The 68,795-nt window shown below is 48.1% G+C and overlaps 5 protein-coding genes and 1 long non-coding RNA gene across 9 annotated transcripts in view; 3 read left to right on the top strand and 3 right to left on the bottom strand.

The window, feature by feature from the left end:
* The window catches only part of LOC139333460 (retinol dehydrogenase 13), a 4,040-nt gene extending 1,562 nt beyond the window's left edge, over window positions 1-2,478 (top strand). Inside the window, exons 5-7 of one of the 2 annotated variants that reach the window (XM_070965886.1) lie at window positions 1-115; window positions 222-426; window positions 1,661-2,478. The exon at window positions 1-115 is cut by the window's left edge and continues 5 nt beyond it. In XM_070965886.1, coding sequence (XP_070821987.1) covers window positions 1-115; window positions 222-426; window positions 1,661-1,766 — 426 coding nt within the window. In that variant the 3' untranslated portion in view covers window positions 1,767-2,478. Of the gene's footprint in view, window positions 116-221; window positions 427-1,086; window positions 1,166-1,660 lie in introns of those variants that run through there. The other variant, XM_070965887.1, reaches the window with a different exon arrangement.
* A 2,409-nt stretch (window positions 2,479-4,887) lies between these two features.
* Window positions 4,888-22,684, top strand: plekho1b (pleckstrin homology domain containing, family O member 1b). The gene is made up of 6 exons (XM_070967386.1): window positions 4,888-5,191; window positions 7,949-8,095; window positions 13,709-13,849; window positions 15,126-15,230; window positions 17,525-17,623; window positions 18,227-22,684. The coding sequence occupies exons 1-6, from the start codon at window positions 5,165-5,167 to the stop codon at window positions 18,941-18,943; spliced, it is 1,236 nt and encodes a 411-aa protein (XP_070823487.1). The 5' UTR covers window positions 4,888-5,164; the 3' UTR covers window positions 18,944-22,684.
* A 1,309-nt stretch (window positions 22,685-23,993) lies between these two features.
* On the bottom strand, window positions 23,994-30,006 carry LOC139334477 (acidic leucine-rich nuclear phosphoprotein 32 family member E-like). 2 transcript variants are annotated; one of them, XM_070967383.1, is made up of 7 exons: window positions 29,788-30,006; window positions 27,487-27,636; window positions 27,251-27,373; window positions 26,360-26,519; window positions 25,775-25,908; window positions 25,632-25,701; window positions 23,994-25,358 (listed from the first exon to the last, which is right to left on the bottom strand). In XM_070967383.1, the coding sequence occupies exons 1-7, from the start codon at window positions 29,839-29,841 to the stop codon at window positions 25,276-25,278; spliced, it is 774 nt and encodes a 257-aa protein (XP_070823484.1). In that variant the 5' UTR covers window positions 29,842-30,006; the 3' UTR covers window positions 23,994-25,275. The 2 variants fall into 2 exon arrangements, with proteins under 2 accessions (XP_070823484.1, XP_070823486.1); XM_070967385.1 differs by having other exon boundaries at window positions 26,360-26,516; window positions 29,788-29,980.
* A 1,745-nt stretch (window positions 30,007-31,751) lies between these two features.
* Window positions 31,752-46,016, bottom strand: LOC139334475 (mothers against decapentaplegic homolog 4-like). Of its 2 annotated transcripts, XM_070967380.1 has the most exons (11): window positions 45,896-46,016; window positions 43,543-43,797; window positions 38,451-38,628; window positions 37,988-38,116; window positions 37,662-37,907; window positions 35,265-35,378; window positions 35,104-35,157; window positions 34,819-35,002; window positions 34,483-34,651; window positions 33,623-33,761; window positions 31,752-32,797 (listed from the first exon to the last, which is right to left on the bottom strand). In XM_070967380.1, the coding sequence occupies exons 2-11, from the start codon at window positions 43,789-43,791 to the stop codon at window positions 32,592-32,594; spliced, it is 1,668 nt and encodes a 555-aa protein (XP_070823481.1). In that variant the 5' UTR covers window positions 43,792-43,797; window positions 45,896-46,016; the 3' UTR covers window positions 31,752-32,591. The 2 variants fall into 2 exon arrangements, with proteins under 2 accessions (XP_070823481.1, XP_070823482.1); XM_070967381.1 differs by lacking the exons at window positions 43,543-43,797; window positions 45,896-46,016 and adding an exon at window positions 39,224-39,384.
* A 3,624-nt stretch (window positions 46,017-49,640) lies between these two features.
* LOC139333433 (uncharacterized) lies at window positions 49,641-52,368 on the bottom strand. The gene is made up of 3 exons (XR_011602333.1): window positions 52,305-52,368; window positions 49,762-49,866; window positions 49,641-49,655 (listed from the first exon to the last, which is right to left on the bottom strand). It is a non-coding gene; the product is annotated as an uncharacterized lncRNA (long non-coding RNA).
* Window positions 52,369-53,686: 1,318 nt separating this feature from the next.
* On the top strand, window positions 53,687-62,182 carry LOC139334129 (CD82 antigen). The gene is made up of 8 exons (XM_070966887.1): window positions 53,687-53,869; window positions 54,166-54,256; window positions 59,039-59,151; window positions 59,244-59,318; window positions 59,538-59,630; window positions 59,748-59,945; window positions 61,665-61,748; window positions 61,934-62,182. Exons 1-8 carry the CDS (start codon window positions 53,804-53,806, stop codon window positions 62,117-62,119), a joined length of 906 nt encoding a protein of 301 aa, XP_070822988.1. The 5' UTR covers window positions 53,687-53,803; the 3' UTR covers window positions 62,120-62,182.
* The last annotated feature ends 6,613 nt before the right edge of the window (window positions 62,183-68,795 follow it).

Here is a 68,795-nt window from a genome sequence, read left to right as displayed (position 1 = left end):
ATCGACTTTGACGACCTGTTCTTCAGCAGGAGGAGCTACAGCTCCCTGGAGAGCTACAGGCAGAGCAAACTGGCCAACGTCCTGTTCTCCAGAGAACTCGCCCGACGACTCAGAGGTCCTCGCAAACACTCACAACCACAACGTCTCGGAGCTGGGATGTGATTGGCTGCTCCCATGAACCTGTTTCTACCTCCTCGTACTGACCTCCGTGTCTCCCTCAGGCTCTGGCGTGTCGTCGTTCTGTCTCCACCCGGGTGTGATCCGGACCGAATTGGGCCGTCACGTTCAGGGCTGGTTCCCATTGCTGGGGGCGCTGCTGAGCCTCCCCTCCCTGCTGCTCATGAAGACTCCCAGTCAGGGCTGTCAGACCACGGTGTACTGTGCCGTGACGCCGGGCCTGGAGGGGCGATCCGGACGGTACTTCAGGTGAGAGGGGAGGATGCTTCAGGTGAGAGGGGAGGATGCTTCAGGTGAGAGGGGAGGATGCTTCAAGTGAGAGGGGAGGATGATGCTTCAGGTGAGAGGGGAGGGTACTTCAGGTGAGAGGGGAGGATGCTTCAGGTGAGAGGGGAGGGTACTACAGGTGAGAGGGGAGGATGCTTCAGGTGAGAGGGGAGGGTACTTCAGGTGAGAGGGGAGGATGCTTCAAGTGAGAGGGGAGGGTACTTCAGGTGAGAGGGGAGGATGCTTCAGGTGAGAGGGGAGGGTACTTCAGGTGAGAGGGGAGGATGCTTCAGGTGAGAGGGGAGGGTACTACAGGTGAGGGGGGGAGCTTCAGGTGAGAGGGGAGGGTGCTTCAGGTGAGAGGGGAGGATACTTTGGGTGAGAGGGGAGGGTGCTTCAGGTGAGAGGGGAGGGTGCTTCAGGTGAGAGGGGAGGGTACTACAGGTGAGAGGGGAGGGTGCTTCAGGTGAGAGGGGAGGGTGCTTCAGGTGAGAGGGGAGGGTACTACAGGTGAGAGGGGAGGGTGCTTCAGGTGAGAGGGGAGGGTGCTTCAGGTGAGAGGGGAGGGTACTACAGGTGAGAGGGGAGGGTGCTTCAGGTGAGAGGGGAGGGTGCTACAGGTGAGAGGGGAGGGTACTACAGGTGAGAGGGGAGGGGTCTGGATCTGGTGTCCCGTCACCTCCTTTTAACCCTCAGTCAGTTAGAAAGGTCCAGCCTGTCGCGTCGCGTCATGTCGCGTCGCGTCGGCAGAGTTTCTGATGACGGTTTATTCTGTAATGATGTCACCACACTGACTCTGCAACGTTCCTCAAACAGTCTGAATTTCACGCCCACGGCTTCACCTGCTCGGACACCTGCTCAAACTCTTTCACGCAATCACGTCACATTTTCACCGTCCACAGAGTCCACCATGTTGCACAGTCGTGTTTCTACAGGAGCCCAGAAAGGACAAAGCAAACACTGACTTAGTGGGGGGGCGAGGGGCGTTCAGCTGGCTGCAGTCTGCGACATCACCACTAGACGGCACTAAAACCTGCACTCCGTCAGTGGTCAACTCTCTTCATGTTAGCTGTGAGCTAACAGTTAACATGCTAGTCAGCTGCGATTGGACGCGGTTGTGACGGGTCTTGATTTGTTGGTTTTGTTTTGGGTCTCTAATGTCAACCAATGAGATGTCCTCAGAAGTCTCAAACAGTTTATTTGTGTCTGTTTTCAGCGACTGTGCAGAGAAGGAAGCAGCTCCAGAGGGGCAGGATGACGCCGTGGCGAGGAGGCTGTGGGAAGAGAGCGCCCGATTGGTCGGATTGAAAGACACGTGCTGACCTCTGACCTCGACCCTGATGTTCACGTGCATCAGGGACACAGGAAGTGAAGCGTCCACAGACTGTAGTCCCCCCATCAGGTCAGACGGAGAGAACAACGAGCATCAGTGACGTGTGTGATTGACAGCTGATAGGAGCCAATCAGAGGAGTACCTGAGTTCAAAGTAATCATCAATAATACCAACTGAGTATTTTAATAAATGAAGTTGGAGTTTCTTCTTCTCAGTTTTGAGTCATAATGAGGTGAGACGCCGGAATCTGTTTTCATTTTTATTCTTACTTAGTCTTAGTCTTTTTATTCTCCATGAAAACATGAAACGCTGTGAAGGTACATTTATTTCATGAAAACAGAAAGTTGACGTGACCTTTTGTCTCTTCTCAGAATGTGATAACAAAAAGTCTTTGCTGTTGACCTTTGACCTGTAGTGATGTCACAGGTGGAATAAATAAAGGTTTTAAATTTAAAGGTAGAGTTTCCTCCAGAGCGGCGTTCCTCTAAGTTCTCCTCAGGTTCCGTTCAGTGTCCTCCACGTTCCACCTTCTCCACCTTCTCCAGTGTCTCCAGTGTCTCCAGTGTCTCCTTGTTGTTTCCTTCATGCTGTCTTGCAGCTTCCTCTGTGTTTCCTTTCCTTGTTTCCTGTTGCTCCTTCGTGTTTCCTGTCAGGATGTGTGATGTGACGAACAGACGCTTCATTAAAGTCTCCTTCAGTACAAACTGTGTCTTCTTCTTCCTTCAGTCTGATGTTGAATGATGTTTGACAGCAGAAGCTTGTTTTCACCTTCCTCTGCCAGAAGCGCTGAAGCTTCTCTGAACTGATAGGAGGTCTGATTTAAAGAGGCGGGTCAACGAGCAGGATGAGTGACATCACAGCTGGTTTGGAGGTCGATCCTGTGATGGAGAAACTTGAAGCCTCACAAACACTCAGAGACGTCCTGAAACTCTGGAAATGAGACATGTTTGACTTCATGGTGATACGATTTTATCAAGAAGTTTCATTTGAAACTCAAAAGGTTTCATTTCACAGAGAGTCGAGTCTGTTGTGTCCATGCTGAAACGTGGAGGCCAAGTTCAGCACACAGGAGTGAACACACGACGGCGTACGTTCAGGAAATCCCATTCAGCAGCTGTGTGTGCGTGTGTGTGCGTGTGTGTGCGTGTGTGTGAGTGCGTGTGCGTGTGTGTGCGTGTGTGAGTGCGTGTGCGTGCGTGTGCGTGTGTGTGAGTGCGTGAGCCAGCAGGTGGCAGCAGAGTCACAGTAACATCATCTGAAGCCGGTGGAGACCTGAACAGACCAGACCACCTTCACACCCTCAGGTCAGGGATCAGGTCTCACAGATCAGGCTGGAACAGGGACCCTGTAACATAAAAAAACTTTTCCTCTTCACGAGAAGTCGTCTCCCGACTGTTTCCACACAGAGCAAGTCCAGACCAGCGTCTTCATCTGCAGTCCAGTGAGGCCGCGACGAGGAAAAAACCTCAAGCAGGACCAGGATCAGGGCGGACGGCCGCCTGCCTCCACCCGACTCCACCCATAACGACCATCATATTCAGCAGGGCACATGACCGAGCTGGACAGATTATTGATGATTTCAGGGTAAATGAGGTGTGATGATCCAACTCAGCAGGATGGAACTCAAAGCCAAAGCTCCTCTTCTTCATCTTCATCTTCATCTTCATCATCTTCATCATCATCATGACTATAAGCAAACTTTCACATCCTTCTGTCAGTCATGTGATCCTTGCTTCCTGAAGCTGCTGGAGATCAGAGGTCAGATGGAGAATGGAGAATAAAACCGAAACACACCTGTTCACACCTGGTTACTACCGTCACCATGACGACCCCCACCACTGAGCTCCAACACCTGGTGACTACCGTCACCATGACGACCGCTGCTCAGTGACCATAACCACCTGGTTGTCACCGTCACCATGACGACCACCGCTCAGTGACCATAACCACCTGGATGTCACCGTCACCATCACGACCACTGCAGTTGTCGTGTGTTTTGGGGCGTGCTGTGCCTTTAACCTTTAACCTTTAATCTGCGTGTCAGTGGATAATCTGCAGATCAGCCTCTGTCTCTCTGGCTGACCCAGTTTGCTGATCTGTGACCAGAGTGAAACTGACTCCAGATCAGATCAGCCTGTAAACATCTGTCGACATCCGGAGCGAACCGGATTACACCGATCCGGTCTGTGAGCCGAGAGTCGGCGTAAGACGGTTTGACTGATGTCTGCTCTGCTGCCGCTGCTCTGAGGGCTAAACATTAAATACATGAAAGTACAGCTCTGAGGTACTTGTACTTGATCAGTGTTTCCAGCTCACACTTCTTCATACTTGTAGTGCAGTACATGTCAGAGAGAAATACTGCACTTTCCTCTCAGTGACTCACTGCTGACTGACAGCTGAATGACACAGATCCTGATTCACGTACTCATGAGTACACGAAGAGCTTCAAGTACTCATGAGTACACGAAGAGCTTCAAGTACTCGAGTACACGAAGAGCTTCAAGTACTCATGAGTACACGAAGAGCTTCAAGTACTCATGAGTACACGTAGAGCTTCAAGTACTTACAAGTACACCTAGAGCTTCATGCATCAGTCGAGGTGTTCTGACTGAGCCATTCTGCATAATGAGTACTTTTACTTCTGATACTTTAAGTATATTTTCATAGATACTTTCATACTTTTACTTCAGTTAAAATTGGAGTGTGGGACTTTTACCTATATAAAAGTATTTGTACCCTGCGGTATTAGTACCTTTATTGAAGTAAACTGTGTGGTTTCTTCTTCCTATACTGCTTACAGGTAAAATACACCTATGATGTGATACAACATGATGTATAAATAATTAAATCACACTGGCACGAGTCATTGTACCATCGATACTTTCAGTACATTTTACTGATAATACTTATGTACTTTTACTGAAGTAGCTTCCTGGATGCAGTATTTTTACAGTGCGGTACTTCGAGGATGTAAATACTCAGTTTAATACACTGAGACGTGTCATGTATGTCCTCAGCCTCTGCCTGTGGGGGGCGCTGCGGGGCTGCCGAGGAGCCGCTGAGCCAGCAGGGGGTCCGGAGGAGGAGGAGGGGGAGGAGGGGGAGTAACCGGACACTCGCACAGCGACTCCTGGCCGGTCACAGCTCAGCGGAGACCGGCGGCAGCAGCGCAGAGCAGCGACCGACGAACGGAATCACACCGAGGATCAGCAGCTGAGGAGCGGCGGAGCTGAGGCGGAGGCTCCGGTCCTCCCTGCCGGACTTTGACTGTTAGAACCCGCTTTCATCCTCCTCTCCCGCCGCTCTTACGGACACATAACGGAGTTACAGTGAAAGTGGGAGAAGTACCGTCACCCGCCCGCCGCCGACAGCCTGACAGCCGCCAGCATGAAGAAGAACCACTCCGGGAAACGGGTGAGTGTTAACGGGACCGACACCCGCACCGGCGGCCCGTGACGGTCCGCTTTCTGACGAGAGACCGAAGCTCGAGGAACAAAAGCCCGGAGGATTAGTTTAAAGCCTTTATTTTGAAGGCAACAGCAGCCGCAAGCTGTCGGAAGACCCCACTTCCGGTTTTCAGAATAAGGGCGTGTTGATGTTGATTTAAAAAACAGTTTTAAAGATGAAAACAGATGAAATCATGAAGATGTTTGATGAAGTTTGAAGCCAAGAAACGTCCCGCAGAGGCTCCGCTTTCACTCCGTTAACGAGAGCCGTGCCGGACGGCCACACACACACACACACACACACACACACACACACACACACACACACACACACACACACACACACTAAATCCTTCAATCAATACACGTGAACTCGTCATGATCTGTGAACGTGTTCGGTTTCTGTGTTTTAAGGCTGATTTTTGGTTGAAAGTGGTTTTTTAAAGAGTTTTCAGCAGAAAAATAAACTGAAGAAAGAAACAAGAGAAAAGAACAAATGAAAGTCTGAAATGAAAGAAATTAGAGGTGACAATGACGTCATCACATAGAATCTAAATTAAATGAAAAACACATCAAAGATGTACTTCGAGAATGAATAATATAGTATGTTGAAGTACAGCAGGAAATACTGTGAAGTAACAGAACTCCTATGTTTCCACTGATGGTGCATTTAACGAGTTTTTGTACTTCACAATAAAATTCACAGAGAAAACAAACTGTAAGAGGAAAAAACCTTTGTACTTTGTTATAAATACTACAGTTCAGCAGTAAATAGATCTAAACCCATGTAGGCGAGTTTCCAGCTGACTTCTAATAGTACTACTACTACTAGTACTTCTAATGCTGGTTCAGTACACGGTGCATTTGTATTGTCTGAAATGTTTGGACAGATCATAGTTTCTGTTCTGATGTCAAACTCGTTCTGAGAATAAAACATTTTTCTGCAGAAACTTCAGAGATGAGTCAAAAGCACAGCGTTAAAGGTCTTCACCTGAAGGTGGATGAAGTTCAGAGAAAGCTTTGACGAATCAGGACACAGCGGCTCAGAGGCTCAGCGGACTGCTGCTGCAGTGTTTGTAGCCCGGTGGTTTTTAGATGACGGAGACGCCGAGGCTGCAGGAATGTGACTGAATCTGAATGACAAAAGGCTGAAACGTCTGAATGTGAATGAGGAGCTGCAGCCTTTTATTCTTCACTTCAACCCACAACAGCAGTTTTCTGCTGGTGAACGCAGAAAACACATCTTCATCACATCAGGAATCTCCAGCCTGCAGGCAGGATGAGACCGTCACACACGAGATCTGCCGACCGGCAGGTCTCCACTTAGACGTGCACCACCAAAGATAAACCGGCCTCAGAGCTGCCGGATCTGGTTTGACACCGGTTTCATCTGCAGAATCACGACTGGGTGAAAGTGAGGTCCACAGCCTGAGAGAGATGAGGGAAACGTACGAGAGCAACAGCATGGCTGAAGCACTGAAACGGGATGAACGCCAGCTTTTGTTGTGCGACTTGTTCTGCAGTGAAAGTGAAGATGGACCTGCTCGCATGGTGCTACAAACACACAACGGAGTTCAGTTCTCCTGAACCAAGAGCCAGAAAGAGACCGGCCTCACGCGCCATCAGAGCTGCTTCTCACAATCACAGATTTCACTAAGAATCAGAAATCCAAAGCTTCTCCAGCCGCTCTGCAGCTCCCTGAAGATGGACAACAAATGTCTGAAAGCAGAGCCGGAGGACCGAGAGTCCAGGTCCAGACCTCGACAGAACCACCAGGATCCTGGAGGGCGCAGAGAGGGGACGACCTACCGAGCTCATCATGAAGTCGTGCTCTCTGGCCCCTCGCTGCCAGGCCCAGGCCCCCCCCGGGAAACCCCCGAAAGTTCAGAACAGAAAGAACCTCTGATGTGGAAAGTGGAAGTATGAACACAAAACCATCCGAACCAAACGTCTTCAGAAAGCACAACAGCGACACTTTGAGTTTGGGGATGAGCTACACAGTCTGTTAGCGAGACAGCTGACGGCAACACGAGGCTCCGGCACCGTTCGCCAGAACAGACCAGAAGACTTACCAGCGTCATGCTCGGTGTCAGCTTTATGACAACGTCACAGTTTCGTCCCTATAAATACGACAACTTCTTGCTTTCAGAAAGGCCTGTAAAGGAAATCTGGAAACGTCCTCGGCAGACGGTCGCCGACCCGGCGGAAGTGAACCTCTCGTCTCATGTGCTGATCCTGTTCATGTGGATCACTGTTGTTCCCAGTTTTTGTTTTGTCTTTTGTTTTCTGTTTGTTTCTCCTTTTTTCCAAATAATATTTACTATTTAAAAACATAAACTTTTTCATTTTTCCCCTTTCAATGCTGTTCACGTTAAACAGCGAGTGCCGCTGACTTTGAAGAAGATAAACAGAGTTGTAGACATCACAGTGTTTATCACTCGGACCTGCTTCAAATGGACAAATTAAAAAAGAAGGAAAAAAACTTTAATCTACCATCTGTAGATTTTATTCCCGGAGCGACTTCCTGTATAGAAATAAGATCCATTTACGACATAATTGACCAGTTTCCTGAATAAAAGATAAAAGAGTTGATGAATGATGAACAGAAAAACCGTCCAATCACAGACTGAGATCACAGCTGGTAATGTCTCTGTTTTCAGTGAAGGTTAAACCTGCTCTTACCGTGCTCCTCTGACAGCTTCCTGTTTCCTGTTCCTGTGTTCAGGGTCCGCAGGACTCGACGCAGCAACACGTTCAGCCCGAGAAGGTCGGCTGGATCCGGAAGTTCTGCGGGAAAGGAATCTTCAGAGAGATCTGGAAGAACCGGTTCGTGGTTCTGAGGGGAGATCAGCTGTTCATCTGTGAGAAAGAGGTGAGTCAGAGGGGGGCGGGGCCTACAGGTGACTGACACCTGCCACTCTGACAAGTGGTTGAATTTAGAGATGTGACTGATCGACAGCTGATACCTGACTGCCTTCACCTGGTCAGCACCTTTACGATGCCGTGGTAGCAAACCAGGAATCCGTTAAAATCGACAGACTGTCAGTAAATCAGCCAATAATCAGAATAAGTCTGGGTTGGGGCCTTTATTCAGAAGTACATCCGAGTACCTGTGAGTCCTCTGTGCAGTATTTGTTGTGTTCCTCAGTGTTCTGCTTTGGTTTCGCTTGTGACTGAAACAGAAAGTTTCTACAGAGTCGTTCTGGAGTCGAGTTTCAGTCTGAGCTGCAGACACACAGAGAGCTCCGGTTTCACTGCTCACCGAGCACAGGACGTCCTCACAGAACCTTTGTCTCCGACAGAACATCCTGCTAGAACCTGTGGAATACACAGAACAATCTCTCTCGAGGAGCACTGTGCTAGAACCTTAATTAATGACAGAAGTCCTCTTAGAAGCTGTATTAATGGTGTAACACCTGCCAGAACCTTCATCAACCAGATAATATTCTGTTCAAACGGCTGTTGTCTCCAGAACATCCTGTTGAATCTTTTTAACTACAGAACATCCTGATAGAACCTCAGTCACATGCAGGATGTGCTGTTGGAACTGAAAGTGTTTCGTGGTAATGAAACCCAAACATTTCTGAAATGTCATTTTTAGGGAAGTCGGGGAAGCTGGGGAGGGGAGGAGGGAGAGAGGTGTGAGGTGAAAGGAACAGGTGCATGCAGGTGTAAAAACAACAGGCAGGTAGTTATTGTAGTTTGTGAGCAGGTGGAGCTGCAGCAGTGACAGGCACATCAACAGATGAAGATGTTGTACTCTGCAGTATCACAGTGACGTTTGTCTGTACATCCAAGACAACACTGCTAACATGAGCAGCTAACATGAGCAGCTAACAGGAGCAGCTAACATGAGCAGCTAACAGGAGCAGCTAACAGGAGCTGCTAACATGAGCAGCTAACAGGAGCTGCTAACCGGAGCAGCTAACATGAGCAGCTAACAGGAGCAGCTAACAGGAGCAGCTAACATGAGCAGCTAACAGGAGCAGCTAACAGGAGCAGCTAACATGAGCAGCTAACAGGAGCTGCTAACCGGAGCAGCTAACAGGAGCAGCTAACAGGTGCAGCTAACACGAGCAGCTAACGGGAGCTGCTAACAGGAGCAGCTAACAGGTGCTGCTAACATGAGCAGCTAACAGGAGCAGCTAACAGGAGCTGCTAACAGGAGCAGCTAAGGGAAGTGTGACAAGTCTCAAACCGAGAGAGAGTGGTGAGCAAAGAGGGAACATGGAAGAAACAAACAGGCGAACAAGTGAACAAACAAACAACACATATAAGCAAGCTAAAAAATGTAGGCTAACGATAATGCTACAGTATAGCATAGAATACTATCTTTACACTAGCCACTCCTGATAGTACTACTGCCCTTATTACTACACCGTAATAATGATGATGATGATGATGATGATGAAGTCAGGGGGAGCAGCAGGGTCAGACATGTTGGATCAACTGTTACCTTTGATGATTCTGAGTATCGTCTCTGTATATTTTCACCATGTGTCCACTGTTACTTTGTTTGCGGAGGTGGGGGGGTGCTGGACCACTGTGGACTTGATCCCTTCTTAAACCGCTCCCAGGCCGCGAGGAGGGGGGCCTGTTTAACAGGGATTGCGGTGGATTGGTACTTGGGTTTAGTTTAGTGTCCTTGGTTGTGGGGAGGAATATGGTGATCCAGCCTTGTCCCCCCATGTAGCCCCCTCTAAAGAGAATCAACACACCCCAGCCATGGGGGACAGGGTGGAGCTCCAAGGTGGTGGGTGGGTCCACAGGAAAAAAGGGTGTGGGCTTTTAGAGTGGAAGTTGTGGGTGCATGTGTTTAAATGTTTAATGCAGTTTTATGATAAATAAAGATAGTATATGTACACAGACATACACACATGTCCACACACTCGTCCAACAAAACAGCAGTATGAGCATATATAACAATAACTGTACCACACATGTACCACCAACACTGCCGTCATTCACAGACAGAAAGAATCGGAGGAAGAATCAGAAACAGCTTTATTGCCGAGTATGATTTTACACATACGAGGAATTTGCTTTGGTGAGGTTGGTGCATGACACATCCATTAAAAATAAGTAAAAAATATAACAATATAAATACACAAGTCTGTTTTTTTTCTCCAGAAGCACAGTCTGTTTTTTCAGAAAGAAGTCCAAGCTAAGCGTTAATGTAACGCATAGAGTTATGGCAATGTCAATGTGACAAGTAGAAAAAAACAAAACAACGCCCACCAACACACCAAGGCAGCCGTCTGCGGAGCCATCTTGGATACTAACCAAGAGAGTGTCTTCAGTGTCTTGCTCAAGGACACTTAAACAAATGGAATCGGGCTCTGAACAGCCAACCCCTGCTCTACCTCCTGAGCTGCAGCCGGCCAGGTGTTTTCTGATGAGTCAGGGAGGATCAGGTTGAATACATACTGAAGGTGATTAGCCAGAAAGTGATGGTTAACATGGGGCTTCCGGGCCTCTGGGTTTGTTTTTGGTTGGGTAGCTAGTTTAATTCTCAGTGTCTGGTTCTTATTTGGAGTGGTTGAGTCCATATATTTGAACTGGGGGAGGGAGGACTGAGGGGGAATCACTAAAAACAGGTCATTTATTTTAGAAAGTGTCGTCATGTCATGTAAATGTTGGATATTCTGCCTGTGGTGGATGATCGTGGGTTCATCCAGTGGTGGAGGTCATATCTGAATATGTGATGTGACCTGGGCAACAGGTGGTGTTTGTGTAGTGGAAGGAGCAAAGATTTATTCCAGTTGAGTGGTCTCAAATGGTGGACCATGCTTCAGTAAGTTGAACTGATTCTTGTAATGATGGATGAGGGTTTGGCAGGAACAGCAGGGTATCATCTGCATAAAGACTACTCGAACATGCGTGTTTAGGATCCCTTTGGTCTGGCTGCTGCTAATGGGTTAGGTTGACCTGTGCAAGGTGAAGCTTTGTTGGTGGCTGAAGGTGAGGTGGAAAGAACTTGACCCAGTGAATGAATGATTCCAGAAAAGCCAGACTTCTCTAACGTGGCAAACAGAAATGGCCACTTTACCCCATGAAAGGCTTTTGTGTATGGTGTGTGTGTATGGTGGCTAAGCTGGTTGCGTGTCGTATTGATGAGTAATGCATTGAGTTACAGAGTCTGCATGCGTGTCTACCTTTGATAACCCAGTCTGGTCTGGATTATGGATGCAGTCACACTTTGAGCTTGTGCGTTGATGTGCGGATGTGTAGGGTTTGGTCTTTGTTGGGCTTTTGAGGAGTGAAATTATATCCGTGTTTGCTGGAGGTGTTGAACTTTGTTCCAGAGTGGCGCTGCCATGGAGCAGGGACGCCATCAGGTCCTGGTGCAGGTTGAGGGCAGCAGAGGGTTCGTCTGGTGTTATCGATGCTGCTTTGTTCTTCACCAAGCTGTGATAAAGTCAGTGCTGGGGAGAAGTGACTCTTCTTCATTTGGTTTTTTCCTGACGAGGACCGGCTGTAAACGTATTTGCCAACATGCTGCAGACACATTTTGTTCAGTTCTTCGGTTGTGGGCTGTTTCTTAATTCATTCTCATTCGTCCGAACACTGCCTTCCTCTTTTCTGGGATATTTTTTGACTCGTCTTTGCTTAACGTAGGTTTGTGTCTGTGGTTGGCGGGCTGTTTGAGTCTCTGCGGTGTATTCAAGTTCCACATTTAATCAGGGAGATGTCAATTATATGTGTTAGCAGCTGTTTTTATGTTGGCATCATCAGAGTTCAGAGCTTTTTATGGAAGATGTCAGTTCCTCTCTGACCGTCAGTGTCGTCTCACCAATCAGACGTCAGCTGTCACATGATGCGTTGAAGCTTCGTGAAAACGACCAATTTAGGACGTCTGTCTGTTAGTGCGCCCCAGGTTCAGACTCTGTTCTGCTTCTGTGGTGGAGGTTTGGTTCATGTGAGGCTCCTTCTGTCAGCAGCTTCACTTCCTGTCCCACCAGGAATAGAAACCCTGTGACACCAGAGAACCCCCCCCCCCCCCCCCCCCACACACACAACACACACACAACACACACACACACACACACACACACTGACCACATCTGCTTTAACAGAGTCAAACTTCCTCTGAGAGTCGACAGTTTGATGATTTTCTCTTTCTTTTGTCGGCAGCACTTTGAGTTTGTTTGTTGTTTATTTGTCATGTAATTATTGTCATGTATTATTGTAATTATTATTGATTGTTATTGTTATGATTCCATGAATGTTTCAGTCTATAAGAAAGAAAAGTGAAAAAATCCTTCTGTAATATGAATAATAATATTAATAACAAACAAAACACTTCAAACAAAAACCCAAACGCAGCAAGAACAAAAAATACAAATAGAAGGTCAAATCTGAGTAAACAGATAAACAACTGAACACGTGTCAACAAACAAACAATAAAACCTTGTGTGTGTGTCTCTGTGCATGAGTGTGTGTGTGTCTTTGTCTCCGTGTCTTCATGTGTCTGTGTGTCTGTGTGTGTTTGTGTGTGTGTGTGTGTCTATGTCTCTGTGTCTCCATGTGTGTGTGTGTGTGTGTGTGTGTGTGTGTGCATGTGTGTGTGTCTATGTCTCTGTGTCTCCATGTGTGTGTGTGTGTGTGTGTGTGTGTGTGTGTGTGAGGTCAGTCCTCCCCTCAGGCGGTCATAATTCCTCCTGCTGATGTCACTCTGTCAGCGTCATCAGTCAGATGATCAATAATCGATATTCAGTGTCAGAGCAGCTGCTTACATAATGCAGTGTGTCCTGTGACCTCTGACCTCTGAGCTGTCACAGTGTGACACAACGTGCTGTTAAGTTGAATGTGTGTCCACGTGAATCCAGACAGCAGCTCCATCATGTTAAAACCACTTCCTGTTTCCACCAATATTTAAAAGCTTCCTGCGTCTTCGGTGTGAGGACTTCCTGTTTGTGTCATCAGAAAACGGATTCTGACTCACTGTCAGCGTCCAAACATGGCCGATTCATTTAGAACGAGACGATTAGTTGGCCGCTGCCTGTCCTGTTCAGACATATATGTCAGAGTGATTGTCCACACGGACCCTTGCCCCAAACACCCTGAAAAACACCTTTACAGGTAAGCTGTAATTACTCCAAGGTCCATCTTTACCACCTGGAAACACCTGATCCCAGTTCACACATACAGACAGTGCGACTGGATGACGTTCACTGAACTCTGAGTTAAAGCATCCAACACGCCTGAAGACTCGATGCCACAGAACCTCAACGCCACAGCGCCTCAACGCCACAGAGCCTCAACGCCACAGAGCCTCAACGCCACAGAGCCTCAACGCCACAGAGCCTCAACGCCACAGCACTTAAGGCTGGAAACAACCAGCTTGGCTCTGACCAAAATTCAAAATTACTACAACCAACAGCTCCACAGCATCTGTTGGTATTTCTTTAAATCTTGATGAACAACTAGAAATAATGCAGAACTCAGGCAGTGACCTGTGATCTGTGTGACCTTTGACCTGCAGGTGAAGGAGCTGGGTCGGGCTGACGAGGTGTTGGACCTGTCCGACTACGAGCGCTGTGAGGAGATCAGGAAGAACAAGAGTCGCAGCAAAAAGAACCACAGCAAGTTCAGACTGCAGCGCTGCAGCATGCCGGGGAACACGGTACACCTGAGCACACACCTGTCTGTCTGTCTGCACGTCCGTCTGTCTGCACACCTGAGCACACACCTGTCTGTCTGCACACACCTGTCTGTCTGTCTGTCTGTACGCCTGTCTGTCTGTACACCTGAGCACACACCTGTCTGTCTGCACACACCTGTCTGTCTGTCTGTACGCCTGTCTGTCTGTACACCTGTCTGTCTGTACGCCTGTCTGTCTGTACACCTGTCTGTCTGTACGCCAGTCTGTACACCTGTCTGTCTGCACACCTGTCTGTCTGTACGCCAGTCTGTATACCTGTCTGTCTGTACACCTGTCTGTCTGTACACCTGAGCACACACCTGTCTGTCTGCTCACCTGTCTGCCTGTAACCCCTGTCTGTCTGCACCCCTGTCTGTCTGCACGCCTGTCTGTCTGCCTGCACACCTGTCTGTCTGCACCCCTGAGCACCTGAGTAAACTGAGTGTATCAAACATCAAAGTTTTCATCCTAAACTAACACAAAGATCATCAAATAAAAGTCATCATTAAAGAGCTGCGGTCAAAGGTCAAACGATGGAAACATGATGGAGATCAGCCTCATGTGTTCACGTGAGGAAGGTCACAGCCTCCTCCTCCTCCTCCACTCAGATCTGATGTTTGTCACATGATTCATGACATCATCATTTATTCAGTCAGTCTGTTTCTGGTTTTATCCAATCAGGACACACTTCACATACATCAGATCTGTGTGTCTGCACAGTCAGCTGACCTTCCTCGACAGCGACACACACACACACACACACACACACACACACACACACACACACACACACACACACACACACAGCAGTTATCTGCAGACCATCCCACAAATACCCAGAATGCATTGGGGAGGGCATCAGGTGTCCTGCAGAAAAGTGGCAGCTTCTATTACACACGCGCACACACACACACACACACACACACACACACACACACACACACACGGCCATCTGGTGATGTGTCTCCCACTGAGGTTTCAGAGGACAGCAGAGTGAATGATTGTGTGTGTGTGTGTGTGTGGGGGGGGGGGGGGCAGAAACTCCTTCATGACAGCTAACGAGCTAAAGTCGTTGCTGCTAAAGGCTAACTGGGTGGCTGAGCTTTAACATGATGACCTCACTCCCGGATGACATGAAGAGTCGTGGACCTGCAGGGCAGATGGAGGTCCTGGTCCTCAACATCAACACACGATCAAACAGTCCAGCTGCAGTTAAACACACACCAACACCACATGTGATCTGTTGTGTGTGTGGCAGGTCCCTAACCTGGTCTTCCTGGCCGTCAGTCCGGAGGAGAAGGAGTCCTGGATCAACGTCCTGAATGCTGCAATCACACGAGCCAAAAACAGAATCCTGGACGAGGTATGAAGCCAAACAGCGACCAAAGCAGCAAAGCACAACTCCAACACACTCAAGCCAACATGTTGGTCCATCCATCAATACTGTCTGACTTCCTGTCTGTAGCTGTCACTCATTGGTTCCTGCTGAAGGAAGAAATCTTTAAAAACTTCTCAAAAATAAAGTTTCCTGTTTAAAAGCTTCAGTAGTTTCCTCAAACAGCTGCTCGCTATAGTTTTTAACACAAACCAGAGGAAATAGAGCATCTGCTGGATGAATCCACATTTGGTGCTGTAGTGAGTGTTGGTGTGTGACGTGTCAGCGTGTGTGTGTTCATGGTGGACTCTGTGAAACATGAATCAAACCCGAATCAATCAGCTGTAAATCAAACTGTGTTTTTACTGACAGCAGTTTTCTGAAGTGTTCCTGAGTCCACGCTGTTAGCGGCTCCTGTTAGCAGCTGTTAGCAGTTCCTGTTAGCAGCTCCTGCTAGTGGCTGTTAGCAGCTCCTGTTAGCAGCTGTTAGCGGCTCCTGTTAGCAGCTGTTAGCGGCTCCTGTTAGCAGCTCCTGTTAGCAGCTGTTAGCAGCTCCTGCTAGTGGCTGTTAGCAGCTCCTGTTAGCAGCTGTTAGCGGCTCCTGTTAGCAGCTGTTAGCAGCTCCTGTTAGCAGCTGTTAGCAGTTCCTGTTACCAGGTCCTGCTAGTGGCTGTTAGCAGCTCCTGTTAGCAGCTGTTAGCAGTTCCTGTTAGCAGCTCCTGCTAGTGGCTGTTAGCAGCTCCTGTTAGCAGCTGTTAGCGGCTCCTGTTAGCAGCTCCTGTTAGCAGCTGTTAGCGGCTCCTGTTAGCAGCTGTTAGCAGTTCCTGTTAGCAGCTGTCAGCAGCAGCTGTTAGCAGCTCCTGTAAGCAGTGTACTCATGGACATACAGACAACTCTCAGCGGATCGCTGAGATGCTGGAGGAAACTTAAAAACATGCTCTGAAGCCTCTTTTCTCGGTGGTTTCTATGTGGCTCACAGTGGATATTTAATGATTCTTTACCGAGTTTTCACTCAAACTGCAGGAATCTGTAACTTCCTGTTGTTGTCAGACAACCTTTGTGCACCTGTCCCTTTCACCTCACTCTGTATCTCAGTCTGACCTGAACTGAATTCTCCATGTCGCCATGTTTGGCGTTAGAAAGCAGTGTTTTCTGTCAGCCATGTTTCGCTCAGTGTCCTCAGCCGCAGGAAGTGTGTCAGAGCTGCTTAACGTTCAGCCAACAACCATCATCTTTTCCACCAGTCAATACTGTGATCAATACTGTGATCAATACCCTCCCTCTCTCACACACAGTGTCCCAGGCTGAAAGACAGCCTCTTGTGAACTAATACCACATTCATGTCATGTTGATGTTGTAGTGTTTTTCATCCAGGAGTCCTGGAAGTGTCTTGAAACGCCTGAATGAGTGAAGGCCTGGTCGTAGTGAACCGTGCGACTCTGCTGGTGTGTCACAGAAACGCTGTTTGACTGCAGACTTTTTCCTCTGCCGAGTCTAAAGAAACTGTCTCATGTTCCTCTCGGAAAGACTAACAGGAACTGTTTTCCTTCCTTTACAGTCGGACTGAAAATTAAGTCCTGATGTGTTTAATGAGTCAGTTGTGAAAATCTTTGTTCTATCAATGATTTCCTGACTGCTGAACATGTAAAAGCTGTATTCAATTCGCACCATCTGGTGGACATCAGAGGAAGTGCAACTCAGTACCAGTCGGAGTCGCTCAGGGGTCCTTCCTGGGTCCCTGAAGCTTTCTGTTCGTACTCCAGAGAACGGCGCCCTCGACTGCGTGGGAGTTGTTCCTCTCCGACACTGTAGTGGGCGCTGTGTCTAAACGCCAGCAGCACACAGGAGGGTTCTTCGCTCGTCTTCAGAGTGACTCTGCTGTTTTCCCGCTTCCTCATTCTGATCTTTATAAATAAAGATGATCTGATTGGTTTTTGAAAGAGGCAGAAGACAGTGATTGGCTCAGCAGCATTAAGTCTGCTGATTTAGCTCCTGTTAGCAGTGTTCTCATGGGTGTACAGCAAACTCTTACTGGATCTCTTCCTGCTTCCTTACCTGATTAGCGACGTGGTTTGAAAGACAAAGTGATTGGTTCAGAGGTCCCTCAGGCTAATGCGGCAATCATCACACAATTTCCCAGATTGGGATCAATAAAGAAGCATTCTAAAGTCATCAACAAACAGTTGCAGACAAGTTCAGAGAGGCGCGTTGCAGTTTACATGATGTCACTGTGAAGCATTCTTTTATCGTACCTCACGTGTTGTTCATGCTGATGTTTCCAGGTGACAGTCGAAGACGCCCAGCTGTCTCATCTGACTCGAGATCGAGTGAAGATCCCTCACAACCGCCGGCTGCCGACCAGAGGACACCTGCTGGCTGTGGTCAGTCTGATCCTCCGTCATCGTCGCCCTTTACTCCGTTATCGTAAAATCTCCATCACTTCCTTTGAGATGTTTGCGAAAGAATCATTGTTGGTATTTTCCAGATATTTAATCGTACAAAATGACTGGTCAGGATGACAATTGAGGATGTCTGCAAAGGCTTCTGGGTATCTTAGAAATTAAAAGCTTTAACTTTTAAATAACCACAACTGATTGTAATTAAGGGTACTGAAAGACACCTTGACTGTAAATATCTTTAATTCAGTCATGACTCAAAGTGAAAACAGTCTCAGCTCAAAGTCCACTTACTTCTGGAGTTTTTGGATGAATCACATCGTCCTCATCAGCAGATGAGATTTACTCAGTTGTCATTGAAAGTCCTGGATGAGAAGTCCCAGAGTTGCTCCAAATTAGAAAATGTGAACATTTAAGCACTGAGTCTGCTGATGAAGACCATGTAAGACAGTCAAAATCCCAGAACAAGCAAGTAAGTGAACCTTGAGTTGAGATTGTTTGTGGAATGCTGTTCAAGTTTCAGGCAGTTTCATAAATGTGTGTATGTCCGTGTATCAGTGGACCGACTGTCCTCCTCTTTGTGTCCAGGCCTCCACCTCCTCCTCAGATGGGATGCTGACTCTGGATCTGATCCAGGAGGAGGACGCTCCATCTCCTCAGGGAGCTGACAGTAGCGACACCTTCAGGGTCAACTTGGACAAATCTCTGTCCCACCTCAGCCCGGACTGTCCCAGGTCCAAAACTGATGGTGCGCTCTCTGCCAGGATTGGTGAGACTTCTGGGAAATCCCAGAGCCTTCCCCGTGAGGTGGCAGTGGTGTGGGAGCAGACGGGCCCTGCCCAAAACCCCCAGCCTGAAAAACGCCTGACGACGGCAGAGAAAAACCGCTGTGCCTCCATGGACGAGATCCTGACGCACTCAGAGACTAAAGCAGCTAAGAACAAGACAGCGGCGTCCACGCCGACCGGCACAGTGGCGCCCGTCAGCAAGCTGCAGCAGCTGATTGGCCAGAAGCTGGAGAAGACGGAGCAGCTGCTGACAGAGGTGCGAGGGCAGGCTGAGGGGGAGGCCGGGGAGCGGGGGAAGATGAGGGGGAAGGAGTCGACTGAAGGAGTGCGAGCCGAAGCTGAGAGACTTCTGACGGAGGCGGTGGCGACTTGGAGTCAGGCCCGGGAGGTGCTGGAGGAGGTGAAAGAGCTGAGGGAATTGTGCCGACAACTGGACTCCTCTTCCCCTCTCACCCCCTCCAACAGCACCAAATTACACCCAGATGACAAGAGCCCGCCGTCAACCACGTCGCACTGAGTCGTTCTGGTACAAAGCGGTTTAGACCGGTCCGGTCCAGGTAAATCCACGAAGCTGGATCCAGAGTCGGCTTTTGTTTATCGGACTTGAGATGAAGCTGCTGAGAACTGGATCAACCACTTTTAAATTATTTGGAAAAATTCAAGTTTAGAGCTTCAGGAGGAAGCAGGGCTGTCCTGCTGCTGCAGCTCAGTACTCAGAACATCGTCTTTAAAATCAGGCGGAAGCATCAAAGTCGCTCACGTCACGTCTCGTCTAGGCTTGGCCTCGAAGGTGCACTGTGTAAGAGTTTCACTTTAAAACATTCAAAAGGAGCAGCAGGTTTGACTCGTGATGTCAGCATCAGTTCAGGTTGCTTTCCACAGCCATTAATTGGTAACAAACTGGTTAATTTTGGACCGGACTTCAGCTCCCAGTCTGCCGCGTCCTGAAGACACAAACAAACAGAAAAAATTCCAGTCAAATATTTTCTGGCTGTGGACCTCATGAACCGATGAACAGTCAACCATTGACATCCCTCGTTTTGACGTTATGTCTGTGGAGTCAGTTCACTCCGTGTATTTCAGGATTTATATAGAAATTAATATTTTTCAATGCACACAAAATGTTACTGCTGTTAAATTGATATGCAAACGGTTGAACCTGCGTTTACAACCTGCTCGTCAGGCGTGAACCTCACTGCATCTGTGTGTTTGAGACTCTCCTGACGAGGTTCGCTTCACAAATGTTTTGTTTCAACAGGGAACTGTCTGTAGCCAATCAGGTGTCTCTCTCTGTTTCAGCCAATCACTGAAGGATATGATTTAATGTAGTCACACAGCGTTACCTCTGCAGCTCTGCATTACAACACAAAGAGAGAGCGATGACTGCTGTCCCGCATCCTTAAATATGAATGCTTGTTAACACTAGCATTAGCTAATAAGTTAGCTCAGCTGATAGACAACCTTTAACTTATTAACTCAGCAAGCATTCACAGCTCAAACACTTGGTGAGGCAGGACTGGAGAGCTATCTCAGTGCAGCTAGCATGTGGGGACACTGAACACCATTGATTCAGTGAACGGTAGATGCTGCATTCAGGACGGCGAGATGCGCCTGCAGCCTCCATCTTGTAGTTCTGATCTGTTCAAACAGTAGAAAATAAGTCTGATTTTTGTGATACACACCAGGAAAGAGTTTCACAGCTAGTAAGCCGTGTATCATGTACATCAAGTAACCCTATGTGATCGCAGCGAACGATGCCCTCGAATCTACGCCTTTGTGATTGGCTGAAACAGAAGCAGCCATCTGATTGGCTGCAGATAGTGGTCAGTTCTTACATATTGTACCCTCAAAGTCTCTTCTTGGTTGCACAAATAGAGGATAACACTTGAGGTACCTGTATAGAAAAGTGGCGTCTCTCATCAAAGTGAATGAAAATGTGCCAAGACGAGAGTTCAGAGACGACGAAAAACTACGTGGACACGTGATCACGTTTGTTCTCACCCATCGCTTTTTGATTTCGCTTTATGAATAGAATATTCACATGACACACACGTCGGAGAGGTGCGGTTACGTCTTTAGAGATGTCAGCTGGGTACGGGCCTGAAGACGAGACAGTCAACGGTACGAATGCAGGGAAAATAAACTAACAACTTTATTGATCCTCTGACTTTTCATCCAGCGCCATCATCAGGTCAACATGTTAATGTGTCCAACACTGTGATCAAACACCTGCAGAACGTAAGACATTCCCATCAGCCTCAGCGGGACTTTCTGATTACTGCTAATTAGCTAATGTTAACATGCCCAACTAAGATGGTGGTAATAGTAAAAATTATGCTGGCTAAACATGAGAACGTTAGCATTGTCTCTGTGACTAAGTTAGCATGCTAAGGTTAGCTTTTATTCAAATGACTCCCGTGTCTAAGTACAGCCTCACAGCGCTGTTAGCATGGCTGGAGACGCCGTCTGGATCCATTCTTCTGTCAGCGTTCACGAGGAGAGACTGCGAGTCGTGTCGGTCGCGGCACGCCTGAAAATAACCCGTTTGTGAAGGCATTGGAGCACAAACTGTGGACACAGTGGGAAGAACAGCGTCAGCTTCCATCCTGCAAACGGTCCAGAGCCGGTTCACCTCGGACTCTTCTTCTCAATGTCAAGGTTTTCTGAGGAGCATTGGAGGCTGCTGGAAGCAGCTGTGAACCAACAGCTTCCTGTCTCAGCTGGAAACTCCATGGCTCAGGTGGAAACATAAAACAAGAACTGGACGGAGTCCCTGTTTGAATCCAAACCCAGTCCTTAAAAAACCTGAAATATGCTTGAGAAAACCCAACAGCAGCAGATCTCACAGTGCTGGATTGTTGGTTTCTGCAGATCAGGACCAGCTGCTTTCTGCTCGAGAAGCTAACAAAGCTAATAATTCTAGAAAAACTAAAGAAGTCAAACTGAAACTACGGTTACCAGAAGTCATAATATTTAATGAGAACCATTAAAAGGAAAAAGCAACGATCAAGCATGATCACTGTGCAGTTAACTTAGCAGCATGCTAACAAGCTAGCAAGCAAACTAATTTTAGCTGACCCCTGGTGGTCATGGAAAGCTGTTTGAAGTCCTTCTCCACACCCTGAACCTCTGTAGCTGATGGGCTAAGCAAGCTAAAAGCTAGCAAGCTAACCTTAATTAGCTAGCGTGAGCTGACTAATGTCAATGTAGCATCATCACATCCTCACCGTCACTTTGTTTGATTCATGAATCATTTAGTTTAAAATGAAAATTATGAGAAACTGAAACGTTTCTGCGGCCAAAGTTCTTTTTTAGTTAAAAGAGCATTGAAATTAACCTCATTAATCATCAAAGCCGTTGCAATTAATTCTCTGATTGACTCATTCCAAACTACCCGATCAATTGCTCAAACTGTTTCCATGGGAACCCTGCTTTCATACAAAGTGGCCGTGGTTTCGTCTCAGGCGGGCGGGAACGACGACAGACGCACAGGTCACATGACTTGACGGACAGACGTCAAACTGGGAATCGAACCTTAGCACTGAAGCATCTGGAGACTCGACCTGCAGCTTCATCCAATCAAGAAGAGTTTTAGTGAGAAAGGATTACTTTTGAAACCAGATTCAGACGTTTTTACTGTCCTGAAATCGACCTGGAGCTGAACTGCTTCCTGCTCTGGGTGTGCTGGGAAATCTGTTTGATTCGACTGATCGCCATCGAGAACTCCTTCAGTCCAAATGTCGGTCAGTCACAAACGTAAGAGAACAAACCAACATTTGGCCTCAGGGTTATTCTGAAAGTGTGAAAGTATTTTTGTAAAATGAATTCTGATAGAAGTAAAGAGAAAATCGTTCGGCCGAGGAGGACAAGGAGGAGGAGGACGAGGAGGAGGACGAGGAGGAGGAGGGTTTAAACTGCTCCTTTTAATGTTCACAGTAACTCAAACAGCTGCTTTAATGCTGAAGAATCCAGAACTCATTCAGCTCTCAGGTTCTGGACCTGCCGTCAGGTTCTGGACCTGCCGTCAGGTTCTGGACCTGCCGTCAGGTTCTGGACCTGCCGTCAGGTTCTGGACCTGCTGTCAGATCAGTCGATGTCAAACACGTCTTCCTGTTTGTAGCGTTTGATCTGTTGTTTGGGCTGCTGTAGCCTTAAAGCCAGAGGGGATGATGGGAGATGTGGTCCAGTAGTGATGGAGGCAGGTGGTGCTGTTGAGTCCTGATGAGTTCATGTGCTAAAATAAAACCTGCAAACTGAACCAGGATCAGTGCTGTGTCATTAACCTGTGACCTCTGACTGCGTGTGTGTGTGTGTGTGTGTGTGTGAGAGAGAAAATCTTCCTGTTCTCCTTATATGGAAGTATGGGCGGGGCTTAACACACACGCACGCACACACACCATGAACACACACTCCCTGTTTGATTTCTGATATTTGATTCGTTTGATTTTCAGCTACAAAAGATTCATTTCACTTCATTTTCAGCTCTTCTGTACCTGCCGACAGGTGTGCAAACAAGAAGTGACTGTGGATGATTACACCTGCGCGTCGCACCTGTGTGAGGTGGGTGTGGCTGAACACAAACAAATGAGCTGCAGAGAAACGGCGACTTGCTGGTGTTCTGCCGAGTCATTCAGGCATTGAAGTGGCTGTGAGGTCAGAGGTCAGACCGGGATGCTCAGCATCGCCATGGAAACAGATGTTCATGTAAAACAGTTTGCATCATGTTTGCATGAGAACACGAGCGTCCAGGTGTGTCCACAGAACAGCTTCTGACCAATGGGAGCTCGAGGTACGAGTGACTGATCAGACCTTCACTGACCTTCAGAAGTTCAAGAAGAAGAAATCTGACCCACACACACACACACACACACACACACACACACACACACACACACGAGGGGGGGGGGGTCATGATGTGCAGCGCCTCTGTGTGTTCAAAGCAGGAAACTGAAGCTGACGAGTCTCCACCGTGAACTCACAAAGAAGACTCACAGTCCACTGCAGGACAGACTGTCTGTCCATCTGCCTGTTTGTCTGTCTTAACTTATCTTATCTTATCTTATCTTATGGTGCGAATGAGATGAAGACAATCTGGACTCACACTTCAGTCCAACAAGGGAGGATTCATTTTCCAAGATGATTCCAGAGAATTCTGGGAACTCTAGAGGATCATTGAACAGCTGCTCAGTGCTGCCCCCACCTGTCCGCAATCTGCATCCACCTGAGAAGAACTGCATCGTTCTTCAGGAACTCACCTAGAGGCAGCATGAGCTCAGCAAACCCTGTCAAAGACATGGAATCATGGGAAAATTCACCTGTATCACACTAACTGAGCTGCAGCTCGTCACTGTTGATTCTTTTTTCATGTTCGTCTCTCGTTCAGGTGACCTTTGTGAAACACTTCCTGTCTGAAAGCTGCTGCACTAATAAAGTTCAGTCTCTGTCAAAGCGTCTCACAGGACGTGACGACGTGAAGCTCAGCGGTGAAACTCAAACCTCAGTGAAGCGAATCTTTATTCACTGATGAAGACGAGCTGCAGGCTGAAGGTCGATTGAAGGAGGAAACGTTGAGAATTCAGTGGTTTTTATTGAAAAACACTCACAGAGACACGATCACAAGACGGGAATAAAAAAATACAATAACTCAGAGGAGAACTGGCGCCGGTTCACCTTCAGTTCAGGCTGAAAAAGGACGACACAACAAAAACCTACAGAGACCAGTTCACTTCTATTTACACAGACCAGAAACCAGACCAGATCCACAGAGACCAAACAGACCAGGAGGAGCCGGACCGCCACTGAGAGCCACAGACCCACAGGAGACAGGGGGGGGGGGGGCACCTGACACGTTAAGTTAATGCAGTTTAAAAAGAAATCATCCAATCAGAGAGCATCACTCTTAATTCAATGGATTTTGGATGTGGCTCAGAGCTCTGATCCAAACGGCAGGCAGCAGCTGCTGAGGCTTATGGGTAGTGTAGTATTTGGACACACAGCAGACTGAAGGGAGCTGCAGCGTTCAGAGGACACGTGAGGACAGACGTTCATCACCAGACAGATGAAGACGGACGTAGAGATCAAGCTCTGGAGTCTCTTTCACCTGTAACGATACGTCGTATCTCAGGTTGGCGTTTCTGAGACACCACACCCTTTGTTAGCATCATTAGCATCAGAGCTAACATGGAGCCGTAAATACTTTGCAGACCAACGTAGGACGCAAACCAAAGATCCTGAATACACCTGAACGCCTCGCATTGACACAACATTCACCAGGACTCCGGTGACCTACACTGGATAGTGTACTTGAACGCATCCTGTGTGAAGGAGTGACCGTGCTGTGTTCATGTGCAGACATGGTGTTAGTCGCTATGGTAACCGTGTCTGAGCAGACACTGATCTGAGATCTGTTTGTCTGTCTGGTGATGAGACGTGAAAACAGGAAGTATTGCTGTCAAACGAGGACCTCACACTGTACTCTGTACAGTACTGCAGTACGTCGGTTACTTGGTTGTAAATAAAGTTGTCAGACTGTTGAAGTCTCTGTCGCCCCCCAGTGGGCCAATCAGAGCACTTCCTGTTGACAGCTGTGATCTGACCCCATGTTACCGGGGTGACAATGACATCATCAGTCACATGATGTGGGCGTGTTTGGGAAGAACTGATCCTGAATCTGATCTCAGTGTTTTTCCTGTCAGTCTGCGGCTCTGAGTGGACGGCCGGTGGGTCAGAGGTCACCTGAAGGGGGGGGGGGGCGGGGGGGAGTGAGTGTGTGAGTGTGTGTGTGTGTGTGTGTGTGTGTGTGTGTGTGTGTGGGGGGGGGGGGTCAGGTGTTACAGCGTGTGAAGGTGATTATTCATCATCATCATCATCGTCACCTTCATCCTCTGCATCCCTCTTCCTCTTCTCCCCTTGTACACCTGCAGCATCCACATCTGACAGACACACAGAGGTTTTTCAAATTAAAGCCACTTCCTCTGAACATCCACACTTTCAGAATAAAGTCTCTAATAAACTGAACGTTCTCATGTTACAGCAGATCAGCTGTGAGGTAACGCCGCAGACCCTGAGGGTCAAAGTTCAACCACTCAGGAGCTTCTGAAGAACGTCACGGTCACACATTTTCTATCTGTCAAAACTGAAATTTAAGTGTTTCAGAGCAAAAACACAAAACGATGAAAACAAATACAAACCAACTAAACACAAACCTCCATCTTCCTCTTCCTCCTCGTCCTCCTCCTCCTCCTCTTCAACATAGTCTCCGTCATCTTCTTCGTCCTGAGAGGAAGGGCAAACGTCAGAGAAACATCCCACTGCTGCTCTCTGTGCTTCACACCTGCCACAGACTCACCTGGATTCCCTCCTTCATCAAGTACGACAGGCCGACCTCGTCCTCGTCCCATTCAGAGCCTTCCTCGTCATCCTCATCTTCGTCATCTTCATCGTCGTCATCCACGGGCGCACCGCCTTCATCGTCGTCGTCATCTGTATCAAAATGACAGCTGGGTCACATGATGTGTTCAGCAGTGTTTTACGGTTTGGACTCGGCGTGGTCTCGTCTCCAGCCCCGTGTCTCCCTGTCTTTCGTCTGTTTCCTGTGTCTATGTGTTGGCGCCCTCAGCTCCACCTGGTGTGAGGTCGTGTTACTGCAGCTGATTCTAACACGCCGGTCGACTTTGACTTTTCATGTTCTGACCAAACGGAAACAGGAACAAACTAAATCTGTGTGGATGTTTTTTCATCGTCACACTCGACTGAAATCATGAAGTCTCACATTAAATGGACCTCTGACGTGTTTGTCCTCAACGCAGCATCTCTCTTCATGTCCTCTGACTCAGATGGACACGAACAGTGAGGCCTGCTGTCACTTCCTGTTTGTTTAGAACACGACGGCTTCGCTCTAAAGCGTCAGCTGACGAGTCGGTCCGAGTCTCACCGTGGTCGGCTTCCGAGTCGGGCACCTCGTTGTCCTCCTGGTCGTATCCGTCCAGGTACGTGAGCTGAGGCAGCAGCTCAAAGACGGTCTCTCTGTAGTCGTCCAGCGTGGACACTTCACAGCTGTACAGATACAGAGTCTTCAGGTTCTTCAGGCTCTGCTGCAGAACAGACGAAGGGACAGAGTCAGTGATGAGGGACTGTATCGGCCAATCAGCTGTGAGCCTCAAACCACAACAAGAGAGTACCTGACGCCTGCGCGCAAGTTAAATAAAAGGTGCTCTTATTGTGACAAGTCCTAACAAACCAATCGATCGCTTCATTGATTAATCTGACCGTTTACTTCATGACTCTGATGATCGATTCACAGTGAGGAAACATTTAAACTGAAGGAAGTCCTCTTCAGGGGGACCAGGTGAGCCTGCATGAACCCCTTCAAGCAGACCTGGACCAGGTGAATCTGCATGAACCCCTTCAAACGGACCTGGACCAGGTGAGTCTGCATGAACCCCTTCAAGCGGACCTGGACCAGGTGAGTCTGCATAAACCGGTTTAAGTGGACCTGGACCAGGTGAGTCTGCATGAACCCCTTCAAACGGACCTGGACCAGGTGAGTCTGCATGAACCGGTTTAAGTGGACCTGGCTGGTCTGAAGAACTTAATTCAATGAGCCTTCAGAGCTGAGAGAAAAAACACGACGGCGTCTTGTTTACTGAGTCTGAGGCAGCAACAACAATGCAGGAAGTAAACAAACACGACGAACCATTCAGAACTTCACCTGAACGTCTGCAGCGGCAGCTGAACATCGTTTTCTCCACAGACCCCGACGCTCCAAACATTACCAATCAACCGATCATCAAGTTTGAGCTGAAAGAGGCGACGGCAGACTCACCAAAGCCTCGATGGCGCTCAGCTCTTTGATCTTGTTGCCGCTCAAGTTCAGGTACGTCAGGTTAGGACATTTCTCAACCAACGTGTCCAAACCTCCAGAGATGGTGTTGTCGCTCACCTCCAACTGAAACACGTGACAGTGACAGCAAACAGCAGGAAGACACACAAAGAAAAATATCAAATGTTAGATCAGATCAAACAGCGTTGCATCGTGGGAACAGGAAGCGCGGGACTGACCTTGTGTAGTTTGGGAAGCGAGGGCAGTTTGGACAGCGAAGTGAGGCCGGCGTTCACCATACTGAGGATCTCCAGCTCTGTGTACTCGCCCGTCAGACCTTCAACCTCTCCATCGCTGGAGCGACAGTTATCCACCACCAGCTCCACCACCTGACAACAACAAGAGACCATGTGACCACAACCTCACCCGGCAGAAACACCACAGACAGCTTTCAGCCGGCAGGACGCCCCGACCGATGAAGACCGGCCAATCGATCTGTATCGGTCAGCTGATCTGACCTCAGAGGAAGTGAAGATCTGAGGCCTCACCCATAATCATTAGACCTAAACCATAAAACATTCAAACACCAATTTGTCATTTGGGAAAACGTCAGCAGTTGCCCACTTCATTAGGTACAGGTCAGGTGCGAATGAGCACCATCACAGGTGTAAATGAAACGAGTCGACGGCTGCATTATGGGTTCTGCTCCAGGTGTTCTAACCACCTGTGAATAAAAGACTTCAATGTGACGGTGACGTAAAGTCGTTCTCTGCCGGTTTACTCGTCTTTCACATCACAACATTAACGTCTGAACGTTTTATTGGTTTCAGTTTAGTGCAGTTTGACATTTAGTGATTATCTGGATCTCGTCAGACCTCCAGTCTGTGATGAGGATCATGTCTTCTAAAAGATCTACGCGTCATTAAACAAACACATCACGTCCTCGTCTGTGCCGCTGAATTATTTTCTCGTTTCGGCTTCAACTTCATTTTCAGTCACAGTGACGTTAAGCTTCCAGCTGGTGTCGACAACTTCAGCCTCGTTCTTTGAGCTGCGACCTGACAGAGTCAAACCAACTGTGACGCAAATAAAATGAACTCAAATCAAATTGGTTTAACGTGGTCAGACGGCTCATTTCCACAATACAGGCCCACAGGTTCAGTCTGTTAAGACACAGCTCCACATGAACACTGATCAGGGACAGGCAGAGGACGCAACTGGACCTCTTCAGAGACCCCAAACAGCAAGCAGACCCCACTGAGACCTCAATGTGTCAAACCTGGACCAGAGGCACTGCAGACTGCTTCAAACTGCATCTGTGGAAACAGGATTTCGGGGTTCGTCCATACGTTCCGGATCGCGGTGCAACAACCGGAAGCGCGAACAGCTGTCCCTGGAGTGACTCCTCTCACCTCACAGACGCTCTTCGATGAACTCTCAGTCTCACAAACACACACCGCTGCGGGTCTGAATTTATTAAGAAATACTCTAAAGACAAGCCAACATGTCGGTCAGGACACCACAACCCCTCACGGAAAACGAGCCGACAGCACTCAGCCGTTAAAATGGTCGTATGTCAGTGATGGAGGGAGACGCTGCTAAAAGTTGGGAAAAGTGTCGGTTCATTAACCGAACTGGTGCCGGAAAAAGCGCTGATTCTCATCTGTGGATACAAGTCTGCGCCGAACCCTCCAGAAAAACAGCAAACCTTTCGGAATGTCTTCAGTCCTTAACATCACCTTAAGTTCTCCCTGTTAAACGGCCGCAAAAGAAACTGCCCTGCGGCGTTACCTCCTCTCTGTTCCGGCATAAAGAAGCGCCCTGAAACGCGGCGGAGTGAGCGGGAGCGGCGGCTGTGAACCACTCTGAACACTCCATAGTCAGATCCACATAAAGGACTGGTCCATCTAGTGCTGGCCGAAGTGACCAACAGGATCTGGCCAATGGTGAAAAGACTAGAATCGTGCGTGGCCACAAACGTACATTCGTCTGTAAGCAAGTAAATCTATAATGTGACCGTTTCTGAACGGAGTCTGGTTTGACGCGCCATCAGATTACAAGCATCGTGTGTGAAACGGCGCAGGTTCAGGTGGTCGCCTGCTCGGCCGCGCGGTTAACCAGCGGGCTTTCAACGTGGAGCCCAGAGTAAACAAGCAGGTGTGTTTGTCTTTAAGGCAACCGCAGAGTCCCACCGCCGACCCTCACCCAACTAGTCCCGACCACCGCTCTGTAATGAGGGCTGAGCGCTCGCCAGTTAGCCAGTTAGCCGTATGCTAGCTGCAGGAGGCTCGCGCGGAGGGTCGGGGGAGCGGGCGAGAGAGCGGCTGCACGCGGCAGAGTTTCCTCCATGTTGGAGCTGCGCTCAAGTTGTTTTCTGGGTCAAAATGTCGGAAGAATCATTTCACAGATTCAGCGGAGAGAAATGGACGTCCGCTCCCTCTGAATGTTTTCAGCATCGCCATTTCGCTCCAGTCTGCATCCTTCACCGATTTCTTCTGGAAATAAATAAAGTCCGCGCGGGTGTAGTTCAGGTTACACACCTTAGCTGGATTTCTGTTCCTCAGCTCCAGGCTAATCCTCTTCTTCATCTCCATGCTGAAGCCCGAACAGAGGGCACAAAAACAAAGTGAACAAAGGAAAAGTGAAATTAAAAGACGGTTCAGGGAAGCGCGCTCTCACGGTGGGCTTCCTCCTCCTGAAGCGACCTGACGAAAACTAAACCTCCATGTTCGCTCGCGCCCGACCTCCACGGATAGACCACGCCTACTTACAATGAATATTCGTATCTTTTAGATTCTGCTCTCCTATTGGTCCGGGGAATGTACACTCACTGGGTCCGCACTATTACTACACCCGCGTACGCCAGTGGTGCGTGGGGCAGGCGGAGTCCGTACCACCACCTGTCCGAGACAACCACGTGCAGGTGGCTGGAGATGGACGAGACAGAGCTGCTGAATGTGGGTCAGACTAACGTGAAATCCTGGTGTGGACATCGATGTCCTGTAGATACTCGTCGGAGGAAGTCCGGTGGCTTCTGTCCTGCAGTGTGACACCGGCGACTGTTAGTGACTGTGCGGGTACGCGTCCCCTCAGCGGCGCACAAGCGAGAAAATGGAGCGAACCCAATGAATCCCACCCGAGCACTTATTATGCAAGACTCTTCTCTACGATTGGCTGGAATTACACAGGCGTTCCTTCATTGTAACCAATGAGAGGACGAACACGAAACATTTAAACTTCACAACTCATTTTTTGTTCTCACTCGCGCCACATTTCATTGTTAGCTTTCATTTTCATTCACAAAGTTTCTTCATCCTCCAGATGTCCAGTGTTCAGTCAACAACTCAGTCTGCATAACAACAAGACGTCACTTCCGTCTGAACCGACGATATTCATTAATGTTCTTTTATTAATGAGTTCAATCCTTACAAAGGAAGCTGAGAGTCACATGAAAAGGTCTCAGTAAAAGTAAAATTAAAATCAATAAACAATAAAAGTCAAAGAATAAATAGAGTTCATGAATTTCAAAGGATTTTTGCTGACTGAGCTGCTGATGGAGGAAAATGAAGACAGAAGATTTCTTTTAGCAGAAAAGTTTTATTTTGAATAAACAGAAGCTGTTGCACTTATAGACCTTTTCAGTATAAAAGTCTTTAAAATAGAAAATGTGGTTTAAAAAAAAGCTGAGAGAAAAAAACCTGATAAGAATAAATAATCTGAATCTGAATGAGTAAACATGATATGATGTCATCAAGAACAGGAAATGAATCTTTGGCAGATAATCATTAAAAATGAATCAGTGTCATGTTAAAGGAACACAGAAACGTGACATCACTGTGGAAACACCTGACTCACAGCAGGTAACGTTCCCTGTTGTTAAAGGGTCAGTTCACACAAACTACAAAAACATAGTTTATGTCTTTAGAAATAAAAACATGTTTCATATCTTTTCTATGTGATGTTCGAGATGGAGACAAAAAGAGGAAAACGCAAACATCCAGGCACGAGTCACGATAAGAGACAGACTGAGGGACAATGTGTCCTGATGGCTTTAAAGGGAGAATCAGACGGGACCCAGCACGGACCCCTGAGGAACACAGTAAGTCCTGCCACACAGAACTGAACCAGTACAGACACTGACCTGGTCCCACAGACTCACAACAGACCAACAACAACGACAAAGTGTGAAGAGACAGCATGGAGGACTGAAGACAAACACCATCAGCTTTTATTTCCTTTGCTCGTCTCGTCTGTTTGAAACCGTTGTTAGAGACAGAAAATGACAACCTGCTGTGACTTATCAAATACCATCTGAGGACAAGGATAATGTGGACATGAGGACAGGTCCCCCACTGTCCCAGGGTCAGAGTGATGTGACTGAACCCTCAGCAACACGTTATTATGTCCAACATGTCCTTTGCCCTGGGTGTCACCTGTCTGAGGCTCTGACAGCAGAGCCACTGGGAAGGGAAGCGAGCACAGTTTGGGAAAGTAAGGACAGTAAAAGAGAGGACCCTACTGTCCTCTTGGTATAGAGACAAACACAGCAGTACCTGTCAGTTTGTGTCACGTCTTGCAGAAACTTTAGAATGAAGGTTCACAGGAAAAAACAAACCCAATAAAATGACACGAGGAGGAACTGACATGCTCATACATTTCATTTCAGCTCGTCGCATCATTTCATTCAACTTCTGCCTGAATTTTGACAAAAATGTAAAACACAAATATTACTTTTAAGGAATAAATAACAACAATGTGTAAAAATGCCGAGACAAATGTGAAAAGACAAATAAAAACCAAAGTATCCAGAAGTTAAAGGAGGAGAGGAAACATCATGTACTGTTCATGAACTGACCCTCTTCATGCTGGTATCCATGGAAACTCTGAGTGACAGGAGCGCTGTGATGCTGTGGTTGGCTGATTGTCTGAAGGTGTCTTTGTTCTCACCTGTGTACAGGAGGACGGGGTGGGTGGAGCTTATGAATCCTAACAGTCTGGTGGTGTCAGGTAGAAGTTCAGGTGACGTCTTCCAAATGTGTTACAGCTTCTGTTTTCAGCAGCGATGAATCCTCTGCTGTGATTGGCTGTCCTGTCCTGTGAGCTAAACCCAGGAGGCGGCTGTGGCTCAGGAGGTAGAGCGGTCGTCCACCGATCAGGAGGTCGTTGGTTCATGCCGGAGTATCCTTGGGCAAGATACTGAACCCCAAAACTGCCCCAATGCTGCGCCATCGGTGAGTGAATTCATATGCACGTAGCTTTGGATAAAAGTGACTGTAACTGTAATTGTAGACCCCGCCCACCTGCAGACTACACAGAAACACACGCACACACCTGTTGCAGCGTGTCAGAGTGTATGTTCTCGTGGAGGCAGTGTGTGCAGCACCTGGTCAAGCAGCTGCAGCGCTCGGTGCAGGTGGACCTCCAGCCAGCAGGGGGTGTCCTTAATGCTCTGACGGGGGTAATCACACCCCCAACCTTTAACGAAGCTCAGACGCACGATACACAACCTGCGCAGGTCGTCCACACCCAGACCTGCAGCTGAACACACACCTGGATGAAGACAGGAAGTCACAACTTCAGACAAAGGAGAACAATGCGCAGCTCGTATTCTTCAAGGTAAATGTTTTATTCAACCGAGCGGCCACAGACAGAGACGTGATGAAGACCACGTGACAGCAGGAAACAGCTGAAAGGTTTGTCAGACTATACAGGTGTGATGTTTGCAGTGCGCAGCAGGTGTCAGCATGTCTGCTCCCTCCACCAGGGGGTGCTGCTGTGAGTGAGCTCACAGTAATAAAACGTTTTGAGAAGTGATTCGTGTCACAGTTTGTGTCGCAGCAACAATCTTTAAATCTGTCACATTACTTCACGAGTTCTTCATGGACATTTAGAGCAGAACCGCCAGAACAAAGAAGGAACAGACAGAACACCAGCCCTTCATCACTGATTATCCACGACAATCTGACAATGAAGTTACAATATTTATACAAAAAATGTATTTTTGACAGTAAAGTTATCATAGAGTCTTGATGTTATGAGGATTATGTCATAATAACATCTTATATGTTATGACTGGATTATTTAGATGAGATTACAGCTGTTCTGTGTGTACATCCCATAATATTAAGCATTTTCTAAATATTTATTCTCTGACTTTATTCTAATTATTTCACCTCTTGTGTTCCTCCAGATGTCTTCTTCATTTCAAGTGTGTCCTGTGTGTCCACCAGGTGGCGCTCTGAATGCAGCTTGTACTGCTTCTACCTGTTTCTCTGACTGACCACAGATTCTTTACTGCTGCTGCTACCTGCTTCAGCCCAGAGGCTACACATAAACAGACAGCCAGGTACCCAGAGAGAGACAGGTGGTACTCACTGACAGCTGGGGCGATCCCGCCGACGCTGCTCGGACCTGGAATCGCACCGACAACCGCTGCCGCCTGTGTCACCACTGCTGCCTGAGCTGCTGCCGCCTGCTGCTGCATCTGTCTGTGACACTGCCTCAGGTCAAACACCTGGAGAGACACACAAAGGTGAACAATGACCTGGATCACTGAGAATCTTCACAGATACACAAAGAAGACACCCCCCCCCCCCCCAACAAATGCAGAACTTCTCAGAGAATCCTTTTCAGTTTTCTTCAGTATCACCGTGATCCAATGATGGTTGTCTGTACATCCATGAGTACACTGCTAACAGGAGCTGCTAACAGCTAATTCAGCAGTTGATGGAGAAAGTTTGTGTAAACCGAACTGATTAGCAGGACCAGACATTACAGTCGCTGAAGCTGCCTTGAGTGTGCTGTGCTTATTCAAGTGCTGACTTGAGATAATGAAAAGAGATGACCAATAGATGATGTTGCGACCATTACGACACATCTTCAGTTCTGCGCCTCTCTTCTTCTCTGAGTGTTTCACACCATGGACCAAGGCAGGCCCACTGCTGCCTTGGAGTATCTCAGCCTTTTCGTTCGTATGTGTGGTTGTTCCTGTAGGCTGAAAAGAAACCTGAGGGGTGTCCATGGTGTCAGGTACTACATAACCACAAGGTCCTTTGTTCGGTTCCAGCTGAGGACCTCTGATTCCTGTCTGACTCTGTACTGTCATCTGTCCAATTAATGCAAAAAATCCTCCAAAAATAATCTTTAAAAGAAAAAAAGACACAAAAACCTCATACAGTGCTTTTTGTCAGTTCTACAGAGACGAACAGCACAGCATCGTCTGCATATCGACACACCTTGATATAAGCCCCGGGGTAGATCTTATGAACTCCGTCTCCTGGCGCTCGACCTGCCTCACGGTCCAGGTAGAAACTCTGGACGAACACTGAGTGGTCACTAAGGCAACGCATCCAAACGTCCCCCTCCCCCCGACACTCCAGCTGAACCCCCCGGCCGATGTGCAGCCTGCAGGAAAATAACATACAGAAGAAGAAGAAGGGTAATCAGTAATTGTACAAAGGAGACAGAGGAAACACCCATAGACGCAGGTGAAGCCACAGGTTGTGTACGTCTTATTACTGTTACTATTTCCTCCTGCTACAACCAGTGCTGTTACTGGTCAGACTGGTCACCTGGCACGGTGGCTGGCGGCAGTGCGGTGGACGTTACTCAGCTGTCCTAAACAGAAACGGTCTCCTCCTGAAGGATCCACATAACCATCCACCGTCACCAGAGGACAGCTGGACTGGACCTTAAACATCTCCCCGACCTGAACGTCCAACTCAAAGTATGAGATGGAACACCAGAACTCTGGACCTGAGAGACGGGGCAGAGTGACAGAGAGGACATGTTTGGGAAAGTTTCGGAAAGGAAGGACATTTTTAGAAAGTGGTAGGCTTTTTGGACAAATTTCGTACCTGGGTGGTTAGACACTGGTTGTGGATATGGAGCAGTACTGTGATGCTGTGACCCTGCAGGAACAAACACTTAGATTCAGCATGTGCAGAACTACAGTAAAGTACTACTATTGCAGTACTTCAGTTTGACATTTCACATGGATGGTCTCATGTTGTCATACAGAAGTGAGTGTTGGGGGCATGGTGATGATGATGCAATTGAGGCTGGTGGCTCCGCCCACTCTGCAGAGGTCCTGCTGGGCTGTAGGGGGCGGGGCTATTACCTGGCCAGGTAGCTGCAGAGACACACAGGACACATGTCAGGAGAACCGTCACATGGACTGTGTGAACTGTGCAACCGCACAGGGCCTCGCACCACTAGGGGGCCTCGTGCCTGCAATCCTGCTTTTTTTTTAATAAATACATTAGTCTTATATGATTTTGTCAGTCTCTGTCAAGGTCACATTAAAAACAACCAAATAAATAAAAAACAAATCCAACAAATTAAGCAGGTTTTTCATAGTCGCTATGTCATTAGGCCTCACTGAAGCACGTCTGAGCACATCTGAATCTCAGGATGCACTGGACCTCTTTGTGGAGTTGAGGATACTTGGAGAGATAATCCCAAAGGGAACAACTACAGCACTTAAAACAATTCGTAACCTCAAACGGGTTGAAGGAACTTTCTCTAACTGTGAGACTGTGCTCGGATCCGATTAACTTTTCCAGTAAGGGTGGCATCAGGTGAGCGAAGCTTTTCAAAGCTGAAACTAATTAAAAACTATTGGCGCACCTCCACGTCACAGAAAGACTGTGTGGACTTGCCCTGCTATCAGCTGAAAAAGACATTGCATCCAAACTGGATTATAAATCCAGTCTTATTGCTGAGTTTGCGGCCAAGAAGGCAAAGAAAGTGACTCTGATATGATCAGTTTGTGCAGGTGAGTCCGTCTCATTGTTAGTTACATGCAGTAAATATGTTGTGTACAGTTGTAATGAACATGAACGTATATTATGAATGGAAAGTGTCCTAACCTACTTCTTTAATATGTCAAGATGCCAAAAATAAAGTGACTGAGCTGACTTGATGTAAAGCTCTCATTGCACAGTTGATTTTTGCCCCTTTGAAATAAAGAGCAAAAAGTCATAGCTGAGACTGTGTACGATTATGCTGTATTATCCTACTTGATAGAAACGTATTGCAGCGGGATTATGCGTGCAGTAGAACTAGAATAGCTGTGTCCCTGTGACTGGTATTCATGCGCAATTATAAAACAGAAAGGTGAAATCCGGCAATCTGATTGGCTGTTAACTGTGATGTAATGAGCGTATACCACAGCTACTATTCTAAAAAGCCTTATCACAGCATATCACTCCGCTTCAGGGAAGCAACAACGTTTCCATGACAACAACCAACCGTTACAGCACGCAGCAAAAGGTAGCCGCTTTTGATGTTTATTTTTTGAAGGCGTTAACAACATTCAAACATGTTCACGGTCAACTTTGATCTCTGTGGGGGGGCTAACGATGGATGAATAGACTGAAGAAAGCCGGCAAAAGACGACATGCGGAGCTGACGTCCGGAGAGGTTGACCAACCGGAGGAGAGAAGCGAGGCCAATACGGTTAAACAGATTGAGAGGTGGGACAATTTTTTCACGGCGGGGCTGTTTTATTAGATAATATGTATTTCTGTTTAATGAGAAACTACATGAAAAGTATTGTGTATCCCTCTTTCATATTGCCATTATTGGTAACCGTTTTATAAAAGCAATACATCACTCCAGTCTGTGATATACACTCATACCACAGCTAAGGGGTGTTCTTCGCCCCCTTAGCCCCCCCCCCCCCCCCCCCCCCCCCGCGACGGCCCTGCATGTCAGAATCTGTCTAATATCACTACTATGATACTGCCACTTCTGCTTCAACTAGTACTACTCCAACTTTTACAGAAAGTGCTTTTACTAATGCGGCTGCTCTCCCCACAAGTATTACTATTATTGCTACTACTAATACTACAACTACAACCCTGACTCCAAATCACTCTGTGAAACATCAATCAAAGCAGATTCGATCATCAATAATCAAACTGTGTTAACTGCTCCATCCTCGCTAGTGAAGACCGAGCCTTTCCAGGAGGTCATGACGCTGTTACGAGGTTCGAGTTTATGTCAAAGGGATCAAAGAGTTACAACATTCTGTTTTATTCACGTTTTACACAGTATTACTACTTTCCATTACTACTGTTGCTACTGTAACTAGTACAACTGTCATTGCATCTACTGCTGCTCTATTACTGCTCGCATTACAAGTTCTAATATAACTGCTACTACTACTTGTACTGCAACTTCTGCTAGAACTGCTACAGCTACAACTACTAAAAATACTCCTGCTACTATTCCTGGCAGCACTACTACTGCAAATACTATTACTATTGCCCCAGCTACTGTTCCTCCTCCTCCTACTACTGTAACTACTCTTATTAGTACCACTTTTACCACTAGTACTACTGATCAAAATCTGACCACAGTCTTACTAGATGTACGAGTACAGGAGTGTGTAGCAGTACAGTTACAGTACCAGTGTTGGGGGGGCAGCTGTACTCGGGGCTCTGCTGGTGTGGGGAGGTGGGGGTGGAAGGGTGAGGAGGCTGGGGGGTGCGAGGGGGGTTCGGGTGAGGTGGGGAGACGTGGCCCCCGTGGTTTTGAGGTGGTGCAATCTGAAGGAGGCCGTGGCCCTCGCTGTCTCCACCAACACCTCCACCGCTCCTGCTGCAACCAACGGCGCCACCAGCTGACAGAGCTGCAGCTGACATGGAGCTGCTACCTGCAGGAGACGCAGCAGGACGTCAAGAGACAGCATTTTACTTAAATATGAAACAAAACGCATTTGACTGACAGTCTGACCTGGAGGAGAGAGAGGCATGCTGGGATACATGCTGACAGGGCGGGGCTGGTTGTAGGGGTCAGTGTGAGGGGGCAGGTCAATCTGGAGACAGTCCTGCTTGAACTCCTCCTTTATCAGAGACTGAGGACCTAAAGAAAGACAGGACAGGACAGGACCAGCAGTGTGAGAGGTACCAATGGAGGATGGACGGCAGGGGATGGACGGAGGAGGATGGACGGAGGAGGATGGACAGCAGAGGATGGACGGAGGAGGATGGACAGCAGAGGATGGACGGAGGAGGATGGACAGCAGAGGATGGACGGAGGAGGATGGACAGCAGAGGATGGACGGAGGAGGATGGACAGAGGAGGATGGACGGAGGAGGATGGACAGAGGAGGATGGACGGCCGAGGGGTCCTTATGAAATGAATGTCGGTCCCTCGGGCTGAAGAGTATGAAGGTGAGTGCAGGGCAGGTGTTTACCTGTGGTGGCGGGGGACGCCACCCTCTCGTAGTGGTAGGGGTTCACACACACGCTGTCGTACTTCAGGTCGAAGGCAAACTGACAGAACTTGACGTGTTTCAGCTCATTCTTGTGGAGGTCGGGCCAACGCCACAGACGGGCGTAGATCACATGAGGGAACCCTTTCCTACCTGCCACCTGCAGACAGACAGGTGACAGACAGACAGGTGACAGACAGACAGGTGACAGACAGACAGGTGAGAGAATGACAGTCAGACAGACAGACAGACAGACAGACAGACAGACAGACAGACAGACAGACAGACAGGTGAGAGAACGACAGTCAGGTGACAGACAGACAGGTGAGAGAACGACAGACAGACAGACAGACAGACAGACAGACAGACAGACAGACAGACAGACAGACAGACAGACAGGCAGACAGACAGACAGGAAACATCCTTCAAAAAACTTTAAACAAACTCTTGGAGAACAAACTGAGTCATGGTGAGCAGAAGGTTACCACGGAAACACTGTGTGTGTGTGTGTGTGTGTGTGTGTGTGTGTGTGTGTGTGTGTGTGTGTGTGTGTGTGTGTGTGTACCAGGTGATGCAGGTTGACCCCTCGTGCCAAACCACAGCCATGACATCATGTCTGACCTCACGTGTGCGTGTGTGTCTGTGTGTGTGTGTGATTGTGTGTGTGTGTGGTTGTGTCTCTGTATGTGTGATTGTGTGTAATTGTGTGTGTGTGTGTGTGTGTGTGTGTGTGTGTGTGTGTGTGTGTGTCAGACCTCAGCACACTGTAAAAAGATGCTCATTCTGCTCAGTTCAGGATCAAAGTGTCTGTAGTCTCTGTCCATCCAGTTTCATGAGTAGTGAGGACATCACTGCTGTCTTCCCTCTGTCTTCTGCAGCTGCAGAAGCTCTGGACACGTCCATCATGTCCTCATCCTCATCCTCAAACAGCTTTCTGAAAACTTTATTCGTACTGTCGTCAGGACAGTTTGTCTGACTGAAGAAGGACTCGTCTCCTATTGAAGACGGACGGCAGTGACACGTTTCCACATCCGATCGAAGGGACGACGCTTCTCTCTTCAACCACCAATGACTCGTCCAGACACTCGCTGGCGCTCGCTCGGACGTTTTCTTTTTGGATGTTCGCTGCACTTGAAGAAAACAGAAACCTGCATGACGAACGGCAGCAGCTGAAAACCAACGAGCCCTTCCATCAGCACCAAATCTGCTCCAACAAAACACAGTCCAGTCAGTCAGACTGTGGACACGTGAAGACCCTGTCTGTCTGTGTCTCACGTTCAGGAAGGGACACGTCAGAGGAACTCTTCTGGTTCCAACAGGTCAAATAAGTTCAACACGTCTCAGCAGTCCACACGCCGAAGTGTCCTTGAAGACACTGAACCTCAGAACTGCCCTGATGCTGCTCCATCGGTGTGTGATGACTGACTGTGATTAGAACACACACACACACACACACACACACACACACACACACACACACACACACACACACACACACACACACACACACACATCTGCTGATCCTTCACCCCAAGACATGGAGTCATTTATGCTGTGGGGACGTTTTGTCCTCGTAAGGACAGTGAGTCCCCACAATGTGACTGTAACACACATCCACAGTGAAGCAGCCTATCAGAGCAGAGCGTGTTCTGTGTGTACAGGTGAAGGGCAGGCATGAGCGTCTGCAGACAAAACACACGCACGCACGCACGCACGCACGCACGCACGCACGCACGCACGCACGCACGCACGCACTGTAAAAAACGTGGCTCACTCAGCTTCACGCTCTGCCTTCAAGACTTTTTCAAACATCATTTGAGCTTTACTCTTCATCGAGTCAAAGGTCAACGAACTTTAACAGCTGCTCATCTCTGTGTTTCTACAGGCGGCGACGGCTGAAGCTGCTGCGCTCTGGCCTGCGTACCTGATGTGAGCTCCACCAGGTGAGCGCCAGGTGCCCATCCACATGGTTTTCATGAGCAGACACGAAACAACCCACTGAGTTCAACTACACCTGGTCCTTTGATGAAAGGTCAAAATCAAGCCTGTGGACAAAAAACTGAAGGACAAAAGTCAACTGCGATTCCCCAAATGCATTTCAGGAACAAAAGCCAATCACAGAGCTTGACATTCTGGTGTGTGCGCGGCTAACAGTTAGCTGAAGCTAAAGATTTCACTCAATTGACATCGAGCAGTTTAAACTTGCTCACACTCTGACTCTGGATCAGTTCAGGATTCATTCAGTTGCCATGGCAACAGGTTGTATACATCTACCTCTTAGCTGCTGAGGCTCGTGGGTAGTGTAGTATCTAGATACAGAACAAACCTGATTTGATTCAAACACGAGTCCGTGTGACGCTTGATTGTCAGCGGCGGTGAAGTGTCCGTAGTTTAGCGGTTAAGGCGATAACCCCCACTAAAAACATGCCACCTGACCAATGGTGACGAAGAGTACTGGTCCCCGGGCGCCGGCGTTGGCGTCGGCTGACGGCTGGCAGCCCACCGCTCCTGGTCTGCCGCGGAGAAAAATAATTTCACGGGAAGTGATGTGATCAATAAAGTACGTTTCTTCTTCTTCTTCTGAAGCTCAGTTAGCCTCATGCTAATGCTAGCTCTGGATACAGTGAACATCTCTGATTGGAAACTTCATGAATCCTGATCAATAATCAGGATTATGGAATGTTCCAGAAATAACATTTGTTTAAATAAGTAAGTAGCAGCGGTTAGCTTAGCATAATTTCCTTCTCATTCTGAGTACAGACGGAAATAAGACGAGACTCTTCTCTAACACTGAGGTGTTTGGACGTTCTGCTACACTTACTTCCTGTTTACGCAGCTGATGCTGCTGATTGGCCAGAGTTAGAGATGTTTCCTAGCAACAGATTTACATGTGAGCACAGTCTTTAATGGAGAAACTTGATTTATTAAACCAGAACTTTGAATGTTGTTAGACCCTCTGATGGAGCTGCACGCACGCAGGCACGCACACACACACACACACACACACACACACACACACACACACACACACACACACACACACACACACACACACACACACACACACACCAGTTCCTCATAATGTCATCAGGGACAGACTGATCAGTATTTTTTACAGTGTAGAAACTCTGTGGTATGAGATCCAAGCACACACTCCAGACGAGCACACATTCCCGTCTGTCTGCACACACACACACACACACACACACACACACACACACACACACACACACACACACACACACACACACACACACAGTCTGGCTTAACTTAACCCGGCCCCTTTCCTGTGTTTCAGACAAAACAAGTCAGCCTGCCCTTCCTCCTCCTCCTCCTCCTCCTCCTCCTCCTCCTCCTCCTCCTCTGCTCTCTTCTGTTACATCAGTGTTTCTGTGTGTTACTTTTCAGGTGTTGAAAGGTTCTTCAGAAGGGTTTTCAGGGGGTTACTTTGATCCATGAAATACTTCATTGGTTCCTGATGAGGATCCACAGGTTCTTTAGGGTTCCTTCAGAAGGTTCCAGTGGTTGTAAGAAAGTTTCACAGGGTAACAGCAGATCCGGTGGGTCAAGGGTTCTTCAGAATGTGCTGGACGAACCTGAGGAGGTTCCAGGGTTAGTTTAGGAGGTTCCGGTGGTACTCAGAGAAGTTGTATGGTTTATGAAAGGATTTTAGGATTCTTACAGAGGTCGACCCCAAAGGACTTCGTGGTTCCTTGAGAAGGGTCAGGGGTTTTTGAGCAGGTCTACCTGGTTCTTACGGAGCTTAAGGAGGTTCCTGGGGCGTACGGAGGTTCTAGGGAAAGTATCGGGTAGTTATGAGCTTTCATGGAATAATAATAATGTTAGCGTGGTTCCAGAGAAGGTTTGCTGAGAGGGGTTAAGGTTCTAAGTGAGGCTTTTGTGGGTTCTTGAGAAAATGTCACAGAGATTTTACATGTTGAGTTCAGAGGATTTGACAGAGTAGTGGCTTTGTAGTGGCTTGTTGAACAGGTGCTGGTGCCCTTAGAGGTGTTCAGCCAGTCCTTCAAAAGGTTCCAGAGGTGAGGTGGTTCTGCTGCTTCCTTTGGTATGAAAGTAATTTGAGCTGAACGTGGCTCATGTCAAGCTGCGAGCTGCCTGAAGTGTGTTTACATCCTCTGGTCTGATAATTACTGTGTGACGGTCGGTGACACACCCAGTCTGCTGTCCTCAGACAGCGTGAGCATCACAGCTGCTGCTGCAGACAGACCAAGGAGACACTCCTGAAGCCGATGTGGAACAATGGGACATAAAGGACAGAACGGTTCACGCTCATGAGTTCAGGTGCAGAGGAAGGTGAGGGTTATCGAGGGGAAGTGAAATCAACCTGCGCAGGTTAAAGATCAAAGACAAGAGATCATTTACCAACCGAGCACAAAGTCCGACCCTCCTCTTTAAACGAGAGACACGATGAAGGTTCAACACTCGACGTCTGAATGAAAAAACTGACCCTGACGGTCCAACATGACCTTTGGTCTTCAGAGGAGACGATGACGTGCAGGCGGTTCAGCTCAAGTCAAATTAAAACTAAGCTGAAAAATAAAAACTCTGGATGAGGATAAATAATAAAGAACATTTATTCAGGATTTACAAACATCGAAGCTCTTCTGACAGTTTGTCCCTCAACACGTGAGCCAGCGTGCAGGCTTTAGAACTGCAGCCATGTGTTCTGCTGGTCCTTCATGGTCTCTCTGCGAGGACCTGAAGTCCACCTTACTGGACAGAAAACATGGATGAGACAGTTCAACTGCTTTCAGCGCGTAAACATCAGCTGACAGTTCCAGAGCGTTCGTCTCAGTCCATCAACATCCACAGTGACACGTTTACGTTCACCACGCCGCCGTTTTACCAGATTCTACAATGACACAGACACACGCATTCGCCTCCTGATTGGGTCTTATGACTCACAGCATGTCCGTCTCTGATTGGTCACATTTGTTTCACGTGACCATTTTCCAGCAGAGATCAAACATGTTCAGCACCTCTCCAGCTCTGGCCGTGATCACCTGTGAGGAATTCAAACCTCTGCATGAACAAAGTGAGTGAATGTCTCTACCTGCAGCCGTCCATCCAGCGTCCTCTGGATGGTAACGCACTTGCTGGGATGGACGCCGTTGGTGGTGACGGCGGTGATAAGCGAGTCCAACTCGTCCTTCTTCTCCTTCAGCTTCTTCACCAGACTCTCGATGGCCCGCTTGGCGAAGCCCTCGTTCTCGGCGCCCTGCCGGTGGCACATCAGGCTGTGGACGATGCTGAGGCAGGCGTCGGTGCTGCTGCTGCTGGGGTGCTGGCCAAGCACCGACATGGTCACCTGAAGGGGGGCCGAAACCATTAGTCAGTGAATCTGTTAGTTGATTGACAGAACAAGAATCTGCGTTCATTTCATTCATATGAAGACGTCACCTTGGACGATTCACTAACTGTAGTCATACATCGTAAAATCCCAGCATGCAACGGGCTCCGAGAGCGTGGAGGAGAGTTTACAGCGCCATCCATGTTTGAGGCTATTAGTATTTGGGAAAAATCAAAGTGACAAGAAGATGAGCGGAGCTGCAGGCCTTCAGTCCTCAGGGTCTGAACCAGTTTCAGAGACGATGGACGCTTCCTGTGATTCCGTCTCATTTATTCAGTCAGTTCAGTTTCATTCGGTCATGAAATCAGACTGAAGTCCAGATCTCAGTCAAAAGATTTTGTGAGGAACTTCAGAGGAGTTCCTGTGGTCGCTGGTAGTTTATTGGTTACGAGAGATCATGTGTCCAGTTTGTTTGTTACCTTTAGCCACAACAGAAAATGTGGAGGCGAATCCTGATTTAATGAGCGACTCAGTCAGTCCATGACCTGATCACTGAAGACGACTCCGGGTCGCCTGCTAGAGAGCCACCACCAACGCTGAGTGACAGGATGTCAGTGACTACAGTCATAGTACACGAGTACAGTACACGAGTACAGCACAGGGATACAGTACACGAGTACAGTACACGAGTACAGCACAGGGATACAGAGGAGGTTATTGATGCATCTGTTCTGGATCAAACCAGTGATCTTATTGATCTCTATATAAACAAACAGCTCTCCCTCTGAGAAACAGTCTGACTGTTACTGTTACCGATCAATCACCTCATCTTTACACTGTCAATCAAATGACGTCAAATGTTCAGGTCAGTTTTCAGTGATGTGATCGAAGAGTCACTGATTCATCTTCACTGGAGCTGATAGACAGGAAGACAGACAGGAAGACAGACAGGAAGACAGACAGACAGACAGACAGACAGACAGACAGACAGACAGACAGACAGACAGACAGACAGACAGACAGGGACACAGGCAGGCAGAGACACAGACAGACAGACAGACAGACAGGCAGGCAGACAGGCTGAGACACAGACAGACAGAGACACAGACAGACAGACAAAGACAGACAGGGACACAGACAGACAGACAGACAGACAGACAGACAGACAGACAGACAGACAGACAGGAAGACAGACAGACAGACAGACAGACAGACAGACAGACAGACAGACAGACAGACAGACAGTAGGGAAGACAGACAGACAGACAGACAGACAGACAGACAGACAGACAGACAGACAGACAGACAGACAGACAGAGACACAGACAGACAAAGACAGACAGGGACACAGGCAGGCAGAGACACAGACAGACAGACAGACAGACAGGCAGGCAGACAGGCTGAGACACAGACAGACAGAGACACAGACAGACAGACAAAGACAGACAGGGACACAGACAGACAGACAGACAGACAGACAGACAGACAGACAGACAGACAGGAAGACAGACAGACAGACAGACAGACAGACAGACAGACAGACAGACAGTAGGGAAGACAGACAGACAGACAGACAGACAGACAGACAGACAGACAGACAGGCAGGCAGAGACACAGACAGACAGAGACAGAGACACAGACAGACAAAGACAGACAGGGACACAGGCAGACAGGGACACAGACAGGCAGAGACACAGACAGACAGAGACACAGAGACACAGACAGACAGACAGACAGACAGACAGACAGACAGACAGACAGACAGGCAGGCAGACAGGCTGAGACACAGACAGACAGAGACACAGACAGACAAAGACAGACAGGGACACAGACAGACAGGCAGGCAGACAGGCTGAGACACAGACAGACAGAGACACAGACAGACAGACAGGCAGACAGGAAGACAGGGACACAGACAGGCTGAGACACAGACAGACAGAGACACAGACAGACAAAGACAGACAGGGACACAGGCAGACAGGGACACAGACAGGCAGAGGCAGAGACACAGACAGACAGAGACACAGACAGACAGACAGACAGGCAGACGCCGCTGTCACAGATAACATGAGCCGCACACAGTGAACCCTCAGCGGGCTCTCTCAGCTCCACTCACCGGGACGCGGCTCTTTCGGCTCGGCTGTGCTCCGCTGCCTGTGACGGTGTGTCGGTCCGTGTCTTCCGTCTGATCCAGACCGGGTCTGTCTGCTCTGCCAGCGGTGGCGGTGGTGGTGGTGGTGGGGGGGGGGGGGGGGGGGGTCTGTATCACGCTAACCAGACATAACAGGAAGTCAGGTCACCTCTGTACTTTAGAAAAATAAGAGTAGAGGAGGGTGCCATCCAAAGGCAACGCCAGAACCAGCACCAGAAGCGGCGTTTCCCTGATCTAAACACGGATCTTTAACACCTTGAAGAGCGCGAGAAGCTGCAGAAAAGTTCAGGAAAAAGACGCTGATACGACGGACGAGAGCTGGAGCACTTTTCCTCTGTCAAACTGTTGTTTCCAAGGTCAAACTGAGCCCAAGTTACGCTCTTATTCTGAAGGTTATGACCGGAAACGCATTTCCCGCTGTTTTCTGGACTCCTGTCACCAAGTTTGTTTGTGCGCGAGCGCGACAGAGCCAATCACAACTCTGCCCTGTGTGTGTACGTGTGTGACTGTATGTCTCTGTGTGTGAGCGCGCGGTCCTCCGGATGATTGACAGTTCGTCGGTCAAAAGGCTCTGTCGCCCTCGCGTGGTGAACACCGCGTCCTGCTGGTTGGTGGCATTAAGTACGTAGAAATGGGACATCACAAGTGTAAGTAATAGTAATACTACACTACTACTACACATTGAAGTACTGCTACTGTTTGTTAAACAGTAGTTTTCTGCTCAAACCCATCGCTCAAATCTCTACATGTGATTCTTATTGAAGGTCAGAGGTCAGCAACGAAAGGTGAAAACAAAATCACATCTCTTGTGATTGGGCCCCAGGATGAGACGAGGCTGAGACAACGTGTCCCAGAGAACAGGGACATATTCTGCACGTGTGATTGCTCATGTGATGTGAATGTCAGATAATAAAGTGAAACAATGATCTAAAGAGACCAGAGACAAGGGGACAGCAGGCACAGGGGACACAATGATCTAAAGACACTAGAGACAAGGGGACAGCAGGCACAGGGGACACAATGATCTAAAGAGACCAGAGACAAGGGGACAGCAGGCACAGGGGACACAATGATCTAAAGACACTAGAGACAAGGGGACAGCAGGCACAGGGGACACAATGATCTAAAGAGACCAGAGACAAGGGGACAGCAGGCACAGGGGACACAATGATCTAAAGACACTAGAGACAAGGGGACAGCAGGCACAGGGGACACAATGATCTAAAGAGACCAGAGACAAGGGGACAGCAGGCACAGGGGACACAATGATCTAAAGACACTAGAGACAAGGGGACAGCAGGCACAGGGGACACAATGATCTAAAGACACTAGAGACAAGGGGACAGCAGGCACAGGGGACACAATGATCTAAAGACACTAGAGACAAGGGGACAGCAGGCACAGGGGACACAATGATCTAAAGAGACCAGAGACAAGGGGACAGCAGGCACAGGGGACACAATGATCTAAAGACACTAGAGACAAGGGGACAGCAGGCACAGGGGACACAATGATCTAAAGACACTAGAGACAAGGGGACAGCAGGCACTGGGGACACTTTACTGTACGCAGGACTTTTACTGTTAGTACTTTTACTTAAATTACATTTTCAAAGTAGGACTTTTTCTCCCAACAGAGTATTTGTACATTCTCATTTGGTATTAGTACATTTACTGCAGTAAAGGATCTGAGTACTTCCTCCTCCTTTCAGAACTGGACAGACTTTTGAGACATGAGTATTTGGACTGACCAGCTTTCTGTTGTCCTCTGACTTTCCTTCTGTCTCATCTGTCCCACCAAAAGTCTGTAAAGACACGAAAAGGAAACACAGCAGGACGATGAAGACGGAGGCTGTGTGCTTCATCCTGCTGCTGGAGGACAAGGAGGACATGAAGGAGGTGAAGGAGTGAAGGAGGTGAAGGAGTGAAGCAGTGAAGCAGTGAGGTGCTGGAGAAGGTGACAAAGGTGAAGGAGGTGACGGAGGTGATGGAGTGAAGGAGTGAAGGAGGTGAAGGAGTGAAGGAGTGAAGCAGTGAGATGCAGTGGAAGACGTCACACTGAGGACCAGCAGGACACCCGAGGAGTCTTTGAGTCCCAGGCTGGTCCTGAATCAGCTGCTGACGGTCGCCTCGGTGCACGTCTGTCACACCTTCACACCTGAGAGCTGCAGGCTGACCTTCAGGTCACACCTGAGCTCTCACCTGTGTGACCGTCTGTGACAGCTGTATGCCTTCTTGATGGGGGTCCTGGGAGTTGGTGAGTCCTCTTCCTCTGTCTCTGACCCTTTACCTGTCGTGTCCTCCCCTGTCCTCTCCTGTCCTCTCCTGTCCTCCCCTGTCCTCTCCTGTCCTCTCCTGTCCTCCCCTGTCCTCTCCTGTCCTCTCCTGTCCTCTCCTGTCCTCCCCTGTCCTCTTCCTGAACCTTTGCTGCTGTGTTTTGTCCACCAACATTTTTTTTATTTTTTTCATTTTTTTCTGTAGGTGTACATACTGACCCTGACCCTGACCCTGACATACATGTACATGCTGTATGTACATGTACATGCTGCACACGGTCTGGCTGTGGGGGGGTCTGCTGGCCCCCGGCATGTCTGGTTTTGTGGTGTTTTGTTGTGTTTTGTTGACTTCCTGTTGAATGAAGTATTTGCGTCGGTTGTTTTCTGTCGGTTCGTCTGTTGATCTTCTTGCGTTGATGTCTCTGTTCAATAAACTAATAAAGTTGTTTTGTCTGTGTGTGTCCAGCCTCCACCTCAGTCTTCCCTGAAGGTGATTATTGATCTGAGCAGCAGGTGGCAGCAGAGATGCAGCTGAGTCACTGATCACCTGTTGGTCGGCTGATCGATAAGTTTGATCAGACATGAACGACGGCAGACTGTGACATCGTTTATTAAAAAACATCAGCATCAAACTGTGTGTGATCAATGTGTGGTCATCGGTCGGTCCTCTGGATGTCCAGCTGTCAGAGGTCAGAGGTCAGAGGCCTGCAGATGGAGGTCAGCGATGATGGTTCCATTCTCTCACTGTTTGTTCTGTAAATGAAAAATCAAATTCAGCTTTAATGCAGAACGACAGAAAGGACTGACGACACAAATCCACGTTCCAAGAAAGACCAGATCAGACTGATCAGACCCGAAAATTCCCCCCACCGTTAACTATACATGAATACAATTAACTTGATTTGCTCTCACCTGTCTGCAGGTGGCCCTCGGCTTCTGTCCCCTTCAGTTCCAGATCTGACGGACAACCAATCCCAGCAGGAGCAGCGGCCTTAATGGACCAATCCCTGCGGCCTTAGAGGGGTCCCACAGAGGTCAGGGAGAAACAACGTGCAGACAAAGCTGAGTTCAAGTTCACATTCAGTCACTGTAAATCAGAAACTCATCGACGTTCAGTCTGATGTTCGGTCACACAGCACCAACAGAAGAAGACAAAACACAGCGAAGACAGAGACAGAAAAGACGTGAAATCAAGAGAAAAGGTAGAAACTACCAATAAAACAAGAGGGCAAATAAATAGAACAAAAACTATAAAAAGACTCCAAAACAACAATAACTGAAAAAATCTGAGATTCGTTGATTTGTGTTTTAGTATCCTGAACTCAGGACTGTAACTCAAGTATTTGTACTTCACTTGGGTATTTCTATTCACCCTTCAGACAGAAACATGAAGGGAACCCTGAAGGTTTCTCACCTCGTTCCTGACGTCCAAACGATAGACGCCAGTCACTGCAAGACACAAATACTGCTGTTAGTACAACCAGTACTGTCAGTAATACTCCTACTGAGACTGCTGTGACCAAGAGACTGAGCGCTGTTGGTCCTCGGCTCTTACTGTAGTAGTAGTCAAAGGTGGCGTTGTAGTCGTAGTCCGGAGTTGCTGTCTCGTAGTCGTCATCGTACGCGCCGGTTGACTCTTCTTCATGGCTACCTGCATTTCCTGAAGCAGGATCTGAAACGATGGACATCAGACTGACCTGGAGCTGTTGGAAGGTGATTTTCAGGCTAGCAGTTTCCCCCTGCTTCCAGTCTTTGTGCTAAGCTAGGCTAAATGAAACATACGACAAAACGTACAAAACTCCCTTTACAAAGCTCAAATTCTTCTTCTGCTGTCTGATGAAAAAACACTTCAGAAATAGAAACGTGACACATTTTTGAAAATGTTTTGATGTAAATGTGGCCTGTTTGGCATCGGCCAACCACATCCATCCTCCACAGGCAGTGGGGGGGGGTACCACTGTGTCCCCTATCACCTCCATCAACACCGGAGACCCTCAAGGCCACGAGACGTTCGGCAAAAACTTTGAGAAAAGAAGTGGAAAAATGACGTGAATGAAGTGAGTTTTAGAGAAAAGTATGTTTTTCCTTTGAATCGCAGACGTGAAGGATCCAACGTGTGATCAGGAGGCTGCACATCAGGACTTTTTCTTTTCGTCTCTCGACCACTCACATTGATCTGACATGATCTGCACACTGACTCCCAGTAAGAAAACACAGAATCACTCTGAAAGTACTTCTACCTCAGTAAAATGTTCTGTTTAGGGTGTGAAGTGATGTTTGACTGCGTGTCCTCAGTGAGACACTGATGAGCAGACGTGAAGGAGCAGATCTGGCTTCAGGTGAAAACACGAGCAGAGACCTGCAGCTGTTTACGAGTCTGCGAGGACGAATCAGGTGACGGGAACATGTGCAGACTCGCCTGCAGGCTGAACTCCGATCAGATTAGAGTCAGGAACAGCTGAACGAACACGAATCCTTCTTCAAACTCTCAGTGATCTGCGCTCATCGTCACACTGAGGACAAATATGGTGCACAGAATACATGTTCAAGTATTTAATAGTACACGTGTTGGATTTACGATATTAAACGTGTCACGTGTCATTGATCATCTTCACCTGCAGATCATCTTCACCTGCAGATCATCTTCACCTGCAGATCATCTTCACCTGCAGATCATCTTCACCTGGCCCTCCAGCGTGCCTCATGTCATGGAGGCCCCGCTGCGAGCGCCTCGGCTAACATCTCACCACCAAGTCAGTGCCTGGTTCCGCTGACTCCTCGTCTGTTCCTGAGCCTGATCCTGATGTCCTCCCAGTTCCTGAGTCTGATTTCTATTGAACCCCTGCGTCAGCCCACATCAGTTCCTGGTTTCCAGTTGGTGGTCTGGCACCAGCTAACACCTTTTCCTGGTTCCCTGTCGCCCCCCCAGGTGACCCGTCTGCCTGAGCTGCAGCAGCCATCATTGGCAGTGATGGGGCAGCCTCCTGATCTGTGGCAGTTTTCTGTGGTGGTGTGTCATCAGCCTGCTGTCTCCCTGTCCCCACCAGCTCACCTGACCGTCTCCCTGTCCCCACCAGCTCACCTGACCGTCTCCCTGTCGTAGCCCTGCAGCCCTGCTGTCCTGTCGCCAGCCTCCAGCTGAGCTCTCCTGCCTCTGGTCTCGTGTCCCCAGCCATCGGCGCCGTCCTTGGACCAGCCCTGCCTTCACTGTGCCAGACTTGTCCATCTGCTCAGTTTCCAGGTTGTGGTCCAGAGCGATCCTTCTGGACTGGCAGCCGTCAGCTCTGGAGGCTGCGTCGCAGCAGACGGTGGAATTTAGGGATTAGTTCATTTCAGCAGATGTAACTTGATGAGTTGACGTGCATCAAGCTGCAGAAGGTCTGTGACCAGAGGTCGGCTGAGGGATCCCGGCCTGTATGACTGAGCTTGTCCATAACGGTGACGAGCAGGTGATCAGTGAAGAGTGTGGAAGCTATGAACACGAGTCCTCCTCATACATTTGTAGTGAATGAAACAAGTGTAAAATTAAAACAATCCCCACTTTTCTGGGTACCCCCTGGAACCCCTCAATGACCCCTGGGGGTCCCAGGGTCCCAGGTTGAGAACCGCTGTCTGAAGGCACCTATGAAACCATCTAACCCTAAAAGATCCATTGAAACCTTCTGGATGACCACACAACCACCTAAACCATCTGCAGAGGCTCCTCGGCGGCCTCAAGGACCCATGTCAGCCACAGGTGCACCTCGGTCACAAGTTACCTGGTTTTGAGTTGGATCAGCTGAGGTCTGGACCTGCAGAGCGGTGTGCAGTCACTCAGGCTAAGATAACCGTTAGATGGACATTAGATCTTCTGCTGCATGTGAAACGTGTTCACGTGGAGCTTTGAACGTTGTTTAAAGGCTCCTTTCATCGAGCTGCGACTCGTTTCGAGTCAGACGATCTGTTTCATCTCTTAAATAAAAAAATAAGACGTTAAACAACACGACAGCAAGTTTCATCTTAAACTCCTGCAGATCAAAGTCAGCTGCCGATTGATCAAATAATTGATCGCTGTTGTCAGTTCTGAATTAGAGAGGTCAAAGGTCGTAGGTCACTCACCACAGCAAGACGACATCATCACAATGAACCCGAGAGAGAGTAACACGTTCATCCTGGACGAGAGACATCCACTGACTGAGGAAGGAAAGAGAGAGAGAGAGAGAGAGAGAGAGAGAGAGAGAGAGAGACACTGACTGAGAGGAGGGAGAGAGGGGAGAGAGAGAGAGAGAGAGAGAGAGAGACACTGACTGAGAGGAGGGAGAGAGGGGAGAGAGAGAGAGAGAGAGAGAGAGAGAGAGAGAGAGAGAGAGAGAGAGAGAGAGAAAGGGGGACTGACTGAGAGGAGGGAGAGAGGGGAGAGAGAGAGAGAGAGAGAGAGAGACACTGACTGAGAGGAGGGAGAGAGGGGAGAGAGAGAGAGAGAGAGAGAGAGAGAGAGAGAGAGAGAGAGAGAGAGAGAGAGAGAAGGGGGACTGACTGAGAGGAGGGAGAGAGGGAGAGAGAGAGAGAGAGAGAGAGAGAGAGAGAGAGAGAGAGAGAGGGGGACTGACTCAGAGGAGGGAGAGACACTGAGGACAGACAGTGGGTGTGTCCTGACTCACTGCAGGATGGTCTGCACTCTGGTGGATTTGACCCTTTGATCAGCACAGACACACTTCAGCCTCATGTTGCTTCAGTTCTTCCAGAACATTGTTGGAGAACACGTTCTAACACGTTTTCTGATTGTTGTTCACAGAGCAGAAAGTGAGGAGGAGGAGGAGGAGGAGGAAGAGAAGAAGGAGGAGGAGGAGGAGGAGGAGGAGGAAGAGAAGGAGGAGGAGGAGGAGGAGGAGGAGGAGGAAGAGAAGGAGGAGGAGGAGGAGGAGGAGGAGGAAGAGAAGGAGGAAGAGGAGGAGGAGGAGGAGGAAGAGAAGAAGGAGGAGGAGGAGGAGGAGGAAGAGAAGGAGGAGGAGGAGGAGGAGGAGGAGGAAGAGAAGAAGGAGGAGGAGGAGGAGGAGGAGGAAGAGAAGGAGGAGGAGGAGGAGGAGGAGGAAGAGAAGAAGGAGGAGGAGGAGGAGGAGAAGGAGGAGGAGGAGGAGGAGGAGGAAGAGAAGGAGGAGGAGGAGGAGGAGGAGGAGGAGGAGGGAGAGAAGGAGGAGGAGGAGGAGAAGGAGGAGGAGGAGGAGAAGGAGGAGGAGGAGGAGAAGGAGGAGGAGGAGGAGGAAGAGAAGGAGGAGGAGGAGGAGGCATTTCATGGACACCTTGTGTGACCACCTCCCACCACCACATCACAAGATGGCTGGCGCGCTGGCGCGCGCACACACACACACACACACACACACACACACACACACACACACACACACTATCACCTCACACACGCACACGCGTCTGTGTGTGTGTGTGGGCTGGTGTCCATGGAGACGGTCAGATCAGTTTAATGTTTAGAGACAATAAGGAAGTGGACTCTGGTCGCAGGTGTTTTTCAGCTGAGACCAGAGGCTGAAAGGTTCTGCTGGAGAACTCGCTGAAGAACCTGCTGTGGACACACACCTGAAGCTGCTGCTGAGTGAGGAGAGATGAAGGTGGAGGTGACCATTCAGCTGCTGAGGTTCTGCTCTCACGTCTTCAACTCCGTCTTCCTGGTGAGAAACAATCAGTTTTCAGTCTCCGGTCCAACACGAGGGACAGAAAAGACGTGGTGGCGATAGGACAGACACGAAGCAGTGATGTCAGCTGGAATAAACTAGATTTCACTTCCTGAATCTTTTTACCTCCAGAGTCTCTGTGACGTCCTCTGAAGACAACACGCTTCATATTTCACTTTCACAAGATTCAATGAACCTTTATTTGTTCAGTCTGAAACGAACATCGATTTCACTGAAGCAGAGCAGAGTGGACACACTGACCTTTGACCTGACCTCTGACCCTCTGTCTGCAGCTCCTGGGTCTGAGTGTGGCTGGCTGTGCAGTCTGGATCCTGTTCAGCAGTGGAAGCTTCCTGACCGTCCTGTCCTCAGATCCAGGAAGTGGTGAGCCTAGCTTAGCATAAAGAATGGAAGGAGGGGGAACTGTTAGCCTAGCTTAGCATAAAGACTGGAAGCAGGGGCGGACTGTTAGCCTAGCTTAGCATAAAGACTGGAAGCAGGGGCAAACTGTTAGCCTAGCTTAGCATAAAGACTGGAAGCAGGGGCGAACTGTTAGCCTAGCTTAGCATAAAGACTGGAAGGAGGGGGAACTGTTAGCCTAGCTTAGCATAAAGACTGGAAGCAGGGGCGGACTGTTAGCCTAGCTTAGCATAAAGACTGGAGGGAGAGGGAAATGCTAGCCTAGCTTAGAATAAATACTGGAAGAAGGGGGGAACTCTTAGCCTAGCTTAGCATAAAGACTGGAAATGGGGGAACTCCGCCTCAGGACCCCACAGACCGTGGATGCTTTTAAAAAACACTTAAAGACCTTTCTCTTTAAAGAGGCTTTTAATATACTTTAAGTACTCTTTTTATATTTTTCATGTTTTAACTGTAATGTGTGCTGTAGCACTTTGAGATTCTGGGGAATGTAAAGTGCGTTATAAATAAAATTTATTACTTATTACTGTTACTGTTAGCCTAGCTTAGCACAAAGACTGGAATCGGGGGAAACTGTTAGCCTAGCTTCATTGAAAGAGAAAAGACTTCCTTCCAACAACTCTTTGGGTTAGGGTTCACTTCTTTCAGTCAGTGAATGAAATGAAAATGTGATGTAATGAAAACACAGGAAGTGAAAGGAAAGAAAGAAAAGGAAGCGACGCTCTGAGTGATAGCAGCGGAAACGATCAGACAGTCAGAAGCAGCAGGACCAGGTGACCCCACCAGGTGACAACAGTGAGGAAGAAAGGACAAGATGGAGGACATGCGAACAGAGAGATGACCCAAACTCACCAGCTGATAGGAGTTGCCGTGGCAACCAAACTATCTCTGTTAATATGCACTAATGAGGACGAGCTAATGAGGAAAATACACCTGAGCTCGTTTGAACCGAACCCAACAGGTGAGAGGTGGAAGGAGGAGCCAAGCCGTCAAAGATCTCGTGAGACAATCAGCGAACCAAACATTAGCACTGAAGCACAGGGAGCTAGCTGCATGCTAACAGTACAAGTATTACAGTTTAGTACCAGGAGGGTATTCCAGGTAGGAGGTTCAACAAACTCTGAGTTTATCCCTGAACTCTGAGTTGACTTACTCTGAGATGGGAAACTCTGAGTTTCCGGTTCCAGAACAGCTGATCTGAGTTAGTTCAATCAGCTCTGAGTATGTTAACCTTGAGTTGTGCACGTGCACAACCACTATAAAAAGCCATCATCAATGGAGCCCCGATACCACGAGTCACCATGACAACTAACAAAAAAAGGTCAAGTCATTTTACCCCGCTGGAGTTGGAGGTGTTATTGCAGGCCTATGCGGAGTATGAGCACATATTTCGGCGTAAATGTAATACCGCTGCAGCAGCGAAGGAGAGAGAAACGGCATCGGAGAAAACTGCTTCCCGAGTCAACGCGTAAGTTTAAATGTATTCCAGTGACTTAACATTTAACTGTACTTAAGATCGTAGCATACAGTTTTGAATATGGATTGGAATAAAATCTGCTTTTCATTTAGGTGCAATCCAGCGGAGAAACGCACTTGGAAGCAGCTGAAAATGAAACATAAAAACATCATTAAAAGGGTAAAAGGCATATTTTGCCAGGCTATGATTGTACCTCACTTTGATTTTAATTTTATTTCTTTTTCTTAAACGACCTAGGCTATTAAACAAAGTAAATCAGTGGCTACTTCAAGTAGTAATTTAAACCCTTAACAAAATGTGTACATTAACACTTGATACAATAGTTGCACATTTTTATTTTATACGTATTGAAGTCATTTAAAATGTCATGATGTGTCCACGAACACTCAATAAAATACTAATCTAAAAAAAGATTAACATTTGAGTTCTGCTCAGCCAACAGAAAGAAGGCAGAGGCCTGAAAAACGGGTGGAGGGCCACCTCCACCACCTCTGACAGAGGCGGAGGAGCTGGCCCTCAGCCAAAACCGTGACGACCGGTGGCTGAAGGCATCCCCGGGGGAAGCTCATCTGAGCCTGTCACCCCCCAGGACACAAGTGCCTACATCAGATGCAAGTATACATTTGTGTCTTTTTAAAAAATAAAACATATATAACGCTTCTTATATATGAAACTATATGAAACAGTTGTGGATGGTGTCATCTGCCTCGTTCAGCCTCCTAGTACAGAAACAATTGAACACCCTGCAGCTGTAAGTATTCCATACTCAGATCTAGCCTCACATGGTAAAATATTCTGAAACCGTATCTTTTCCTTCATCACAGGAGGAGGATGATGATGATGATGATGATGATGCTGAAACGCTGTCTGCTGCCACAGGGAGAGATCCAGAGAGGCCTACTGAAGTGTGTCTTGTGTATATTATGTGTAGCTACTGGCAGCGCTCTGCCCGTTCACATTCCTTTATATTCATGAGTGGAATTATGTTGGACATGCACTGAAGTGATGAGCACAGATAACGGACAAACAACTAGCACATTCTTGTCCTTCAACAGAGCATGGCTGGGCATCTTCAGGAGGAGCGTCCATCAACTTCCACAGCGCAGCTTGACACAGTGAGGTTTAAGGTCAATACCATGTTAAATCTGTATGTAGAACTGTAGGATTTAAATGTCGTCCATATGTTTCCCAGTTACCAGTGACGGAGTTTTATAGAGTCCATCTCATCAAGCGTATAGAGAAAAGTGAAAAGGAAATGGTCCATCTGGATCGCCAGATTAGAAAAACAGAGCTTGAAATTCTATTACTGGAACTCCAGTTGAGGTGGATGCACTTCACAGGTGAAATGTGTCAATGGATGGAACTATATTACAAATCCTGACTGCTGCTTTTGTACTTTTAGGGAATAAAGAAGACCAAAGCACATGTGAATTTGTCATTATTTGACTGTTTTAATCAAAAGTAGTTTCTGCTGTTTAGGTCCCTCACAGCCCTTCCATCCTGCACGTCTGCAGGGTGGATGGGATGGTCGTCCTCAGGGTCATTACTTTGTACAGCAGGGTGCTGCTCTCCTCTAATAGTTGCAGTATTATGGAGAACAACACATGCCACAGTGATGTCACATGCCCTCTGCGGTGACCCTGAGCTAACGCAGGCACTGGAACCTGGATTTGAGTATGCCTATGGCCATCTCAACCCGGGCTCCAGTCCTGCAGTGGGCCACATTAAAATGTTGTTGGGGCCCCAGCTCAGGGTCAGGGTAAGGGGTCAACAGAGTGGGCTGACATGGATAGCCTCGACCCCCCAGTAGGTAGCCATCAAACTCTCCTGTAATTATAGAGGACATATTTGAGTGCATTAAAAAGGGAGACAAAGAACATCTGTACAAGTTTTAGCTTCCTTACCGCGTGCACATCTGTTGCTCAGACTGCACTCCCAGTAGATCCAGGAGTCATGTACAGAGCCAGGCCACCTGGCTTCTACATTCATAAAGATGTAAGCATCACATCTGATCTTCACATGCAGAGAATGACATGAGTTACAGTGTATTGTAATGTATGCATTTTCATGTATGTACATCATGTTAAAGATGGTAGGTCATAAACCTGGACATTGATACTCTGAAAGGATTTTCTTTTCACATAGTCCTTCGTTTTCTGCAGGCGCTGTAATGGGAATTTGTGTCCCATCTATGCATCCTATCACATTTGAAGCCCTGCAAACTGACAGCTAATTAAGCTACTGAACCCAGTCTGAGGTCGCAGCAGAATGTATATCATGATTTAAAATAATAGAATGTATGATTTTTACATTAGTTACCTGCAATCCTGTGGAATTCCTCTTTGATGTTTCTAAGAGGTTTGTGTCCGGGGAACACTACCATCATTGGTAACAGGCGTTTCAGTGCGAGGTCACTTTCCTCACAGCTCTGCACACTGTTGCCTTTCTGAAGTGCTCTGCATCCTCAATGTCACACAAAAAACCACCGCTTGCAAAAAAATGTGGCGCTATGCGTAAAATTTGCTGTGATGTGAGCGCACGCCCGCGGCGTGTGAGGCTGGTGATGTATGGCCGGAGAATGTCATCGAGATAAATTCTACCGTCTGATGAAAAGCGGTAGCGTTCGAACAGATATTCCTCTGGAAATGACAGGACGTCTAATCTCGGTCGGAAGATTCTCTCGCGACGTAAAGCGTTTCGAATCAGTTGGGCTTCGATATCAATCGGATTGGGAATGAACGGACAATCCATGTCTACCAGCTTTCTTCATGTGGGAGGAGACAGGTAGAAACTCAGGGTTTCTTAAAGAAAACCTGCCAGCGAGCAGGTTATGACCACAGAGTCTGTTACCATGGTGACTGACTCAGAGTTTCAGTTACCTCTCTTTCTGGAACAGAAACTCAGAGTTTCCCTCATCTCAGGGTTCACTTACTCTGAGTTTTCACATAACCCGCTTTCTGGAATACCCCCCAGAAGTACTTCCTTTATTTACAACACAGTACTACTTCTTCTGAACTGCAGTATGAGCGATACAAATTACAGTTAAGATACAAGAAGTTTTCAAAGAATAGAAGCAGTACTAATAATACACCTGTGTGTGTCTCTCTGTCTCTCTCTCTGTGTCTCTCTCTCTTGCTGTCTCCCTCTCTGTCTCTGTGTCTCTGTTTCTCTCTGTATCTCTGTGTCTCTGTCTCTCTGTGTGTCTCTGTCTCTCTGTCTGTCTCTGTCTCTCTCCCTCTCTGTCTCTGTCTCTGTCCCTGTGTGGACAGTGGAGCTGCGCACAGTGGGGGTGGGGCTGTTGGCCATTGGTGGAGTCGTGGTGCTCGTCAGTGTCCTCGGATGTGTCGCGGCTGACGGAGGGAAGAGATTCCTGCTGCTGGTGGTGAGTGCTGACCTTTGACCTGTGACATTGCAGGAAGTGAGGCTGGTGCTGTGTTCAGGTCTCAGTCTCCCTCCTCTGATCTTCCTCCTCAGTACCTGTCCTTCCTCATCGTCCTGGTCCTGGGTCAGCTGTTTGTCACGCTGCTGCTGGTCATGAGCAGAGACAAGGTGAGTCTTTGACTGATGGACTGTCGGTCAAATGAAAAGAGCTTTTAGAAACATCGTCTTCACATTTGAAAGTTTCATTTGGTCCTGACGCTTGACAGTGAAGACATGAAACCACCGCTGGAGTCAAACCTGGGACGTGCGGTGTGGACGGCGTGTCCAGTGTGTCCTCCAGTCTGGTTTTGTGTCTCTGTGTAAGGACGTGACATTTGTGCTCATCAGATCGAGCAGAGTCTGGATCAAACGGTGGATCAGATCATCCGTCAGTACGGAGCAGACAGTCAGGACAGACTGATGGACGGCCTGCAGGACTCTGTGAGTCTGTCTTCTGTCCAATCAGGCCGCTGCTTCCATTCCAATCATTAAACTTCCTGCTTGATCTCTTCTTCACTGACCGCTGAAATAACAAACTGATCGGTCTGCTGTGGGCAGGGGCGGTGCTGTGGCAGGACGGGCCCTTCTGATTGGCTGAAGAACACGTACATCCACAGTCTGAACCTGACCAATCCAGACGTACGACCCTGTTCCTGTTTCAGGACGTATCGTCCCATCGTCAACTCGTCCTGGTGCTCCGAGCAGCTGGACGTCACTGTCCTGCAGTATGGACGAGGAAATGACTCATATGAGCAGGTGCTGCAGAACACACACACACACACACACACACACACACACACACACACACACACACACACACACACACACTCTTCTTTTTGTTGTTGTTTTGTTGTTAATATGTTTACATCACGCTGTGTGATGTTTATGTTCTTATTTCTGAATGAATGAAAGAATATGAATATGTTGTTTCAGTGTGTTTGTGACGACACTATTCTATGTTGTTGTGGTTGTTGCTGTGTCTGTTGTTGTTGTTTTGGTTGCTGTTGTTGTGGTTGTTGTTGTGTCTGTTGTTGTGATTTTGTGATTGTTGTTGTTGTTGTGATTGTTGTTGTGGTTGTGTCTGTTGTTGTGGTTGTTGTTGTTGTTGTGGTTCTTGTTGTGTCTGTTGTTGTTGTTGTGGTTGTTGTTGTTGTTGTGGTTGTTGTGTCTGTTGTTTTGGTTGTTGCTGTGGTTGCTGTTGTTGTTGTTGTTGTTGTGGTTGCTGTTATTGTGGTTGTTGTTGTGATTGTTGTTGCTGTGGTTGTTGTTGTTGTTGTTGTGTCCGTTGTTTTGGTTGTTATTGTGATTGTTGTTGTTGTTGTTGTTGTTGTGTCTGTTGTTTTGGTTGTTGCTGTGGTTGTTGTTGTGTCCGTTGTTTTGGTTGTTGCTGTGGTTGTTGTTGTGATTGTTGTTGTTGTTGCTGTGGTTGTTGTTGTTGTGTCCGTTGTTTTGGTTGTTGCTGTGGTTGTTGTTGTGATTGTTGTTGTTGTTGCTGTGGTTGTTGTTGTTGTGTCCGTTGTTTTGGTTGTTGCTGTGGTTGTTGTTGTGTCCGTTGTTTTGGTTGTTGCTGTGGTTGTTGTTGTGATTGTTGTTGTTGTTGCTGTGGTTGTTGTTGTTGTGTCCGTTGTTTTGGTTGTTGCTGTGGTTGTTGTTGTGATTGTTGTTGTTGTTGCTGTGGTTGTTGTTGTGATTGTTGTTGTTGTTGCTGTGGTTGTTGTTGTTGTGTCCGTTGTTTTGGTTGTTGCTGTGGTTGTTGTTGTGTCCGTTGTTTTGGTTGTTGCTGTGGTTGTTGTTGTGATTGTTGTTGCTGTGGTTGTTGTTGTTGTTGTTGTTGTGATTGTTGTTGTTGTTGCTGTGGTTGTTGTGTCCGTTGTTTTGGTTGTTGCTGTGGTTGCTGTTGTTGTTGTTGTGTCCGTTGTTTTGGTTGTTGCTGTGGTTGTTGTTGTGTCTGGTGTTTTGGTTGTTGTTTTGGTTGTTGCTGTGGTTGCTGTTGTTGTGTTTGTTGTTGTTGTTGTTGTGTCTTATGCTGTGGTTGCTGTTGTTGTGGTTGTTGTTGTTGTTGCTGTGGTTGCTGTTGTTGTTGTGTCTGTTGCTGTGGTTGCTGTTGTTGTGGTTGCTGTAGTTGTTGTTGTGTCTGTTGCTGTGGTTGTTGTTGTTGTGTCTGTTGTTGTGGTTGTTGTTGTTGTTGTTGTTGTTGCTGTGGTTGCTGTTGTTGTTGTGTCTGTTGCTGTGGTTGCTGTTGTTGTGGTTGCTGTAGTTGTTGTTGTGTCTGTTGTTGTGGTTGCTGTTGTTGTGTTTGTTGTTGTTGTTGTGTCTGTTGCTGTGGTTGTTGTTGTGGTTGTTGCTGTGGTTGTTGTTGTGGTCATTGTTGTTGTTGTGTCTGTTGTTGTGTTTGCTGTTGTTGTGTCTGTGACGTGTTAGGGACGTGTTGCTTTCTTTGCTCTTCTGTTGATCAGGTCAACGTGTTTGTTGCAGGGATGTAAAGCGAAGCTCAGTGATTGGCTGAAGGAAAACACTCTGACCATCGTTGGCATGGACGTAGGTCTCATCTTAATCCAGGTAATGAAACCTGTGCTGTATATTATGGGCTGTGATGAGCTCGGCAGCCTCTGGGGGACACCGGCAGGACTCAGTGATGGTCTCTGCTGAAAACCCTAAATGGCTCATAGGAGCGTTTCATGTGTTCACCTCGACACCTTCAGGCCGCTGCTGTTCTGACCTCGGCACCTGACTCGTCTCTGCAGGTGATTCAGTTTGTCGTCTCGGTGTACCTGTACCGCGCCTTTGGCAGACAAGCAGCTTTGAAAAGAGCCGCTTCTGTGGCTGACTCTGACCACGCCCACCTGGACCACACCCCCGACGACGACCTCGACGACGGAGAGCAGAACCGCGCCTACGTAGATCCTGATGACGGTTACATGGACGGGTGATTACCGTGACTGCCAGAATCGCGGAGACCTGCCCACCTGGTTTATCACCATGACTACCAGAAGCCCAATTAGTCGACCTGGAGCTCACGACAAAACATCCCATCAGCTCATCTTAAACCTGATCAGAGACCAGCAGGTCAGGATGTCCAGACACACATCAGAACAGTCAGCACAGATAACACAGCATCTCAGGACGGAGACAGTCGTCCCCGCAGGACAGCGGGGACAAGATACTGAATGTCAGATCGACGCGATGCTGCTGCTTTGAGTCAAGACCAGAAGTATAAATCTGATCCATTTCAAAATAAAAGCATCTGACGTATAAAGTGTGGACGCTTGTTCGCTTTCAATGATGAAAAAAAGATCAAGATTGTTTTTTTTTTCATGTTTCCGCCCCTCACCTGTGTGACTCAATGGCTCACACACCTTTTTCTTTCACCACTTTTTATTCAAAACACAAAGATGTTAAAAACATTGAGTAAAAAAGGTTTGCACTAAAAATCTGCGTCAGCGCTGAAAATGACATCATAAATAAATGTGACAAAGAACAACACAACAACACAATAATACAATAAAATAGATAACATCTAAATAAATACAAAAGGAGCAACAGAGAGAAACTTTGGGGAACATGTCAGATATCATACAAATATAAAACTTTATTTGTGGCTCCATTTAATTCTAAAAATACGTCTTTCAATAAGAATTTTTGTCTTTATGAGAACTGAATTAATTTAAAATCCAGAAGAACCAAAAGGAACATGTTTGAACACACCTGAACGTCCAGCATCTGCAGTCAGGAGCCGTCCCTGAGGACGCTCTGCTCCTCAAAGTCCAAAAGTGTCAGCTCAAGACGAAATGTCTGTCATCTTGTCACCGCGGAGACCAAACGTCTTGTTTCCAACGAGACATTTCAGGAAAAACTCTCTGAACCTTCGACTGAAGGAAGCTAAACTGACGCTAACATGCTAACAGCAACATAAACACTGCGACCCTGAGAATCACCTGAGCTGACATCAGCTGCAGGTAAGTCCTGCTCAGTCTGTGTGTGTGTGTGGGTGTGTGTGTGTGTGTTATCTGCTCAGCGCTGCCACCTGCTGGCTCCAGCAGTGAACACACTGGATGGATTTACGAATGGTGTCAAATTCTGATGGAGGTGAGGAGGACGAGGAGGAGGAGGACGAGGAGGAGGAGGAGGAGGGACACCCTGCAGAGTCCTGGTACGACCCATTCTGAAACAAACAAACACACACACACACGCACGCACGCACGCACGCACGCACGCACGCACGCACGCACGCACACACAGATTGATCGTTATCAATAATTCACTCATGAAGTCACTTCCTGTCTGATCATTTTGTCCAAAATGCTGAGCAGTTTCCTCAGAGACAAACCGTCCAATCAGAGGACATAAATGCGTCACATGAGGACAATCATCCGTCTCTTTCTTCTCCATCTGTCTTTCCCTCTGTCCCCCTCTTTCACTTTGAACTCATTTTCTTTTATCCCTCTTTCTCTTTCTGTCATTGGCTTGTTTTCCTGTTTGATTCCTTCTTTTCATTTCATTTCCTTCCTGCCTGTCTTTTCCTCCTTTTTCCTTCTTTTCTTTTTAGCTTTTCTTGTCTTTGCTTTGCTTCCTTCTGTCATCCTTTCTTTCTCTTTCTACCTCCTCTCTATTCCCTCCTCCCATCCTTCCTCTCTTTCATCTATTTCCCTGTTGTCTTCCTCTTGTTTATTTCCTTCCCTCCATCATTGTTTCTTCTCATTTCCTTTCTTCTCTCTTTTCCTTCTTTCTTTTCCTCCTTCTTCTCCCTCAATCTTTCCTTCCCCCCTTTTTAACTTCCTTCCTTCTGCCCTCCCCTTTCTTTCTTTCTTTCTTTCTTTCTTTCTTTCTTTCTTTCTTTCTTTCTTTCTTTCTTTCTTTCTTGTTTGGGGGTAGTAATCCCTGAACCTTGACATCCAGGTGACTGTTTAAATTGGCCAATCAGAGCTCAGAGACTCACCAGGTGTTGCAGCAGGTCTTTGTTCAGCATGACGACTTGACACAAAGCGCTGACATTATGGAGGAACGACTGGAGGTTCTGCGCACACGCCTGATACTTGGACAGCTGGCGGACCACCGTGGATCTCTGCTCCAAACCACATTAAGAAAAAGGCACAATTTAACCCGCTGATCCACCGCGCACAGGTCACAGGTCACAGGTCACAGGTCACAGGTCATTCTCCATCTGACACCATGTCTCATATCTTCAGACTACACAACTACATCTACAGCTTTACTACAGTGTAATGAACAGCGCAGCCTGTAGGGGGCGCTGACAGGTGAGGTGGTGCACGTGCAGTGTGAGGTGCACCTCTTCCAGGTGAGCAGGGGTCTCTGTGCAGGGCGGGACTGGCACATCGCTCAGGTAGCGCTGCACAGAGAAAAGGAAAGACAAAGAGCTTTAAAACATGTAAAAAGTGATGGAGGTCTGCTTTGGACTGCAGCGTTCGCTCTCCGAGCTTCTGTGTGCGACCATGTGTTTTCACTCATCTCATGTTTTACTGGTCCTGTTTGTGTCATGTGATGTCACAAATAACAGCCTGACCAAAGAATAGTGTCCTCCGACATGGCGGTGCTCAGGTAAACTGCGTCCGTCTATGAATGGAGTTTGCTGTGCAGCGTTCTGTCTCACCGTCTCATTGAGGATGTTGCCATAGATCTTCAGCGCCACCTGCAGGTCCTCGATGATGCTCTGCATGTCAGCGTCTGTGTCAGTTCTGTCTGTTGGTAACGCCCTACCTGCTGCCAGCTCTGCGCACAACCCCACAAACAGGTAGAACAGGTACCCACAATGCACTGCAACAGGAGGAGGAGAGGGTTCGATTTTAATGAACAGAAATGAAAACGCAGACTCTCCATCCCCAGGTGAGAGTCACATGACCGACGGCAGTCTGTCAGCATGTTTCCTGTCAGCTGACCACAGGTGGCTGTGTGACCTGTGTGATGTCACCACACTGCCGAATAAACGTGAAGCAGAGGAGGCTGCAGATTCACGAAGGAGGCAAAAATCTGAAGAGACGTTTCCGGGAAACATGGAGAGAATCAGCAGTAAATCACAAGTTTGACTTCTTCTGCCATTTAAATGTGAAACGTTTCCCAAAGCAAACACCTCCTCACTCTGAGAGGAGGACAGTATTCAGACTGCGATGGCGAGCGTGAAAACGTAAGAATCAGCCAAAAAGACATGAAGTGTCAAAATAAGGAGACACGAGGCAGATCAGCTGATGCTTCGGCCTGCAGCCACAGAAGAAGAAGAAGAAGAAGAAGAAGAAGAAAGTCACCTTTCATGGCGAGGACTTCAGCGTGGACTCTGGTCCTGATGAGACTCTGCTCTGTCCTGCTGAGGCTGTGATGTGCAGCCTTCAGCCTGCAGATATTTATCCTCCATCCATCATGAATCAAACGTTCTGAGGAAACCGGCCGGCCGATTCTCAGGAGGTTTGACATCAGTTTTTCTGCAGATCCAGTTTCCCGGAGCGCCCGGAGACGCTCAGCGCTGACTCAGAGTCAGTTAGAGGTGGGTTTTTCCAACTTTATCAAATTGTCCATGTTTCATCACATGACATTCAGGCAGGAACTCAGACTTTCATCATCACACCACCATCGCTCAGATTCTGTTTAAGCCTCGTTTCATCACCGGCTGAGTCACTGATCTCACGAGCAGCCAGCAAACACAGCAGCGTCCTCCTGAAGAGGGCGCTGTCCTGGAGACACGTGTCAGACTGTAGAGAGACAAGCGTCACACAGACAGGACGCATGTACACACATCAACACGTGTGTGTGTGCATGCAGGTTATAGGTAGCACGGTGGCACAAGTGGTAACACTGTCACCCCACAGCTAGAAGGTCCCGGGTTCGATTCCCGCTGTGGCCGTGTCCTCCACCATGCCTTCAGTGCCTGCTGCTCGAGGAAAAAGGGCTTTTCTGTGTGGAGTTTGCATGTTCTCCCTCCATAAAAATACCCCCACAAAAACATGCATGAAGACCACCACCTGCCCATGGTGACCACCGCTCCTGGTCTGCTGCGGAGGAAGGACGACCAGGACGGGTTAAAGGTGGAGAACGAATTTCGCTTGCATGGCGTGTGCAGTCGCCTGAAGGGAGTTCTTCTTCTTCTTCTTCTATTAATGTGTGTATGCGTGCAGTTTGCAGTCATGTCCCTCACATGGACGGACATGAAGACACGGCGTCTGTCTCCAGAGACACAAAGATGAGCCGAGCAGAACGTCTCAGAAAGACGAAGCGCAGATAGTTAACATGAATCCATTTCTGCATGCTTCATCATCAACAGTCACAGAAATCATCATCATCGTCGTCCGTCTGACTTCTGTTGAACTCCTCGTTTCATCACCGTGATTCAGTGACTAATGAGAGCTGAAGGAAACGCTCAGCATTAACCCCTCGGCGTCCTGGAGACAGAGACATCCTGAATCAGCTGTTCACTCACACTCACTCTCTGATGGAGCTGAGTGTTTGATGAAGAGGATGAAGAGTTCCTCCACGTCTTCGCTTTACTCACACACGAGTTCACAAACCTCCTGCTCATCATCTTCCTCCTTCCCTCCTCGCTTCGTGAATGAAATGAAAATGCATCTGAGGTGATGAAGACAAACTGAGCTTCAGTTTGAGGCCGTGTTTTTTAAAGAAATTTGGAAATGACTTCTTTTTCACGTGGAAACGCTGAAGTGTTGAAATGTGACGACACTTTTCCACATTTTTCTCTGCGGAGCTGAAAAGTCGTCACAGTCGGCGCGGCTGAAACCAGAGACCAGATCAGCTGTTTGCTCCGTCAGCCTCCACCAAACCTTTCACACGCTCATGTCGAAGCTGTCACACGAACACATGTGAAGGACGTCCAAACAGGAACATGGAGTTTACCCTCTACAGCCTGTTTCCTAAGAGTTTGTGCCGCGAGGAGGAAGCAGGCGATGCCGCGTCAGACTGCAGCTTGTGTCCTGGAAGAATCCTCTGGGAGAGTTTGACTGTTGACTGTTGTCGGTCATTTATTGTAAATGAAAGAAAATACAACATGAAGATGCAAATGTTTTAAAGATTGTGTATTATTTCTATGGCGAGACAAAGGGAACAGGCCGCAGCAGCTTTCAGCCCGAGCCACGCACAGACCGGGCGGTCAATGACGGTATCTGCTGGCCCGCCTCCTCCCCGCCACGCTCTACCAGCAGCCATTTAAAGGGTCATCGCCTGCAGAGGACGCACTCACACACTCCCACAAAATACTGCAAATGAAGTAAATAATGTACAACATAAAAACTTAAATGCGGCTCCTACAAGCAGAGAGCACCGGACGTCCTCCTGGAGGTCAAAGGTCATGATCAGACGCTGCATGTCTCAGCAGGAGACACACAGACGGTCCAGGTGGAGGACAGGGGAGGACAGAGGCGGAGCTGTGCAGCAGCATCTCTGAATGAACGGATGAACGGCTGAACGGCTGTTACACAGACAGCAGTGACAGCGGCTGCAGGAAACGTCAGAGCGAAGGAATGCTGAGTCATCACTTTCCCCATGTCTGCACTGCACGGCTGAGTGTTCGGGTTGCACAACACACACACACGCATGCGCACACACACACACACACGCATGCGCACACACACACACACGCATGCGCACACACACACACGCACACGTGCACACACACACACACACAAACAAACACACAGGCACACACATATGCACAAACACACGCACACACACACACACACACAAACACACACAGGCACAGGCACACACACACACACAAACACACACAGGCACACACACACAAACAAACACACGCACACACACACAAACACACACAGGCACAGGCACACACACACACACACAAACACACACAGGCACACACACACGCATGCGCACACACACACAGACACGCGCACACGTGCACACACAAACACAGGCACACACATACACACACACACTCAAACACACACACACACATGCACACACACACACACAAACACACACTCAAACACACAAACGCACACACACACACACACACAAACACACACAGGCACAGGCACACACACACACACACACACAAACACACACAGGCACAGGCACACACACAAACAAACACACGCACACACACCCACAGGCACACACAAACAAACACACGCACACACACACACACACAGGCACACACATGCGCTCAGGTGGGTTGGAGCAGGCAGGTGGAGCCGCTCGCCTTCGTGCAGCTGACGGTTCGGTTTGTTTCGTTTTCACTTCCTGTTTTTTTCTTCTTCTGTGTTCAGTTGCTCGTTGCATCAGCAGCTCAGGATGCCGTCATGTTTTCAAGTATGTTGTTCAAGTACTGCAGTAATATTCTGAGGTACTCGTTTGCAGGCCTTTCAAAGGAAGCCCTCGGCGGCGGGTTGAGATCAGCGTCTGTCTGTCTACGCTGTCATCCAACTCTTTGATGTCTGAGCCAATCAAAACCCGCCGCCGCTGCCTTGAAGAGTGACTCATCAGAGGTTCCATCAAGGTTTCTGCCTCATCAGTTCTTCACCAGCTGTGCAGTTTCCACCTGAATCCAGTGGGTGCTCGGCTCCACCCCCTCACCTGTGCATGCCTCGTGCTTCCTGACAGTCTGTGGTGTCATCACGGCTCACCTGG

This window comes from Chaetodon trifascialis, chromosome 7, assembly GCF_039877785.1.
Source record: "Chaetodon trifascialis isolate fChaTrf1 chromosome 7, fChaTrf1.hap1, whole genome shotgun sequence".
Lineage (NCBI taxonomy): Eukaryota > Metazoa > Chordata > Actinopteri > Chaetodontiformes > Chaetodontidae > Chaetodon > Chaetodon trifascialis.
The sequence above is the reverse complement of the archived record's forward strand: the minus strand, read 5'-3'. Positions and strand labels throughout refer to the sequence as shown.

What these genes read in the sequence shown, in the direction of transcription:
- plekho1b (XM_070967386.1), top strand. Translation starts at nt 5,165, where the DNA reads ATGAAGAAGAACCACTCCGGGAAACGG. An exon ending in GCAGCATGCCGGGGAACACG is followed by an intron (nt 13,850 to 15,125) that starts GTACACCTGAGC and finishes TGTGTGTGGCAG; the next exon opens with GTCCCTAACCTGGTCTTCCT. An exon ending in GAGGACACCTGCTGGCTGTG is followed by an intron (nt 17,624 to 18,226) that starts GTCAGTCTGATC and finishes CTTTGTGTCCAG; the next exon opens with GCCTCCACCTCCTCCTCAGA.
- LOC139334477 (XM_070967383.1), bottom strand. Translation starts at nt 29,841, where the DNA reads ATGGAGATGAAGAAGAGGATTAGCCTGGAGCTGAGGAACAGAAATCCA. An exon ending in GGAACAGAAATCCAGCTAAG is followed by an intron (nt 27,637 to 29,787) that starts GTGTGTAACCTG and finishes TGTTGTTGTCAG; the next exon opens with GTGGTGGAGCTGGTGGTGGA. An exon ending in TGAGCGCCATCGAGGCTTTG is followed by an intron (nt 26,520 to 27,250) that starts GTGAGTCTGCCG and finishes TCTGTTCTGCAG; the next exon opens with CAGAGCCTGAAGAACCTGAA.
- LOC139334475 (XM_070967380.1), bottom strand. Translation starts at nt 43,791, where the DNA reads ATGTCGGTGCTTGGCCAGCACCCCAGCAGCAGCAGCACCGACGCCTGC. An exon ending in CATGCCTCTCTCTCCTCCAG is followed by an intron (nt 37,908 to 37,987) that starts GTCAGACTGTCA and finishes CGTCTCCTGCAG; the next exon opens with GTAGCAGCTCCATGTCAGCT. An exon ending in ACCCCGGGGCTTATATCAAG is followed by an intron (nt 33,762 to 34,482) that starts GTGTGTCGATAT and finishes GTGTCTCTCCAG; the next exon opens with GTGTTTGACCTGAGGCAGTG.
- LOC139334129 (XM_070966887.1), top strand. Translation starts at nt 53,804, where the DNA reads ATGAAGGTGGAGGTGACCATTCAGCTGCTGAGGTTCTGCTCTCACGTC. An exon ending in GTCCTCAGATCCAGGAAGTG is followed by an intron (nt 54,257 to 59,038) that starts GTGAGCCTAGCT and finishes CTGTGTGGACAG; the next exon opens with TGGAGCTGCGCACAGTGGGG. An exon ending in TAGGTCTCATCTTAATCCAG is followed by an intron (nt 61,749 to 61,933) that starts GTAATGAAACCT and finishes TCGTCTCTGCAG; the next exon opens with GTGATTCAGTTTGTCGTCTC.